Source organism: Stigmatopora argus, chromosome 1 (genome assembly GCF_051989625.1).
Source record: "Stigmatopora argus isolate UIUO_Sarg chromosome 1, RoL_Sarg_1.0, whole genome shotgun sequence".
Taxonomy (NCBI): Eukaryota; Metazoa; Chordata; class Actinopteri; order Syngnathiformes; family Syngnathidae; genus Stigmatopora; species Stigmatopora argus.
In genome coordinates this window covers 20,524,089-20,596,177 of record NC_135387.1, presented here as the reverse complement: position 1 = coordinate 20,596,177, position 72,089 = coordinate 20,524,089, and the positions used below count along the sequence as shown (strand labels likewise).

The following is a 72,089-nucleotide window of genomic DNA, read 5'->3' as shown; positions in this document are numbered from 1 at the left end:
ATGACTCGCCAAACCACTTATCAAATGTGGACATGATAATTTCACCAGGTAACAGATGCTGAGATGGAGGACAAATAAAGGAAGGGTGATGTGCGTAGACAAAAGGGTGAAAAGGGGGAAACTGATGATTAGTTGGTAACTGAAAGAAAGTGCAGAAAAGTAGGAAGAGGCTGCGTGAAATTAAAGGGGGGAATGAGAGAATGAGGAGTGGGAGGATGGGTGTGTCTTAAGAGCTGCTATGAGTGGCTCTTCTCAATGGAATGGTTAAGATGGAGTGGACAGGCTGCATAGGCTGAGTGAAAGGACCCTTTTTCTGTGACATGATAACTTTGATCCCTCCTGTTTCCACACACCAGTTAGCAATATTGTTCAGCCGCACTGGGTTAATACTTTAACCAACTCATGCTGTGCAGTACCTGAAGAGAGGAAATGAAAAAAAAACTTTCTCTAGTTCTACTGTATTTTGACATTTGTTTGAGCTCCAGATAAAAAGAAGAATTTAGATTTTTATCACAAAAGGCCTAACACTGTGATTTACACTTTAGGTTTTACACCGAGGCAGACAACCTTTTGCACTCAAAATCATATCGCAACTGAATATGAATCGATCCCTAAGTACCTAAGTTGAAAGAACGATTGCACCATTGGGCAGCGAACTGCAAATTTTAATGTAGATTTTTGTAAAAGTGAAAATCATGGTTGTAAGGATGCAGTCTTTTTTTGTTCTGTGATTGTACTATACTATCAAGAAGCTCATCTCCCACAGCAGGGGTGCCCAATTCCGCTCCATGAGGGCCCCTATCCAGTCTGTTTCCCATGTTTCCCTGCACCAACAGACCTGAATTAAATGATCAACTCATCAGCAAGCTTGATAACGATCCTGGTTATTTGATTCAGGTATGTTGGTGGAGGAAGACATAGTAGAAAACAAAGTGGATAGGGGTCCTCAAGGACCCGAGTTGTCGTACAGTATGTGAACTTTTTAATCTGCTTTTCAATAAATGCTGTTGCGGGAGTATAACAATGTTAGATTGCAGGCAATTAATATGCAAAAATAAACAGCCTTCCTAATCTCCCTGTAATTACACTTTATAAGAAGGAGAATGCCAGTTCCTCTACCTCCTCCTCGCAACGGCTCCCTCGGTCCATCCCTCTCTCCAGTTTGACGGCGGCAGCAGAATCATTAACCGGCTCTGTGAGAAGGATGTGCTGACAGAACACTCAGCCATTGTACTCACTGTCATCTTCAGGAAACCAGGGTTTCCCCTACTGTCAAGGTAAAGCACCCACTGGTGACGAGTGATATCAATCTTCTGATTCCTCCATTTGTTTTGCCCCTATATTTATCTCAATCTCTCTATTTTCATCTGAAATAAAATAGCTAATTGAAAAAGCAAAATCATGGATGGCCATTCATTCAAATTCATTTCTTTTCCATACCGCTTATCCTCATAGTCGTGGGGGGTGCTGGAACCTATTCCAACCAACTACAGGTACCATGCTTGGATTCATTAATTGATGGCCAATCGCAGGGCACAAGGAGACAGACAACCATTCATGCTCAACCTCAAACTCATACCTAGGGGCAATTTAAAGTGTTCAACCAGCCTACCAGGCATGTTTTTGAGATGCGGGAAGAAACCGAAGGACTGGGAAAAAACAAATTCCACACGGAAAGGTCCGAATTTGGGATTTAACCCTCAATCTCAGAACTGTGAGCCCAACGCGCTACCGGGCCAGAAGACAGATGTACGATAATTAAATTTGGAGTCAGTATATACTTTTTATATAAGACCCAGATTACTTAGTATTTTCATGTGTTGCTGTTATTTTAGACAGTGTAGGAATGTGGGGGTGTCTGTACATGCGCACCATTGTGTAAATGATGGAACGGGCGTGCTCCGTCACAGGTAGCGCAGAGTTGACGCTTCCTTTACATGGCAGCTGCAAGGCCCAAGTGACGAATCAGAGTCAGCAAAAGCATTGATCAGAATCCAAGTTAATCATTGCTCCGGGAACCCAGAGGGGATAGAAGCTGCCTGGGGAGAAGAAGCTGGGCAAGTGGGTAGCTTCTCCCTAGGAGGCCTTCGGGGTAACCATAAAAGAATGTTGGTTGGAAGACACATAAGCGTCCAAAGTTAAGCCAAAGACACTCAGCGTAGATTTGAAAAATACATGGTGACCAATGGAAATGGACAGACTTCTGAAGTGTGTGCAAGCGAAGCCTGAATTGTGCTTTGTCCATTCACCAGTGAGAGCAAAGTGCCGGCGACGGCAGAGGGGACAAACACAGGAGCCAGAGAGTGATAGTAGGCCACCGCGAGATGGAGGAAGAAGGAGCCGAAAAATCGATAATGCAATTGATTAAGCCACTGACTGGACTTCACATTATTGTCAGCTAAATAGCCCTTTCATTGTTCAAACTCTACCATCACTTAACTTGAGTTGGGGCCAACTATAAGTCCCAAAGAACTTGCTCTAGGAGGTGTAAAGGCGGAGGGGTTGACCTCGGTGAAGATGTTTCCTTTATTTCCGCTAATACTTTAAATACATTTAAAGAGCTAATTCTCTTGTAGCCCGTCATCTCACTTTTCCTTCCTTTCTGCTTGCACGACATCCCTATCAAATGACTCTTCTCTATGACCCTCATTACCATTCCTAGTAAGAGCATCAAAGTTCAGGATGCCTTCTCCAAAAGACAGAATAAAGGTGCCTAGGGGAAGCATGCACGAGCCAGCAAATGCTGATAAACACACACCAACATCCACAGATACTTGAAGGAATGTCAGATATGCCAATAGGAAGGATGAGGGGTAATGAGAAAACAAAGGGGTCCATCTCCAAAGAGGGGAGGAAAAACATAGCAATAAAACCGTCATGTGGAGCCAAGAATCTGCTGATAGTACAAATACATATAAGCAAGTTCAGAGAGACAAAAGAGGGTCTGTCAAGCAGATAAAGCCATCACTTTTCCTTTTCATCCCTTGTTTTGTCCATGAGCATCCCCCTTTCACCTCCCTTCTGTCCCGCCAATACTTGTCAGGCGAGAGAGCCATTAATGTTTAGCTGGCTAGTGATGGGAGCACTGACAGCACTCATCTGTCTAAGAAGACGAGATGAGGAAGAGGGACAGCCCATCAAAGGGTGCCACTTAAGAGCCAAATAAATGAGGGAGGAGGAAAAAATCAGGACAGACAGGGAAAGGAGCCATCTTTTTTTTTTGCAAAGTTAAAGGTTACGTCATAGAGGTGGGCCACGATTTGATGCGACTGTCATCCGCAGCCTCCCCTCCTTTTATAGCTTTCTCTATGTCCACCTACACAGACCCCATCTTCCCAGCCCTCCACTTGCTTGTCAGCAGTTTGATTCAATACCTGCAGGTTAGTTACTCATTGAACCGAGGAAGTGCTAGTTCCAGTGGAGCTGCATGGACGGCTGACTATGAGGCAGGGTAGGGGGGAGCGGTTGACTGACAGATGTGCCGTTGTCGTCCATTCCCTCCAGTAAAGACACAACACACAGGAAGTGGAGGGAGGTAAAAAGTTTTTAATATGAATGCTACACAGCAGCTCTAGTTAATAATTGGGAAGTCTTAGGGGTAGTGATTACCAATAAATGACATTGGAACGTTAGTGTGGTGAGAGATTGGCAGGTTTTGGAAATTGGGCAGTTGCACCTCAAAGGGGTGTTTGCAAATATCTTTATTGTTCTTTTTATGTTCGTTTTGACTTGGTAATAGCACATGTTAAATTTGATATAAAAAAGTGAAACATTTTCGGTACCGCTTCTGTCAACAGACAGTAGTCCTAGAAATAAAAACCATAGCTACTGTGAAATATTTTATGTTCTGTTGCTGCAGAAACATGGCACATATGTATATTTTGTGCAGTTTACAAATTAAAAAATAAAATTATCAAGGTGTTCTAGGGAGAAATGTACTGGTGTGAGTTCCAGGCCTTGCATCGGGAAAAGAAACACAAGCAAGAACGAGCAAAACCATCAACTATATTGACGTGGCCATCGTGAGCACTGATTTAAATCCTACTAAAACTCGGTGGAAGAAACTGAGGCATGGGGTCTGAAGTTCGCTTCCTTCAAATTCAAAACAACTAAATCAGCAGAAATAAAACGCCTGCAACAATGTGTGCACACCTGGTTAGGAACTACTGAAAATGGTTGATTTTATTTATATAGTATATCTAATCTTAGGGTTGGAGCTTGAGGTGTGGCTGCCAATGTGGCCAAGGGATCACGAAGTAAAGGGGGCCAGGGTGGGTGAGGTTAGGGTGCAAAAAGGGTATGCTGGTGTAAATGTAAGTAATGTAAAAGTAAGTGTTTCAATTTATATGATATGTAGTATGGGGTGCGTGTGTTTCCCATGTGTGTGAGCGTGCGTATTTTCTTATTATTGTCATTTTTTTTTCAGAACAAATTCTTTAATTGGCATGACAAGATAAATAGAGGGAGTGGAACTATTGTCTTTCAGATCAGTTGTCAGTTTGTTTCTGCTGTCAGCACTTTGACTCACTACCTGCCTGGTTAATCATCGAGCTTGTCTGTGCTACTGAGGTGCGGGGCCCACCGTCACGTACCCCCGTCAGTGCCACAAAGCGGCATCTTGTGATTGACAGATTAGCAAGCCTTGGCGCTTTTTTGCAAAGAAAGACTGGGAAAAAAGGGTGGAGTGTGCTGATTGGAATTGAAGGAGACTCACTGAGGTGGTGTGCAGGGGGGTTGCATTTACTAGATGTAGGGGAATGGAGGTCAACAGGTCTTCTCCAAGCGAATAAAAACATATAATATCTGAGAATGGTTTGACAAATCAGCAGTAATTTGACAAATTCAAGGAAAGAATGTATACACTGTTCTGGAAATTGTTCTGCTAGGCTTGCAAATCACATTCATTGATTTTCACCACTTATCCTGGTCAGCGTCGTGGGGTGCTGGAGCATATTCCAGTTGAATTTCGGGCGAAAGGCAGACTACACTCTAAACTGGTCGCCAGTCAGTTTTCAGGCCATACATAGAGAGAAAACCATTCACACTCACATACACACCACCGCGAATTGAGCGCACGCATGCCTGGACTGAACCACTATCACTCCGATGGGCAAAATGTATTGTAAATTTAATAAATGAATGGTGATACCAAAGTTAAAATAAATCTAATCAGAAGAATTCACATCAAATTCAGCAAAAAAACTGTATCATCCACGTATACACCTCCCATAAAGACGGCACACAATCTTCATTTTTCCTTTCCATTCACAGATCATTTATATATCCTGCATAAGGAAGGAAGTTTTATATTCTCATTGTATTTGAACAAATTATTGTAATTATTGCACTTTCGTACTATTAAAAGTAAATTATGTGTATTAGTTTTCTTACATTACTTTTTATGACAAGAATGTATTAATTAGTATGCTACATTTCCAGTTAATTCTATACATATAGTTAAAAAAATCCTCATTTATACTGCATGGAACATTACCAAGGTTTCTGGGTATTTACCAAACCAACCACTTTGGAGGAAGGAAAGAAATTCTCCAGCAAGTGAAGAGATTTTGCTTTTAAAGGAAAACAGCCTCCCCTTTTGGACACTTTGGCTGCTACACCCAACATTTGTTCAACCCTTTTGATAAGGTTGTCAGCACTCTCGTCCTCTTCTCCTTCTCTAACTCCCCCATGAAGGCCCTCTGAGATTTGATTTCAAATGGAAAAATTAATGGGAGAAAAACAGCTCTGGGGCTAGCTCACTTCCGCACACATAGAGTACGTATGAATTTTGCCGGGCCTACTGGGGTAAAGAGAGGGAGGGGTACTAAAACTTAGATCCACTTGTCCTGCTATTCCTCTATGAGTCCCACCTGGGATGTTCTGGTTGTGTGGGGAGCCACACCACCACTTTTGTTTACACCCTAGAGGGCTCAACTTTCAAATATTAGTACAGCAGCAGTGTGAATCTCCAATAAATAAATAACTAAGGATATAATGATTAGCAATTCTCTTGACAGCTGTATGAATCATTGATGTTCATTTTCACTTCCAGGAGAACATTTTTGCAGTAGCTAGGATTTTGAAAAACTCTTTAAGCACCTACAACTTTTTACCCCCCACCTAAGCCCTCAACGGTCATCTCAAGTCTGGTTTATCCCATGCTTTTCCATTGCTTGAAATGTGTTCCAAACCTGTTTTAGACTTTCTATTGACAAGAGTCACAGTTCGAGGACACAAAAACGGAATGTGAACAATGCAAGTTGCAGTTTAGCTGATACAAAGTACTGTCTGTGTTTGGCTGGCAACGAGGGTAGAGTTTTAAAGCGGAAGCGGAATTGGTACGATTCCAGTATTGAAGTCGGGTAAGCCACTGGCACTTTGTGTTCAAACATTTGAGAGGACCAATTGCCTAGCTGCAGCGCTCGGGAAGCAGGATTCCCGTTCTTCCTGTTTCTCCTGACTTTGAGGAATTTTACGGTGAACAAACTCCCAACGCTCCTCTTACATGGCTCACACACCTCGTGGCAGATACCTGCTCAGCAAAATTAGAAAGTGGCAGACGTGTGCGGAGAACTTTCTGGCATTTGAAGAGATTCCACCTCATGTGACAAGGATCTTGTCAAACTTTCTTCATACAGTATTTTAGAGCAGAGGTGAGCAAAGTATGGCCTGAGGGGCACATCCAGTACATCCATACCACAAGCACGTTCTTTAACTCATTACCTGTCATTGACTGTGATAGTCACCCAATTTGTTTAAACTGGGAGGACTGACCCGTGAATGCTTATCTTTCAATGCCATTGATAGCACCAGAAGTCCAATCCATTATGGCAGAAAGCCAAATGATCACTGCTAGCCTTTCTTAGTCAAAATGGATTAGACGTCTGGCGCTGTCAATGGGTTAATCAGCCTTATCAAGCATTTACATTATCAAGACTCCTAAAATACCTGTTGATTTAGTTCACCATTCCGCACAATAATCACATTACTCAAACCCATTAATAAATAATAAATGATTTTTCAAACAATAATTCCCACATTGTAAGACAAAAAAAACAAATGCCGTAAAATTCTGCTGTAATGCATCTAATAATCCAGTACACTTTATCGAGTATAAGAGTAAATATTAAGATGCAAGGAATTTTTCCTGACTGTGTGAGTTTACATGCAATAAAATAGATTGCTGAGAAAACATTAGGTCAGTGTTCTATTCAAAGGAGGAAAGGTTGAAAATGAGGTGTGTTGAAAGCCCAAATGTTGGTACAGTGTGTCTACGACACGCATAAAAAAAGTGCATCTTTTGCAGGAAGCCTCTGGCTACGTGTAGCATTAATTGCTACCTCCACAGGGCCTGCAGACTCCACACAGTAGCTTAGGCTTGCATCAAAGACACCACTCAGTGAACTTTATGAAAATTTTATTGAATGTGTTCACTTCTCTTCCTTTTCCCCCCATCTTTCTTCCTATTCCCTACCTTGCCCCCCTTCTCCATTTTTAGCTCAGCCATCAAACAGACAAGAAAGACTTCTCGCTGCCATGTTTTTCGGCTCCACTTCCTTCCTGCCCAGGAGCACTAGAGTATCTCGTTAGTTCTCACGCAGCTAACATCTCTCCCCTATCTGCCGAGAGCAAAACTAGAAAGGGGGGCTACATCAAGACGTTTGGTGGGTGAGATTCTCTACAGAGCAAGGTGAGACAGTATAATACCATTTAGCGAAAATAATTGCGTCGAATAGAGATGAGAAGCTTTCCTCTCCCCAAAGACAATAAACACCAAAGGGCTTGAGTTGCATCATAAGTCTAGCACAACTGCATGCAATAAATACAATGCAACATGTTTGTTGGTGTGACAATACCATCCTGAGTTTTATTGCATCTTGTATAATGCAATTAAGGACAAAATACTGAACCTTATTTGATCTGGAATTGCTGGCATTATTAGGGACATATATGGACAGTCTTTAACTCTACATATATGGATTTGAAATTCAACAATTATAGGTGTGATTAATCAATGGTATCATTTTAGGGACTTTTTAATGTTTGGGAAAAGTGAGGCAATTATATTATACTAGACAACTAGAAAATGTTTACTAGGTCTTAGCCACCTCAAATACTGCAACTTAGACTACACAAACGTGATGCTGGCAGCCCGATGACCATATGAATTTACCATAGGCCTGTTATAAAAATATATCACCTCTGATGGAGCATTGGAATTTTCATTTGTCTGTATGTATAAACTGTACTCATGGCATTTACTGCTAATATCATACACGATTATCACTCATGAAAACAAAAGTGCCACTCCAATTCAAACAAACAAAAGGATTTAATAAGAAATTTGATTAAACCTAACTAGTTAGAAGCGAACAAAATACACAGCATTATCAACAGGCCTGGATTAACATTATGCTTTTTCAAAGATAATTATTATTCTGCAGAGGAGAATCATACTTAGATCCCTCATTTTGCTATTTTTTTAAAAAGGAGCTCCAAACATCATTAATCTCTGGTATTTACAATCAAACCTGATCTTCATTACCCTTGTAAAGACAAAGAATTGATTTCATTACATTGTACTAGTGGTCATGCATTAAGTGCTGTGATTGGTTTATTGACATGGTAAAAATTTGAGACAAAATTGTTGTACATTTAAATGGAGAGTGCCATCAAAGATTATTCAAGTCATTAGATGCATGAAGCTCCACAGCTACTTCATCTGAGTTTATTGTGCAGAGTGACTATAGCCTCTGTTTGTTCATAATACAAGTAAATGCAAAATAATGGTGTTTGGCAAAGAAAAGAACAAAACACAATGACAATAAACAGAAACACAACCACACTATTACCATTAGATGAAATAGTTGCGTAACAATCTGGTGCCAATTTTGTGAAGCAACGGCAGTGGCCTTTGAACTGTCAGCTTGTCTTCAATTTGTTTTGTTTTTTTAACAGTCACCATTGATGAAGTTTATCCAAGGAACTAAGATGGGGAACATGACAAAACTAAATATGAAACATTTGATCTCCTGTAAATTGTTTACAAGCAAAGCGGTCGCTTGTCTATGACCAAGAACTGCCGATTTACGTAAATTGTAGTCAGACTAGTTTAAGAGAAATCTTAGGAAGAGCAGCAGTACAGTAGAGCACATATATAAGTATGGTGGTGCAGTATCAACTGTCCACAACGGCTACCTCAGGGTGGCTGGGATGCTACTGCCCCCCACTGGCCAAAACACATGCAAAATATTAGCCACAAAAATCACTGAGGTGGCTGCAGTACAGCACACTTGCATTAATTTGTTCAGTTAATCATTAGCCCTGTCATTTGAGGAACTGGGGCAAAACAAAGACAACAAACAAAATAAAACATCAGGGTTTGACCCGCACATTTTTCCTTTCCAGAAGACACATTATACACTAAGGTATTACATAAAAACCTGTGAAATAACATTATACACATAGGTAGTAGGACAAAACATGTACAAATAAAAGGAATAAGAACCTCCATCTACCCTTGAACCATGCTTGGTTTGGGATTCCTATAAATTAATATAACTGTTCAGAGCAGCGAGGTTTGTGGTGGTGGTACCTTATACTGGCAAAAAAATCCATCAACTAATAAATGGATCTATTGGTTAGTAAATACTCAACAAGTTGAACCAGAGAGGAAGATTTGAGACAGTAAAATAAATACCTAAAAACCAGACAGTATACTCTTCAACTGTGATGCAAGGTTTATTCCTGCCATAATAAACCTCTATATTCATGGGTACAATTTCTCGTGAAACTCTTTAGCCATTCACCAAGATTATGATTTATAAATGGAAATACAAGCGTGCTGTTCTGCCTGGGGAAAAGAAAAAAAAAGAAGGAAAAAAACATCACACCTCATCCTCCCTTTCCTACTTGGGAATGTTTTCCACACTTCAGTTGTCCAGAAGGGAACGTTGTAAAGCCTCTTGCATCATTGTGTGCTCGTCTGTAGAGTAATCCTGTGCAAAATATTATGAAGCATATTAATTTCAGAGATGAATTGAGCAATCACATAGGTAGAGCATGAACTCACAACAAAGGTGTCGTATGAAAAAGTGTGTCGAATCTTCAGATGCTGGAAGAAGTCAGTACTCCTGTAGTTTGGATCCCCCCATGGCATCGAGGCACAAATAGGGCAAACCTATGAACAAGGAAGAAAACACTGATTCTTGTTTTAGCTGTTCATGAAGCGCGGATGATGCAGCTGCCTGAAGGACTTCTCACCACTTGCCGTGCATCACGGGCATGCTGGGTAGTGCAGTGCTCAACCAGGCCGTCCTGATCAAGGTTGTGGCAGTTGCAGTAAGGGCAGGTAAAAGTATATCGATTTGGCACCGCACTGTAAGGAAACAATTGAAAACAACCATGCTGCTTGATTTTCTTTTTCCAACTGTTTCTAAGCATAACGAATCCTAGTGGTGCCTGAGACAAGACTGAGCCAATTTAAGATATTTTTAGTACAAGGTATCATTAATGTTTTCAGTGACGCCCTACACACAATAGAATGTTCAATTCAATTTCACTATATTAAAGCTAAGACATAGTTCAAAACAATGGCACGATTACAATAATCAGAATTCAAATAGCCATTAAAAGGCTCCAAAAGTGTCAGTTTGATTACCCTAATAAGCCAAATACATTTGAAAAAAACTGAACAACACTCAGAGTAATATAATAAAAAAAATATTCACAGGCTCCTGTTTGAAAAAGTAAAATTACTGTGACATCCATGTGCATCATCTCTATGATTATACTGCCCCCAGATGGCCGAGTCGTGGACACCAAAAGGAAGAAATGAAAAGGAACTAATGTGACCAAAATAAGATACTGATACACTACGAATATCACGCTTGGGAATAATTTTAGTCATAAAATCACCAGCCGTACACCACTTTGTACACGAGATCAGCCCAGTTTGTGAGTGCACATTGAAGAAATTGTGGTATTTTGGCCTAACCTTACTAAAAAAATGCAAAACGTAGGATCTAACTTTTTTTTGATAAAAGGAGGGAGTCCACTGTTTCAATTTTTAAATAGTCATAAATCACATATTTTGTAGGTCACTCTGAACACAGGTAGAATTTTCTTGAATTTTAATGGAAAAGATGAAAGAGTGTGAGTGTTATAAATTACAGTTGTGCTCTATTTTGAATTACACTTTTATCAAAGGGCACCACTTTAAATTGCAATGTATGGATTTTATCCTAGTTACCAGAAATAGAGCACATGACCGAGACTGTCATCATTGGCATGGAGCTTAAAGGAATTTACCACTTCCTGTTCATACAAGTTTTTGTTATTCTTATAAACTCAAGAAGAAGAACCGTCACACTGATGGGATGATTTTTTTTGCACAAGAACCAGGGTTTAATCTTAAATTTGACTTTGGGGATTTATGTTTTTTTTTCCTGGTTGAGGATAGTTAATCCTACCTGTGATATCAATTGACTACATTTTACAGTAGGACTAAATTACATACCGAAGTAGTATTTTTACACAGTTCAATGTTGTATCTTGACCTGATTATAGCAGGCTGGCTTTGGGCAGTGGTCCTAACTCCTTCCTCAATGTACTCCTGGTATTTTGGACAAGAACCTGTGTGGGTTCTCATTTGAGAAAGGCCAACCTGAAAAGTAAAACAGCGCATTAGCAAACCACCCCTTATCAGAATCATATGAATAATAAACACCAACATCTACATGTATATAAACTTAATACTGTAATTTCTCATCCATACACAACTCCCCACTTCAAAACTCAAGGGTGTGTATTAAGAGACATCATAAAGCAAGGGTGCATATTTCAAAGAGATCTAACTGCCTGTTGATTTTGCTTTTTCTTATTCCTTCCAGTTTGCCTGATGATAAATTTTCTATCGACTTTTTTTATTCTTACCAGCATGACCATAAAAAAAGATCATAGCATACCTGAGCTCCACACCCTTTGCACGCTGCCACAGATGATCGGATGAGGGCCTCGAGCTCCACAGCTTTTGTGCAATGGCCAAGCGCGGCTCGGCACACTGCACACGCGGGTTTCTGTGGACGCAAACATTTCTGCAAACAAGTCTGGCAGAACCTAAAGGTTGGAAACAATAAAGATGATTAAAAAGATGATTTAAAATACCTTTTCAAGATGTAAACAGAACACATTTGAATAAAATGAGCCTATATCTTAATTATGAGACCTACACTCATCTGAAATATTGTGGAAAATATGTCCCATATCAAAGGTTAGCTCAGCCAGTTTTAATAATTAACTTGATTGCTCCTTTTTCTTTACATTTCTTTTATGAGAATTTAGGAGGGGTCATAAATGTAGTCTTATTTTCTTAACACTAAAAAAATCGTTTCGTGTTGAAAAGTAACATTAAAATTACAAGTAAAGTATTGTACAGCATTAACAATCACATAACTAAGACGCAATAGACTTGTAGTCCTTAATGGATCGTGTAATAAACAAGTGGAGGAATGAAGGACTACAACTCCCAAGTACTGTCTTTGATGTAAACAAAACCGAGACTGGTGTGGCAAACTAGCGTTTAGCTAAAGAATCAAGTGGGCAGAAAAGACAAAGAATGTTCCTAACAGTTGATGTGTTCTAACTATAGTCGCGATAAAGGAAGAACGCCGTAGTGGAAACAGTTATTCTCAGATTTTCTTTACTCTTTAACAGGCATAAACGTAGGTTCAAAAACCGTAGACGGAAGAAAAAAAATCTTAAATGGTCACGCACACCAGTCATCAGCATTGTGCTAGGCCTTGAAAAAGAAAATGTTCCAACAAAACTAAGGCCGTAGTGAGTTAATGAGTCGATTAAACAACCACTTTATTTCCAAATGGTTTCCATAGACGACGCGTTGCTGATGGGAGACGGCGTCAACGAGAATTGCTGTCAAGCGGGGACAAATATTACTTACGTGTGGCCGCACTGTGTTGTGACCGGACTGTCAAATATCTCGAGGCAAACGGGACAAAGGAATTCGGACACATCGCCGCTCGTGTCGGAGACGTTTTTTTTGTGCTGTGTAGCACTAAAGCCTCCTAGCATCGCCATTTCCTTTCTCTTCACTGTGTTCAGTTCTCCAACAAACCACGTCATAATATGTACTCATGTGAAAGGGCGGAGCCTACTGCTTAAACAATCATTCGGAATCACATAAATTGAAATCATTTGACAAATTTCCGGTCAAGTTTTCCATCTAAATAAAATGATTAATACGTAATGCCATTGTCATTAGCAGAATGTCATGTTCTTCGATTTTTAATAATCATAATATTAGCAAATTCTCTCAAAATGACAATACACTCGCTACGAAATATGTGTTGCTCAAACGTTTGCAAAACCAAAGACAACATCTGCGTGTTTTTTTTTTTTTTTCGGGTGACATTTTGTTTTTCGCATAATTTCCGGAAATTTGACAAGCAGTAACAAGCAGGAAAATATAACAAATGTAGTGAAGTTACGAACGTAAAATGAGGTATCATTTATTTTCTTTTTTTTTAATCTGAGCAAATAATTATGTTAAAATAGGCATCAATAATCCCACACCATAGAGTAGTAGTACTGCGTTTTACTCTCACATAGCGTGTAGACACGCCTGTCTTCATACAGCACGTGAGCACAAACATATCTAATTAGAAGTGTAGATTACACCAGCGTGCATAGCTGCCGCACTAAGCGGCGCGCGGACCAAATTGTTTGCTGTCAACATTTGGAAATAAATCATCGTTTTTTTTCATGATGCTTTTCAACTACATAACAAGTCTAATAGATGGGTTGCATTTTATGTGAGTATATGGAAAAAAGTATTTTTTAACAAATATTTTGTATTCATATTTCGTTTGTTGTGACTGTACATTTGCACACTTTTGCACCCGTATGTAACGGAACAAGCGCTTGCTTGTTTGTTTTTGTCGATTCAATGTATGGAATGCACTGACAACATTGCCCCTACTAGCTTAGCGTTCATCAGGCATGCAGTTTAGAGATGCGTGTTGTATATCAGCCTACTGTTTTGAATCTCTGAAGTGAGCCAATGACGCTGCATTGTTGCGCATGCGCTGTGAGGTGATGGGAATTTCCAACAGCTGAGCAGGTTTCGATAGCTCCGGCTAACACTTGTGTAAGGTAAGATGGGCTACTGCTGCCGGTCTTTCTCGATACGATGCCGAATCGAACACTATTACACGAGAACCACCCGTTGATCATCAATTACTCCTGTAATTAATACCAAAACTTCATTTATTTTGCCGTAAAGACTACCCTGGTAGCTGTAGCTAATCAGCTATGGTGAAATGGGCGTTCACTGATTTCGCGCATTGGGGTTCCTTCTCGCACTACGTGATTTTTATTTTTAGGGGGTGAATTAATGATGACGCGGACGTAATTAAGTGATAAATTCATCACGGTGTCAGATTGGATGGAGCAACGATGCGGGATGGTTCCGGGGATAGTAATGCTAGCTTTCTCGCTCTCTTTCTCGTCAGATCGCGTTCAATTGGTCAGTGGGTGTGTGGACTGGAATAACCAGATAACTAACTAGTCACTGCGTACTTCATCTTCGTTATTCCAAAAACCCATTTGAAGATTGCATCCTAATATCCAGTCGCAAATTGTGTATGCATAAGATACATTCACGTTCGATTTTGAGTAAGTCTTAGTGCCTTTTTAAATTTGGGGGCGAAATTAAAATCAATCACGATATTATGCATGAGTGCAAATTTCTTGTTGTCTTTCTTTTGTTTGTGTCCCTGAAATGTTCTCCTGTCGCTTTACAGCTCGGAGCTGACTCAGGACAATCAATCTGTTTGGAAGCTTGACTTGGTGAGTGCCAGTGACCTTGGATCACGTGCTGTTTGCAACGAACAGACAAAAACATTGCGTAAACAAACAGCAAAAAAAAAAAAGCCTGTCAACCGTAATCTAAAACGACATTGGCCAGTGTGTCAAGTCAGGCTCTAAGCCCGATCACAGATGACCAGAAGACATCCATGCAGCCTACAGCTGACCTGCAACTACTGAAAGCACCATCGCTTAAGATGTGGTGCTGAGCGTTGTTTCTTTTTCACTCCACCAACCACGTCAACGTTGAAGTTGTGCTGCTGCACAGTGTGTTTTGGTGCTCCATGATAATGCTTGAATGTCACATCTTTGTGCATAATATGCAAAGAGAGTGATGCACTCTCAAAAAAGCAAATCATCTGACTGTTAGTCTGCTGCATATAATGGATGCAAAGTTAAAAGAAGACTTGTTCCGGAGATATGTGGGGGCACTTGAACGACGCCTTCATGATGGAGGGGAAAAATATGGAATAGGGAATTCGCATGAGGGAGACAATGGCAGGCACAAGGACAGCGAGGCCCTGCTTTCTACAGCTACAGCACTACTTGGAGCCTATCAGCCAGATCCAGGACAGCGTTTCCGCATGGTGCGTTTTTATGAAGTGGTGGAGGGTTCGCTGCGCTGCCAAAGGGGAGGCAATCTCAGGAGCCTGGAGAGGGCATTCCACACTCTGGAAACCATATGCACAAATCTCTTACTCTTCCCCTGGAAGAAAGAGTTCAGATGTATAAAGGTAAGTTTATATCTCTTGAGGTTGTTTTGATCCTGCGAGTCAGGGGTGGGCAAACTATTCCACAAAGGGCTGCAGTGGGTGCAGGTTTTCATTCCAACCCATAAAGAGGACCCCCTCACCAATCTGGTGTCCTATAAGTGCAGTCAGTGGAGTGCAGTCAGGTGCTTCTTGTTTTCTGCAGAAATCTCATTGGTTAAACTCTGTGCTGGATCGGTTGCCGCAAAAACCTGCACCAACAGCGGCCCTCGAGGACCGATTTGCTCTGAGTGAAGGCTCTTTGAAACAATTATTATGAGTGGAGCATTTACAGGTTTTTAATATTAGCATTCAAACAACTATATTCATCACATTAGTTAGATGGATGAAAACCTGCTCCAGAGTGCTTAGGACCTTACACTTGGATAGAGGATATTCTAACATGATGACAAACTTAAGCACAAAAGCTACACAGATAATATGCAGTTTCAAAACAACTCTAAGTACTGCTTGCACATTTGGAAATTTGAGAATTCCTAACTTTTTTCAGTCCACTACACTTTTTCATTTTTTTTTGCTTCAAATGCTTTTTGGGCCGTGAGAGATACATTTTGATTAAATTTTTTTTTATGTGCGAACGTGGATCCATCAAGCTGTCTTTTTTTCTTTCAGGCTTTCACTGGCCCATATGTGTACCACCTAAAATCTACAATTTCCGATGCTGAGCTTCGCTCTCTAATGCGCACAATTGGCTACACCTGTGACCACGATTCACAGTTTTATTTCCAGGAGCATCCAGGAGGCCCGGGTCATCTACGCCAGTTGTCTTTCGAGCTCTTCCTGGCCCAGGCCGAGTGTTGTCTTCTGGGGGAGATAGTGGCTCTGGCTCGGGGTTCGGCTTCAGAGTTGGAGGCCTTAGAGCTCCGCCGGGGTTGCAGAGATGACGCAGCTGGCTGTGCCGAGGCGCTTCGCAGACGTGACAGCCTCGGGGCGGACATGGCTCGCCTATCTGTGCAGCCGCTAGACATCGAGAGACCCCATGCTCACCACCTGAGGCGAGGTAGCCGACCGTCGAAGTCTGTGGACGTGACAGATGGGGCGGGTCACTGGCACGCAGCAGTTAGCAAACCGATCCTGAAAGCCTCATTGAGTCTGAGGAAGGAGCCTGTGTTTGTGGATGCTGAGGAAGATATGAAGGATGAGATCATTAGACCTAACACCTCAGCGTCTCTTTTCTCCGTGGCCGCACTTCCTTCATACAGCCCCATTGCTGATTTCTTCCCCACACAATCGCCAGCCGACGCGTATACATCCTATCACCTTTCGTCTTTGGATGAGATCGACTTGTACACGGAAAGGGGTGGGGGCAGCGCCGGTGGGAGACAAACACCCTCGCGGCCCCCTTCCAGAGAGCCCCGAGACGGGTGGCTGCTCAAATCCCACGGTAGTGTGAAGTGTCAGGGCTGTGGGTCGGGCTGCTCGACGGTGGCCCCTTGCCAGCGTTGTGACGTGATCCTGTGCTCGACGTGTCATGACATTGAGCCCTCCCCGTGCTGTAGCCTGCAGGAGTACCACGCAAAATCAACCCGACCAATAGATGGATACATACCTGTGAAGGAGAAGCTTTCCGTCTACTCAAACACTCACTCCCACTCCCATCTCCACCCACACCCGCTCACACTGACCCATTCGCATACTCACTCCCATCCTCACCCCCACGCGCTGGACAAGTCTTTGTTGTCCACTAAGCTGTTCCCCACTAAGTCCATTGCCTTGACTACGCCAAAGGCAGGCAGCGGTGAGCGCATGAGCATGGGAGGATCAAGATGTGGCTTTTGCAACAACCCTGGTGCGTCTCACACATGTGTCACCTGCTCCAAGGTGTCATGTGACAAATGCATTGGCTTGTACGCCAAGGATATGTGCACGCGCAAGAATCCCCAGCACAGATTTGTGCCCAACCATCAACTCAACTTCAAATCTGGCACCATATCTCACATGGTGTACCGATGATGCAGGTAGACTGAAGATTTGGTTCCTCGCTTTTAGCCCACCTCCTTTAAACGGCACCATCGCCATGCACTGTTTCTTTGACTCTGCTGCACCTTTTCGGAACTTGCTCCCAACTCTTTTTAAACTCCTAATAGCTCATTTTCTCTCACTGTTGGTAGGGCAGATTGACTGTTTTGAGTTCATCTAATATACTACTACTACGACGACTACTACATTTTGCCTTGCTACCTGCTAGTCATGTGATTATTATAGTGCTTACCCAGTTCCTCATTTTTGCTCCCTAAAAGGGAACCTGGAATTAAAAAGTTGAATGACTTCTCACCTAGAATAATGTCCAAAATGATTTATACTTGTAAGCTGAGAAAAAAAATCAGATACTATATATATGTATATCTCTATATATATGTATGCATATACATATATGAAAAGAAACTATATCATGTATGTGTGTGTATATGTGTACTGAAAAGACCAGACATTGCGTGAAGAAAACTTTTATGAAAACATGGTGAAAAAAGATACACTGGAAATTAGTAACACAATAGTTTATATTTTAAAACTAGAATTATTTAGTGTGAGAGTGTTAGATTAAAAAAAAATGCTTTTAAGGATTAAAGGGAAGTGCAGTATCTCGAAGCGCCATTTTGAGACAATGATCCGATGCCATATTGTTTTCATGAAGTCATGCCTTGTAAATGGCCAACCCCCAATTCCGTCCATTGTTCCCAGCAGACTGTTTTAGTGCTGCTGTTGTTATTATACTGGTGGATTGTTTGGAGCCCATTCATCCCACATTTCAGGATGCTACAATTCACTCACTAGATCAGAGGTTCCCTGTCAAGTCTCAGGTGGAGTCTCAGCAAGTGTCTGGGCCACAAATCAAATGCATGCAGATTCTCTTCAAGCATACAAAACTTGTTTTAAACAGTATCTAATGTGAACGTTTTGTCATGCTTTTTGTCTACCTCAAACTCCTCCAACCAGTGTGACTTTCCAGTCTTTTAAATACCTGAAATGTTGGATGTGTTGTATTTCCTATATATGCCAAGCGAGCTTTCCCTCTATCCTTCCCTTTGGGCTCCCAACAGTGAAAAAAGTCAATTTGCATGATAGATTTGGCACATTTTATGCTTTGATGCAAAACCTTCAAGGGGGAAATACCCCGTGCGTGCACAATGGGCAGTAGTGCCCCAGAACACTGAACAACCACCCGAGTTCCTAGGAAAGCTGTTCAATAGGATTCTTTTATTTTTTTTTATTTTTAAAGCAACTTTTTCATTCACACCCAACATTCTTATGGCAATTGTGGTTGAAACTGCATGTGAAATCAAACACGTGTTAATGTAATTCTGTACAGTGTTGCAGCAGTGGAGGCTTAAAGATGCTTCAAATGTCACAGAGGCTTGCAGTTAAAGGGTTATCATTGTTTTACCATCCATTTGTGTTCAGATTGAACAGTCCACACACGCAAAAAAAAACCCAACCAAAAACATCATAACCCTGCTTAGTTAAATCTGACCATCAGACCATTGATGCATTTTTCCTTTTTACTGTGACCAGCAGGTGGGCATTTATATTCTTATTGTATAAAAACCAGCACAGACAGTCATTTGAACCTATTCAGTTTTAAAAGAAATGTGCCACAATGTGTTTATTTTTTGGCGGGGTGGGGGGCGGAAGAACTGCCGCCAACAAACACTACTTAATTGTGACTTGATAGCTGCTGCCCTACATTGAGAAAATGTCAATTAATAGGAAAGGAAACTGAATGGCATCTTTGGTATTGAGTCTGCCATATGGAGGGTGCAGTATTCTGTGCTGCTGAGAGATGGCATCATCTGCCCAAACTGAAAAATATACTTGTGTAATGTTGCATACGCGTGCCGTCACCCCCCTCTTTGTATTGCCAATTGTCCAAATTTGGTTGAAAACTAGTACAACATTTGAGCAGAAACCTAAGCACATTAAAAGTGTCGGAAAACGGCATAGAGCAGTTGTTTCCGCATGCCATTGCAAGTTTAAAGGAGCAATGTTTTATGCTCGCATACACAAATCGTTCCTGATACAAGTCATGCCTCACTGAGGCAATGCCAATGAACTGCTTTCCTTCAAAAATCCTCAAGACTTTAGTTTTCTCATTTAAATACAGTGTGCTCAGTTCAGCCAGTGCTTTCTTTAATGCAGTTTCTAGGTTGAGTTTATAGTTTGTTTTCTGGCAATAATCTTTCTTGGCTGCTATATTCTGTTTAATTGCCTTGCAATCATATCTGCAATTTCCATGAAGTAATTCCTGTCATGTACCCAATGGAAAAGCCTGCGAGCGTGGCATCACCACAGTCCGTCTGATTGCGCTCTATCTGTCTGTGTTGGCAGTAAGCCAGGTGTGATATATGAAGTCATTGTTTACCAGAAGATATTAGTTTGGTTTAAGGGCATGTTTGTTCGAACACGTTATGTTTTTGTTTTAAAATGATGAGCTTTCTGTTTGTTGCCCCTCAACCCTAAAAATACATCAACAAAATCAGATGCTCCTGCCTCTGCTTGGGTCTTTTAAGATGAATCACCTATTATGTCTCAAGTGATCTTAGGAAATGTGCAATCTTTTTTCTTTCTTTTTTTCCAACAAAGCCTTTTAAATGTTATTTAATATTAATCATACATTATATATACGTACACTGTATATTCAGTTGTTCAGCTGTTGTCATTGTGAGTCATACCAGCAGAAAGGTGACTTTTCGAAGTGTTGCAAATGCCATGACATTGCCAAATGAAGAACAAATGATAAAATTCTGAGGTCAGCCCTACATGTGTTGTCATTGTTCTATTTAGTAAAAAAAAACATGGTTTTGCTAAAGTATAGACCCGTCTCTAGATGGTAAAAGCTTTACTTAGCGAGCCAATCTAAGTCAATAAGTGCCCTGGTGCACCATCCGGCGCAATTTTGAACAGCAAACTGATCATTTAGGTCACAAAAGGGCTAAACAGCTTTCAGGACTGCTGCTGTGTTTGTTGAAGGAAAATGTCTGCAGTAGTTTACATTTATCACAGGACATGGATTACTGATTTTGGACAAACACAGGCTTTGTTATTATGTGGCATGAAATTGCGCATTGGGCCATCCGAACACTATTGGTTGGAGGTCGACACTCCCTTTACCTGTGTGTGTGCGTGGTTCTCCTACTGATAAGAACTTAAAAACTGGTATTACTGTTGGACTGCCCTAACATTTCCAATGTTTTTTGTCCCACTCTTGGCATGCTTTCTGTAAGTCCACACCCATGCCTCTGTCCCTTCACCCATTAAGACCTCACAACCCCCTGTCCATCCACGCAAATCTGGTGGGAAGGGAAAATAGCCAAAATTATGAATTGGTGAAAATATCTGTAAATGACTAAATCAAATGTAAATGATATTTTATAAGATAATTTAATGAATAAATCCCAGGAAAAAAGTGGTTCTTGACTCTTGTCTTTGTTTGAATGAGTTACATGTGGAGAAATGTTTATAGTATTCTTATGATTCATTTTGCCACCTAAATGAGTTGTTTTTAAACAGTGAAGACTGCATAACATTTTTGTTGGTGACCAGCAGGTGGCGTAAAATACCCACAGTCTGCAAAAGTAGTAATAGCATAGCGATATCTGGCTGACTTGTGTCAGATGGTTTCACTTTAATCTGCTTTTCAAAGCCTCAAAATGCAATAAACCAAAGTTTATCACAACATAGTTATTTGAACGCAAGTTGTAACTACATAGTGACCTAAAGTGAATGCATAATTAATTAGTGCTGTAGAGCAAATTATAAGCAGTCCATCAAGGTGATTCCTTTTTAGCTCCGTGAAGGATTTATGTGGCAGGTTTCACCTAGCACAAGATGCTATTTTGAAATGCGCATATGCTCAGGGTAAACATGCAGATGTTTTTAAGCTCACTGTGTCTAAGCGAATTAAATGCTCGAAGTTATCATTCGTGAACTGTAAACATACATACAATAGAATTGTTACCCCTGCCAAGTTGGTAAACATGATTTCATCTCATTTTCTGAACCGCTTTATACATATATATTTTTAAAAAATTTGCCAGAAGGATTGTTTTTAAAAAATAATGTACATGAGGGTCTGGGTGTGAGGTATATTCGAGAGGATCTAACGCTTAAAAATGTTGAATCATTTAATTATGGATTTAAATACTAGTAATGATAATGTTGTTTTTATATGACTAAAGAACACTGGCCTTGGTGCAGATTGTGGCCCTCAAAGTCTTTGTTGGGGCTTGGCGCAGCTGTAATTATCTGCAAGGACGGAATTAAAGAGATGGACATCAGAAGGACTACTGGCAATGATCGAAATTCAATGTGAGTGCCCATCTGAACGTGCTGCATCCTCGTCCTCGGGGTCAAGTCACAACTGTTTGTGACAAACCGCCAAGAGGAAGGCTAAGGCCTACAATGTAAAGGGGACAAAAATACTTCCGAGCTGGAATGAAATATGATTATTGTTGGCACGTTATCATACTTCTAGTGAATGCACTCCCTTTAAAATATAAGCCAACACATACAATATGTACTGTACTGCCTTGATTTAGTAGTATAATTGAACTCCAAATACTTGGCAAAAATTGTGCTGTTACTTTAATTACGCATTCACAAGGTCGTTTAGCTTGGGGGAATCTACGTGCACACAATAATGCCAAAGTGCCTGAAACTTTAATTTTGCTAATGTATGAAGCCAACAAAACTTGACTCTGCATATAACCTTTCTGTACCGCTGTTTCCTTCGTGACCGGTTGTTTGGTCGCCGGTCTTTTGGTCGCCGGTCTTGTGGTCGCCGTCTTTTGGTCGCCGTCTTTTGGTCGCCGTCTTTTGTTCGCCGACTTTAGGTCGCCGTCTTTTGGTCGCCGTCTTTTGGTCGCTGGACTTTTGGTCGCCAAACTATTGGTCTCCCGGACCCAAACAACGGGCGACCAAAAGACCGGCGACAAAACAAGGTAAAACAACACGGAAGGGACGTCAGTCAGGGTCTTAACAAGTTCTCCAACAAAACACAATAAAAGTGCGGGAAATTTGGAGCTTTTCTTTAGCCTAATAATTAATAGGGCATTAAGTATGACTGAATATTAATTCGCAATTTGTATTTAGGGAATTTGAGCAACGATTTAAATGGTAATTATCACTAACCTTCCGGGCGACCAATAGACCGGCGACCAATAGACCGGCGACCAAAAGACCGGCGACCAAACGACCGAGTACCATTCCCATTTCCGTCCAAAGGCAATCACCAGTATTGCTGCCCTCACGACTGGCAAATATATAATGGAGCATTATTGCTACATACTGTTCCAGAGTACGGAAGTCAGATGTCACCCAAAATTCGCTATATTCCTTTTGTCAACAGTTTAGACAGCAATGACAAGGTGGAGTGTTATCAAGATTTCCACTCTGGAAGAAGTTTTCAAATTTTTATCCTCTCAGCCCTCCACAACGCTGTTGCCATGTGCACGACAGGGATCTTTGGTAAACTTTTTGCCCTTTCACCTCTATTACCTTTGCCGTGTACACAGCACCTCAGTCACACCCAGTAAGTCTCTTAGGCTATATGTTCACACTGCAGGTTAATTCTGATTTCTTTGCCCATGTGCGACATGTATCCAATATTTTTCATGCAGTGTGAAAACTCCAATTTTGATTTTTTTCTCCCAGATTTAAGATGGTCTGGTTTGCATGTGGGTAAACAAACCGATGTCTAAACAACATCTCTCAGTATGAATGCATATCCACATGAATACAACCCATTACGGGATCAACAAGTAAAATAAAATGCCACTTTTCAACAAAACAAACAACACGTGAACAGGCAGTGGCAGATGAAGGTTGCAGAAAATACCTGTTCCTTCTTTATAATGCGGGTGAACTGAAGAAAAAGTTGTTTACTCCCATTAAGTGGAAATCCTTAGAATTGCCACAAAGGCATGACGGCTCTGACCTCCTGACGGTATCATATTTTCTTCTGTAAATACTGTAACAAGTGACATCGTGTCACAGTGGCATGTATTCTCTTTGGACTGTGATTCACATTTGTCTTTGCAAGGTGAATCACTACACACTAAAAAATCTGATTTAAAAACACCACCACACCTTGCAGTGGGACCTTAGCTTTCTTTATTTATTACTATACTCTCTCATTTGCCAGTCGCAACCCCAGGATAATCCCCTAGGATACTCTTTAAAGCAGTCACTCAATCTGTTTTTGCCTGTAGAACCAGGCTTAAAATCAGACAGATCTGGGCTCTGTAGTTAATGATTTCACTGAAGGGAGATGAAAAAGGAGCAGGCAGTTCCCCTTTAGGCTTTAAATAAATCCATCAGCTGTTTACATGCATTCCAAACTAAATCATTTGATTTATTCTGCATTGTTTCATTTTTCTTCTATTTAATCTAGATAACACAATTTCATTCTTTCAATTCCTTCGACCAGTTCTGAGTGTTGATGAGGAATTCCACTACATGGATTGTAGCTATGGCAACAAAGTGCCATGGTCATTACTTAGCATATCTTTATCTCAGTTCTGATGTTTGGTGATTTAAAATGTTGACTTTTTTTCTACTTGTGTTTAGCTGATATATATATATATATATATATATATATATATATATATATATATATATATATATATATATATATATATATATATATATATATATATATATATATATATATATATATATATATATATATATATATATATATATATATATATATATATATTTTTTTTTCCCCCATGTTTGTGCAGGGTTTCTCTCTTTGAGTACTAATTGGAGATTAAACCTATGATAATTGTGTGTGTGTATGAATTTATATATATATATATATATATATATATATATATATATATATATATATATATATATATGTGTGTATATATATATATATATATATATATATATATATATATATAATGTGTATATGTGTGTATGTATATGTATGTATATATATATATATATATATATATATATATATATATATATATATATATATATACATATATGTGTATATATATGTGTGTGTATATATATATATATATATATATATATATATATATATATATATATATATATATGTATATGTGTGTAATATATTTTTTATTTTACTTTCATCTTATCCCCTGAGTATTCACCACATCTACATGTATACTTGTGTATATGACGTTTATTTTTCAAGATACAGGAATTTCTTTGATGCCTAGTAATGTTTATTTGCATGCCCAGCCCAAAATTCCCAACTATGTTAAACAGATGGATAATTTACTTAGGATAACTGTGTTGAAGTGGCACATTGATCAAAGTTTTGTGTATATGATTTACTATTGCAGATCATATATTTCAAGTACACTATTGCATATTGATCAGCTGTTTGAGAACTTAAAAAAACACTTAAGGCTATTGCATATCTAAGGTCATTAGAAAAGCTGCTTACTAATTAGAGGAATAATATCTTGAGGCGTTGTGTTTGGAGTTTGACTTTTTTGCAGCAAAAAGACCACTGGAAGATTGTCTGAAGATTTTGGTGGGCTTTATAATTTCCCATTCAGTGCAGTGTTGACAAGATGGATAAACTAGTATTTCTTACACATATCCATTAAAGTAGTTGAAACAATAATTAAATAACTGCTGTAATATATACTACATGTATTAGGAAAGGTAATATGTGAATTAAATTTCGCCCTGGATCAAATTATAATCCAACAATGTAACATGATTTTTTTTTGTGGTGTGTGAGGATAACAGAATTTCTGGTGATGAAGTCAGGCAGAGTCCATCATGCTTTCCTGTGTATTTAATCACACCCTCAATCTTCTTTTTCCTCCTTTTGTTGCAACTTGTTATTTTTTCCTACATTTATGTCATGACAAAAGTTCTTGAACAATAGGAGAATTTGTGTGCAGTTACTCTGCACTGCTTTACTTTCATGCATTTCTCCCAACGAGTTATTGTTCCTTTTAGATAATTCATCACAATGAAGTTGTGGAATGAATGTACCACGAATACTGCTGCGTGATTCTCTGTAACCTTGGGTTGGTTCGCTTTAGTGTTGATAGATGTCATAAATCTTTATTCCCATCATCTCCCACGTCTTTCTCAACCTGGTGTCCAGACCTTCTGATCTCAAACTTTTATGATATAATGATGCAATTTTCTCTAGTTCCCATTTATGTATGTCTCCTATTGCACATGGGCAATCATTGGCCAAATGGAGTGAATTGTTGAATTATATGCCCACACTATTTACTACCCATTATTTATTATTATTACTAATACCATTATTTATCCCTTACTACTTTCTTAAAAAATACATTCAATAAATGGGATGCAGATTGTTTGCAGGTATATTTGAGCTTTTTGCTTTGATGTTCCACTTTAAAAAGGAATTCATCAGAAGGCACTCTCATGGTTGCATAGCATTTAAATACCACAGTAAAGTCCATCTTTGTTCACTGTTAAACGAAGGACCGTTAAGAATGTGCCCTTGCATTTCCCATCTGTTTTCTTTACTGCTTTTCTCCAGAGGCTTTCGAGAAGTTTTCACTTGTTGAATAGCTGGGAATGTAACTGAAGGGTAGTCATTTATTCATTTCTTTAATGTTGATTTAAAAGAATATGGAATGTATCAATTAAAAACATCGTACTCATTGAACTGCTGTTATAGCTCAAAGTGCTTCATCAGGCTTTTATGTTTTTACATCTCAAAGCATACATTGTGTTTTGATGAGATGCTGTGTAACCATTGAAAGTGTTCAATTGATGCCATTTTTTCTGTTTCAATTGGCTTTCTCCTTGTAGCCCAGTGAAACACAAAACTCTTGGGGGAAATAAAGCTGCCATTCAAAGTTTTTTTTATTTGCACCAAACAATCAGAAAAATCTTGCAAATGCTTGCACCGCTTTTACATTTGACGTACAAACTACAGGATGTTCCCAGTGGGTAGCTTCACTTCCTCATCAGTTTTTGTGAATAGTTATGCCCATGCCACTTTCTGAATGCGCAACCATTTTGTAAACTAAGGACATTTGTACTACAACGGGGGGAAATTCTAATGGAGGCAAGAAAATGTACTCTAGACGTTCTAAGTGGATGCTGTCTTTGATAAAGCACACATGATTTATTTTCTGGGGAAATGTACAGCAATGCGACCATGACTTGAAAGAAGAAGACAGTGATTTATGTCACAAGTGAGCAAGCCTCTGTTTCATGCATGATGAAATCATCGCAGTGCAAGAGGAATATGACCTTGGAAATTACAGTGACATAATATGAGGATGTTAATTCCACATCACAACACACAGCGTAACCAGCTGTTGTACTAACAAATAGGCAACTACACTGATTGTGATCAGCGTTAAAGACAACAAAAGTAGTGTTGTTGTTTGGTTATGTAACAGGAGGAATTATATAAGACCTACTCGGGGAACACACATGTTACATGTTAGCGTTCCTCTTGGTAGATGTCAGTATATAAAGTCTTTTAAAGGTTCAGAACCTGTGAACATAAGAGGCATGGTGGATCTGAGTGAGTCAGTATTGGGATTAGGCTGATGATGAGAAATAATGAGAAGTGTCGTGGTGCAACAGAAGGAATGAAATTTGAGGAATTTGCTGGAAAATGAAGAATAATGCAGATGAAGAGCAATGAAATTGGCCAGCGCAGGAGCTTAAATGGGCTTTGAATCAAAAATGTCTGATGGCAGTGAGCGAGATGAGGTATGACATTGGTGGAGGCAGAATGACAGAGAGAATGGGGCTGGGGAGAGAAACGAGTGATTGGACAAGGAAAGAAAAAAGAAAGAGGGAGGGTTGAGGCCATATTAACCTTGTGGCAGGCTCTCCAGTAGCACTTGCAGCTGAGTTATAAAGCACGGAAATAAAATAAATAAACAAGTGGCATAGCGTGGGGCTTCACATCTGGCAATGTTACGCGAAGTTAACATGATGTAAAAACAATTAATCATTGAGAGGTGTGTTCTTAGGAGGTTTCAGAGCAAGACCACCTCAAACTGAAAAAATATGCGTATGCAGATTAGAATATAAAAGATTTGGAATATAAAACCATCCATTTTAAAAGCAATAGATTACATGGAATTCTACCATGAACTGTGTTCCTCAATAAATCATTCACAATAAACGCTCGAATATCGCTGTTAATGGAGACCAGACATGATGGATAATTGAAAAATCTCAAAGTATAACTAGCTTTTTTATTCTTCTGTGCTGAGTCCTAATAGCAAGAGTGGCTTTCAATTATGAGTTGCAGCGTGGATTTTCACATGTTTATGAACTTAAAAACAAAACAAAAAAATAATCATTAATAGCAGGGAAAAAAATCACGAACAAGTGAATTCGCCATAATCGAGGGAAGACTGTATTTACTCTAAAAGTCCCTCTAAATTCATCTAAAGATGTACTGCATGACTTGTCATGTGTGTGCCAGTGAGTGGTTTCCTGCGTTCCATCTTGTCGACAAAGTATTTAAATCAAGGCGATCCAAGAAAAGAGTGTTGAGATATTGCCTTGCTAGTCGCCGTTGCCAGTTTGAAATCTGCCCCTTGCTACTTGCTATTATTTACTAGGTGTGCGTTTGCCTTGTTTTTTATTTTTATATAGTTGTTACTATAAGTTTGTTGTATCCTCTTCCTCTTGTATGTACCGAGTGGCTTGCTTTTATTCTGCACTCGTATCCTTCTCTAGTGGCTCTCCACCCTTCACCTCACTTATGTGTGGGTATTTTAGATCCCCATTGACTCTTTTTGTTACTTCCTTTTCATTTGTGTTTTTAAGGTTAATATATACTATAGCATGCCTCCTTGGCGGCCAGGCGGCTGAGTGGTTACTGCGTCGGCCTCAGTGTCCCCCACCTCTGGCCCGATGTCAGCTGGGATAGGCTCCAGCACCCTCACGACCCTAGTGAGGATAAAGTGGTTCAGAAAATGAGAGATGAGATGAGATGCCTCCTTGGTTTGAGTCATTTGCTTTGGGGTCCAAACATGCTTACTTCTATCTTCGCAGAGCATAACACTACTACAAGTGTAGTACAAGTAGAGCGGGTAGAGTTACTACATAGCACTAAAGTTCCTGTGGATAATTTTATTTTTGAAATGAATTTCTCGTTGTGTATACAGTCTTTGACCCAAAAAGTCAATAACTGTAGACTGCTTCTCATTTAGAAACCAATTAGGTGAGCTTCTGAATAAAATTGATCTGACCACGCTCGGGAAAGCCTCATTCACGTATGCATCATAAGTTTGAATTCAACCTTTCAATCAAAGTCGACCAATATCTTTTTAAATGTCTAAGTGATAGTAAACGTTAGGTAAATATGTCCCAAATTTACCTATTAGATCCCTTCTGTGAATCATTACTGACTAACTTCTTGTATGATAAAAAGACAGCTGATAGATATGTTTGTCATTGTAATGAATTGAATGTCCTTGCCAGCTTTGTTCTGTCACTCAGTAGAAAGCTACCCGAAGGAAGAACGTATTTCAACAGCAGCATCATTCCAGTAAGATCAAAATCTGTCTCTATAACCTTCATATGTTAACCCTCAAATTCTGCATGGCATAGGAATTTCACCAAGAAGACCCTTAGTCATTATATTTTCTTCCTAAATAGCTATTAGCAATTTGGCATCTATCCATCCATTGAATGTTTGTCCTCATTAGGAATTCACTCGCTTGCAAACACAATATTAACAGTATTCGCTCACGGGAATGTAACCATTAATATTCCAGTGCAGTCTTTCCCAAACTGTATTGGGCCAAGGCAGATGGGTATGCACATTCGAAGAACTATCTCAAGGACAAGGCACACCATCAAACAAAAATGTCACAAATTGCAAGTCAGGTTGCGACAAATTTACTTATTGGGTTCATCTATGTGGACAAAGCTGTTCTCAAGCATGACGATCAGTGTCTGTGAAATTAATCTTTCAAATACCGTATTTTCACGATTATATGGCGCATCGTATTTAAAGGCGCAGTGTCAGTAACAAGTGCTATTTCTGTATTTGACACACACGGGATGCACCCCTTTTAAAGGCACAGCCAAGCATGGCAAAACATACACCATCTTAAACATACACCAGCTAAAACATACGGACACGCGCTAAAAACACGTTTTTAAAAAGGCAACGGAAGCAAAACTGAGTTCGGTTGTACTTTATTTAGCCATTTTACAATGTACTCACGTCATCATCACCCACAAATCCATCATAGTCCTCATTTTCTGTGTCCGAATTGAACAATTGTCCAAATGAGTCATCAAAAACGCTGAGTTTTATACGTTCGTCCAGGCGGCCACAATCCATTCGCAAATAGTAGCTAGCGTAACTAGCCCGGCGCTGCCTGCCACTCTTCGTAAATCTGTGTTGATGCCGATGTCCAGGCCACAATCCATTTGCAAATAGTAGCTAGTGTAACTAGCCCGACGCTGCCTGCCACCCTTCGTAAAGCTGTGTTGATGCCGATGTCCAGCGGTTTTCAAGCATCAGTTGTTAGTGCCTTTAACAACAGTGCAAGCAGACATGTTCGTCCAGGCGGCCACAATCCATTTGCAAATAGTGGCGTAACTAGCCAGGCGCTTTAGTTAAGCCTTCGGGAATGACGGCAAGCTCAGAGTTCATTTTCGTGACTTGGTTTTTCACCGCTGCTTCGGGGAGCCTTAGAAACCAAACTGAAATTGTTTTGCAATAAACACTTGTCCACACTATATACAGATACCTTTTAGGGGCGTGCCTTTAGCGTCTGACCCCACCCACATCTGCCTTCTCTCTATATAAGAAGCGTGTCGGCAAGAAGTGTTCTCAGTCAGGCTTCAGAGCTTACACACGACGCTCCGCATTATAAGGCGCCCTGTCTATTTTGGAGAAAATTAAAAACTTTTTAGTGCGCCTTATAGTGGTGAAAATACGGTAATAATGTTCAAATTCGGTAAAACTGGTTAATTTGAGGTGGGACACTTTTACACGATTGCGTGTGGATTCTGCCTGTTGGTAGTCCAATAAAAACAAGGCCAACTGAATGCAATATTATATTTAGGGCACACTAAGGCAATAAAATCCACAATGAGCAGTTGACAGATGTTGATATAACACTCAGTTCAGAGACCCTGGATGTGTCAACTTTAAATAATAGGCATACTGTATGAGCTTATGATTAACAATGAATGTCATTTTGCCAAAATTAGTTTGAGAAGCTGATACTGATATGTGGTGAGAGGAAAAACTACAGAAGAGCTAAACATTTTATTGTTCCATTCTTCATCGAAGTGACCCCTCACTTGTTCTATATATTATCTTTATTACAGAGCAGTGTTAAACTATTTTTTCTTGATCTCATTGAGAATCCTTACATGACATTGTATGTACGGTTGTCTGTTCCCTTTCTACTCCTTCCTGGCTGACTCACACTTTGCGAGCCAACCACACACTCGAACAATGAACGATTGTCTCGAGGGGTGCGCAAGTTCTCCGCATATTTTTAGCATTCAGTCATTTCTTGAAATGCTGTTTGACTGACAGATATTTTTAAGTAGAACCTCATTCCATGTTTTAGATGCTGCTTTAAGAAGTGTGCTGTGCCAAATCCCACTACGGTCAAATCTGGCCTAACATCATCTTAACTTCACATTTTCTGAGGTGCAGTTAAATGAAACCGTTCATCGAGGTTAAAATCTGTTTTTCTCTGGCAAGTTATCCAACTGTCATAAGCCTGTGGGATTCAGACTTCCTGCTCATCAGAAAAATCCTAGCCGTGAGCGTTATACAGGCCAGCCTGAAAGTAAAATTTAATACGTTGCCCTTAAATGAGCAAAATATTCACACTACACTATCTTGTTAGCATATTTATTAACATACTGAGGAAGATGCCCTCTGCTTTCACTACATTGAGGCATTACGTACTTAATATCTTTGGTGGTTTATCGGTAAGTGTGCGTTCGCACACTTGGCATTTTAAAATAACATTATTTGGGTATAAACTTCAAAATCTCTAAATGGTTAATATTATTAATCGGATGACCTTCAGAAGGGAGTGCAAAAAGTCTACAAATATACCTTTTGTGATCACAATGTCAATTACATGGTGTAAAAACAGCAAGATTATCACCAATTATACAGAATCTCATAACCATCTGTCATATCACACTTTGACATCCTAAGTAGGGCCTGATTTTCTAACCTTAGAAAATGTTTCTTTAAATAATTTTGATGTTAAAGAAAGCTCATTATTTCCTATTTCTGTCTGCTGTTATATCATTCGGACTTGTTTTGCCAAACAGCAGGGATTTGAAACATTTTTTTCTTTCTCTTAATTCAAGTTAGCCTTCCACATACTTGGATGAATTTTACTCGAGGGTTTTTAATTATTTTTGTGTAAATTAACTAGTTTCATGTCCAGTGGGTTATTTGCCTTGAATTGCTGAAGAGAGAGGTGTGTGGTGGATTGGCTGAGATGGACAGACAATTCAATTCTACCATTTTTTGGGATATCAAATTGGATTGGAGAAAGTGTGCTGCTATTTCTTGGTGGCGAAAGCACACATGATGAGGCATTTTATGTAGCAACATTTGGCATGTTTCGTATGTATTTTTTTCTGCCTTTTGGAGTGGCATGTAAAATAAAAGCTATTGGATCTATAGGGACTAACATAGTACATATGAACAGATATTCACAAAACATAATCCTCGTTTCTCATAAATCTAACTGCAGATTGCATCGCTAAAATACAAGCTGAGAAAGAACTTTGCTTTAGTTTTCAAATCATAGCTCACACGATGTCAAGTCAGCTGAACTTGGACACAATGAAAACATCTAGTCACTTCATTTATTAAATCCAACGACTCAATATTGAAAACACTTCACCCAAATGATGTGATCACACCTAATACAGCAATTCACAGTTTGTTGAAGGTTCCAAATGAACACAGTAGATTGCGAGAGAATCAGGGAATAGATTTTACTGCAATTGTTTTGCAGACTGCTTTAAACAACAGCAGTTTGCAAAACCATTTGTCACAGTACAATGTAATCTCAGCAAACCATCTACAATACAATTGTTGTGTGCTACAACTGTCATGCTCAATGAATGATATTTATTCATAGCATTCTCTTTTTTATACCTGGATCTGTATGTTACTCAGTTTTTATTCATTTATTGTCTTTTTTTGTATAGTTTTATATTTCATATTCTCTGTAGAGATGAGAGAAGCTCTAGTTTATTTCTGAAACTTGTGAATATGACAATAAAGAGCATTTTGATCTGTAATCTGTGGTTGTGCGCACACGTGCGTGAGTATGCGTAAGGGTGATTGGAGGTGTGTGTGTGTACCATCTTGGCCGTGCTTGTGTACATGCATGCATGTGTGTGCCTACACAACCGTAAATTTAAAAAACCTCACATGCTGAACATAACTTCAATCAGTACCATTTGTATGGAATAGATTCTCTGTTTTTACAGAGTTGTGTTTTCCAATACCCACGTCTCCAAGAATGAATAGAAATCATTAGTGTATTTCTGTGGATTTGTTTCTTCTTACTATATATTGCCTTATGAACTGAGCTGTTATCTGGAGTCACTGAAAGATTCTTTTATCTGCAGTTTTCTATTTCAAATCAATTGTATTCCCAACGTGCGTTTTATAAATGGACTTTGTATTGCTTGAGGTCATAAGTATGTCTCTTCTAGTAGCAGATGGTGAATTCACAGTTTCATCCAAACATTGTGTTTAATGTATTTTAAATTGTTCTGTTTTTTTACAACTTATTTAAAAAAAACTGTCAACATCCAAATGCCACTAATTAGATTAGAAATAATTCTGTTTATTACTTCTAAGTCATTGACATGCCAAAAAGACATGCAATGATGTGTGTTAATTGCATCTATATCAAATCATTTCTATGCCGTATTAAAGATAATGTGAAACTAAATAAGGTAGGGATGTTCATTTTTGTCAGCAAATCAGTCCTTAATATTGGTTTTGCTCTTTCGCCCTGTCAGTCCTGAGCCTTGGACCATGTAAAGGCATTTTTGAGTCCAGTTGCTGAATAAAAAAAAAACGCTACTCCTCGCAGAATTTGCATGTTCACTTTATTTAAAACCTACCTTTCATTTCAAATCAGAAACCCACTTTAATTATGTATGGGCCAATTATTATGCCAATAAACCGCTCTAACCCCTAGGGCCAACTGCTCTATATCACTGAGCATTATATTTTGCCTTCTACATGCATTAGTTTGTTAATTACCTATAAAAATGATTCCTGAACTTTAACCAATTGCAGTAAAATATTGTGGAACTTTGAGACAGGGTGCTCTTGTTATCAATTTCAGAGTGCATCTTCAGGGACATCTTTATGGCCAGTCATAGACTGCCGATCTGTCAGTCAATCTTATTCTTCCAATGTGACACCCCTTAAGTAATTACAGTGGATTTAGAACTATGGACTAGTACTAGGTTCAGCTACTGAGGCAGACCACATTAATACACACAAACAGACTAAAGAAAGAGTTTGGACTGCCAGCTTCATTTTAGTAAAGAGCCATTATGCACATTATAATGGATTCAAATTTTTCACATGCCCAGGATTGCTTGCTTGATGCATTTTCTTTCTAAAATACCACTTCAGTTCGAGTTTATGACTATATTTATTCTACTATAACCTATTACATTACCATATTAGGCCACAAAATACACAAATCTCCTGTCGTCCCATCTTACAGGCATGAGTGTGCACCAGTGCACGTCCATGCTCGGATAAACATTTTTTACCATCACATTAAAATGATCATATCTGTTTTTCCATGGTCGCTCGGAGCCAAATAAAAACAGTGACACTCTCAAATTTGCAACGTGGGGTTATATTGATGGCGGTACACCAGGTGACGGCGCTGTATGATTGATCACACTGGTACGATCATAGGATCCAGAGGTGCAAGCAAAGATGTGCACGTTCAAATGAATTTTGAAAAGAACAAAAATATTTTTCTTTAAGAATTGCTTTTGGTAAAAACTCTGCCCTTTTGCCTGCCGGCACTTCCAAGCACTCCCATTGATTTATGCTGTTCTCTGTATGCCTTCAAGTGTATCAAGTTTATTGTAGACGACAACAAGGAAGTCAAATTTACAGTCAGTCTTAACAGTATTTGATTCTTTTCTTGTAAAAGTTTTTTTCTTACATGTTATTGGAACCATCTAATCAAATTTAACTGTCGCTAAATAAAACTAAAGTAATACCATTTATGAGTGGATGGCACGTTTAAATACGGTTTGGGAGACGGGAGACAATCGCAGGGCACAAGAAGACAAACAACCGTTCAAGCTCACACTCAAATCTAGGGGCAATTGAGTGTCCAATCACCCTACCATGCATGTCTTTGGAACGTGGGAGGAAACCAGAGTACCCGGAGAAAATCCACGCAGGCGAATGTGCAAACTCCACACAGGTGGACCGACCTGGATTTGAACCCAGGTCCCCCACTGTGAGGCCGATGCGCTAACCACTCATCCGCCGGGCTGACAATTTAAAAAAATGAAATTATTTATTCTGGCATAGCAGTGTAATTTAACTCAATTTTCCATGCATAAATGTTTCTTTTCAGGGACTCTGCCCATGGGCAACAATTGCCTGACCGGGGTATGAAACATTTTCACATGATGCGAGGATAATTATGATCACTTGGGGAAAAATATGCCACACTATTAGACTAGATATTGGACAAGCATTGGAGGCATCGTTGAATGATGAGACAGTATGTAGAGAAAGCATAGAGTCCCGTACTTGAAGTATTATATAATAACAAACAAGGGTCACTCTTCAGTACGCTTAGTCAAATTCATAAAAGTGCTGTCAAAACAATATGTGATGGGCTAATTGGCAGTTCAACAAATCAATTTTTCCGAATCAATCAATTAAGGGTTTCGAAAATTGCCAGTGATAGAGGCAAGCCCACCTACAATATTTTGGAAATGTTCAATTTGATGTATTTCAGGACTAGAGAGTAGAAATGGGGGAGGAATGAAAAAAACAAACATGAAAAATGCAACCATTTTTCAACTTTTGAAAACATGTTTTCATTGGAATAAATCCATTTATCATTTACCGCATTTCTTCTGTTTTGCTGAAAAAACGGCTGGACTCGAAATATGGAATTATTTACAAGAGAGCAGCGGTTATTATTGTTTAATATATATTTGCACACCTTTTCACTCATTGTAGACTTGGCAAAATATCTTTTGAGCCAGATGGTGTTCCACAGGGACATGTTGAAGTGAGGCAGCCAGATCATGTCCATCTGCTTCCATTTTGATAAAGAGTGTCTAATCCTCTAAAAGCTGCCAATTTAATACCATTGACTCGTTTAGGAGGGGAAAAAATGATAGATTAAGGCCGCTGACAGCTTCATCAAATCAAATATAGTGAAGGATTCAGAGAAAGTGACCCCTCTTCGGAACAACATAAAATAAGATCAGAAGGTTTGGTATGCTACAAGACTGTTAATAATTCAATATATTGTATTTCACATAATAATGTTCAAAATGTACCTCTGCAGTGTTAATTAAAAACTGAGCTCTGTTCTTGGCTGCTTCTGTTACATAAACTCAGTAGTGGGTGTCAGCAACTTTTATACATGAAAGCACAGTGGAAAGTGATAAGTATTGTCACCTTCACAGAAAGGAGACAGTGAAATTGGTCTTTTTAGTGTTGAACTTGCTAATTTCCCTTAGCCTGTTTGGGTTCCAAATATATGTATTTCTTAATATGATTGCCAATGGTTGTCGATCTGGGCATGTTGACACGCCAATGGACTTACAATAATTGACAGGTGTAATCAGGATGTTCACCCAAGATCCTCAAGCACACATCTGAATTAGAAAGGTAAAGTGATGTTTTCGGCATACAAGGCATTTTAAAATGGTTGTCTAGATAGATATATTAGAACTCATGTTATGGCAGTGACACTGAATCCTGTCAAATCTCATATAATAGGAAACCAAGTGCTTTACATAACTCCAAAACCCTAATGTAAAGATACATAAGTCACACAAAATCACGAAGACAGTTAAAACAAAAAACAATCGAAATAGGAAAGTGAAATATAACCAAAGAAAAAGTCATATAACTTGAAATTTGACTTATATGAGCAATTATGAATTTGCTGTGATAAACTATAGCGTTTTTAGCCCTGATTTAATCCAACTTGGGTTTTTGAGCACACTTCAGACCTTCAGCTAACTTGTTTCAGAGGTAAGGAGCATACTAAGTACTGTCTCCCTCTGCTTGTGTCTTCTTCTTGGAGCAGACAGCCAACCGGTTCCAGACGACCTTGCGGCTGTATCGTAGAGGTCAAACAAATCAAACTTGCATTTTAATCCAAGGCCATTGAGTTTTTTGTAGAGCAGCAGCAGCAAGATTTTATAGTTTAACCTTTGACTAACAGGAAGTCAGTGTAATGATTTCATAACCGCTTTAATATAGTCCAGTTTCCTCATACTTGTAGAGTATTTCAAGTACTTTGGAAACAAATCTCTATTAGCTGCATCTTCTTGACTGTTTTTATTTATTTTTAATTCAGACCTGAAAATATCGCATTACACTAGTCACAGTCTACTGAAAATGAATGCATTAATAATTTTTAGGGGGGCGAACCCCCCCAACCCCTCTTCTTGTTATAATTTTAGGTGGGAATACACTGATTTAGTGATTAATTTTAGATGCCTGTCAAATTTTAGGTCTGATTCAATAATTATGCCAGGATTTCTAGCTAGATTTGTAAATCTAAGTGACATTGTGCTGATCTATAATGTTCCTTTTTTTGATCCAAAAAAGACCACCTCTGCCATTCCCATATTTAACTGAAGATAATTCTGCCACATCCACTCATTGATTTAATCAATACATTTACTTAGTGAGACTAAAGGACTAAAGTCATCTGGAGACACTGAAATGTAGAGCTGTGTGTCATCTGCATAAGTGTCATAGGGGATGTAGCTACACAATCTGAGCTAAAGAAGCATACAGATGTTAAATAGAAGAGGTCAGAGAATGGAGAATAACATCAATGAAAAAGCAGCAACAGCCCAATGAATGGAAGGACAAAAATGCTGGGCTTTCTTTTTATCTCAAACCTGGCAGAACTTGAATGCATTCCTTCAAATATTTTTTACTGTGTCCATTCAGTGCATTTTTGGCCAATAAAGCTATCTTTTAAATAAATAAATAATGATGCGGAGCTAGTCGAACTTTCAAATTGTTTGTAAAGTTTAATACTTCAGACTGTTCATCTTGAACACGCAGCCTCCTGATTCCGTTCTAATGTTGCCACGTTGACTTGATTTGCAATGCTTTACCTTCATCGGAAGAATATTTGATGTTCGCTCATTGTTTTCCAGTCATATCTGCCTGCCTTCAACAATAGAACTTTGGTTGAAGCAATTCAAATGATGAAGCCGTGAAATTCATGATGCATTAGAAATTTTATTTTTTTATTTACTTGCAAGCTAGACAAATAACAATTTGTCCCAGTTTGGGATAGTGATACGCTCATGAATATAAACATGTAATTAAATACTCCAGTTCACAAACAGAATTTGTAAAATCTTCCAACAATTGTGTATATTATTGATGAGTGGATGGGTTACGCATTGTTTTATTTATTGTTATTTTGTCTTTGGATTTTTTTTCTGAAATGCAATATTTGTTTCATTTAAATCCAATGTAGTACATGGGCTTTGCCTGTCATTTCATTTTTATTTGAAGAATTGTATACACCTTGGAAATTCTGGCAACATATCAGCACAACAGAATGTCTATCTGACAATACAATTTAAAAAAAAAAAACAATAATCCAAAACACTCTTTCACAGTGCAACTGAAATTTGGCTTTTTCACATCATGAGTTTAATGAACATAATTGATAAAACATTTTTGAATATATATATACTTGCTTTTTCCATATACACGTTTTTACAATGCATCACATTCATCACATTCTGCCTCTTTGTGCGTTAAGAAATTGATACATAAATTTATTTATATTTACATATACAGTGGTGAAACTGTGCAGTAATTTTTGGCATATTCACACCACAATACTTAGCATAAAGTTAAGAACTTTTCTTGCATTTCAAACTGTACAATTTTATCTTTCTATCTAAATTGATTGCATTGATCAACTTTTTTTTAAACATTTATTTATTTTAACAAAAAAGCTTGGAAGGTCACATGTGATGTAGCATAGAATGTCTTTTTTTAAGTTCTCGACTTGTTTTGGTAACAACAGAAGATCTCTTTATGTAGGCCCACATGATAACTAGCTCATGCTCTTGAACCCTTGACATTTCAGCACAAAATTGACAAAAACGCTCAGTTGATTTGCAGAGTAGGTCATTGCAACCACAGATACATTCGATGATGAAAGTAATGCAAAAACATGAATATAGTAACATTGCAATCATGCTTTAGACAAATTCTCCAACAGTCTATTTTTATACATGTTAGGACCCATTGTCTTATTCGTATTTTCTTTATTTCAGTGAATTTGATGGAAGATACTTGTTTCTACAGTTTTGCAAATAGTTTTGCTGCAATGTCACAGATTAGGCCGTCATTTTTTAGGAAGTTTTTTCCCCCCGTTCTAATTGAGTGTTTAAATTATAGGAATAAGATACCAAAAGTCAAATTACAGTAAACTACATTTAAGTGTTTGGCTGCAACAATACAGATAGGGGTAGCAAAGTGTAATGTCAGCGCACTGACCACCTTCAATATCACTGACTATCTCCTCCTCTACGCCAGATCCCACCTCTCCCCTCTCCATTTGAAACTCATTCATCCACAGGAATAACTCCAAATCCACTATTACATGGCACCCCTAGTTCCACCCAAAAACCACACTTGCTTAATTCACTCGTATCTTTCCTCCTTGTGATTATTATATATATTTATTTTTGGTCAAGCTTCTTTAAATATCATGAAAAGAGCTATTAAGACAGAAAAATCCCATTTACTATAAGGATTAATATAGATATACAATCAAAAGTACTTTTTTTAATAATCACAAGTGTGAAGTCATTCACTTGCATAGGCGTCAGCCAATGGCCTAACTTCATCTAACCACATAAATGGTATGTGTGATTATAAATAGTTTCCTCCACTTTATTTCATTTGATTTAACCACATGTCTAGCCTGTCTGCTCAAACTAATTGCCTTCATAAAATCAATACATAACAACAATAAACAGTGTCAAACAAATTACAAAGGAGGGGAGACTAATTAGATTACAAAATGTCACCGTGTGAAATTATTATGGGAAATAAATAAATATAGATTTGGGTGGAAAAGCACTCAAGAATATGGTCTCCATCCATGGGGGAAATACTGTTTTGTTTAGAATTTCCTCCTGAAGTTTTCATAGAGCGAGCAGTCAAAAAAACCAAATGATTCAATTACTAGCTTAGGGGGAAAAATGTCAAGTGGTTCTAAAGTTCATGTCCAAACACAACAAAAACATCACAAAAGTAAAGTATGATTTGTGTTTGCATGGCAACTCACTGGGCTTTTCATGGGATTAATGGAATCCTTTTAAGATCTTTTAAGATAATGATCTTTAAAAATGTAAGCAAAAGCGATTTATTTGTTGCACCATGGGGAATGTTTAAAGTAATATGTAAACATGCCTCAAAGACAAATTCCTCTCTGTTTATGTCATGTTTTATTTTCATTTAACGGTGAACCTGTTACAAATGAGTGGAATAAAATTTGATAGTAGTTTGCATTTATTATTAAAATGTCCAATTTCAAAATATGCCAATTAAAGCCTTAAAAGTATAGTTTTTCAAAATGCTTTTACAATAGATCTCTACATGATTATTTTTCTTTATCTTCTACACAAGTAAAATACAGTTAAAAAGGTTATCCCAAGATTTTGGAATATAGTCAGTAAATTAGCAAATCATATTCTTTTCAATAGTTTGCAGATTACTAACAATAATTTTTGATTGTCTTATTAACAACTTCCTTCCTTTGTAGTCATCAAATACATTTTTTTTCTCAACAGATTAGATTATACAAATATTAAATAGAAACCATTTTTTTTTCTATTCATTAAAAATAACATACACACAAGCTCCATTAACTGTACTATTGTTAAGTTCATCAAAGCCCTCTGATGGAAAATGGCCGACGTGTTAGTCCCCATTGGCTTAAGCCACACTCCAATCTTTTATGTGATACATATACTTACTTATGCACCTGATTTAAAAAGATGCAATGAGAACACAAATGCCCCAAAAGTAAACCGTGACAACTGTATCGATTTACACCCTGAATCCGAAGAAAACATAGGGACCACAGATGAACGTAGCCTAATATTAGTCCTAAGCATTATTGTTCCTTGCTAGTCATAAATGACAATTTTCCAAGAAAAAAACAATTTTCTGAACGTTACTAATGTTCTAATTTTGTCACAGTGCAATTCATATTTTGTATAATTAAAAAATAGTGGCTATTATAAAGAGACAAAATCCAAGAAAATCTTTATTATAAAGAAAAGAATCCTATTGTGACTACTTTTTGTCCTGAGATCCCCAATTAGTACATAGATGATAGAACTTTTTTTTTGTGCGACAATGTTTTCCTGAATACAGCTGATTGACAATGCAATAAAGGCCGCCCGCCTACAGTTCCTTCCTCAAATGACTTGGAGTGACATATTGAAATCAATGCAGCTCAAAGAAAAAGGAGTCCATTATTTACATTACGACAACCTTGTTGTCTTCTAATTAGATGCATGCATTAATAAATATATAAACCAAGCACAGGATCAAATACATTATTAATAATAAATAGACAAAAGGTAGTTTAAAGAGAGCTCCTCCTTCTAAATCTAATGAAGTTGATCTTTCAATCGTTGCATGTTTTCATGACCTGATTTAACTTTTACAGGATTGCATGTTGGTTGGGAATCTGAAACTGACAGTAACACATATTTGAGGTTTGAGTTGAATTCTTTAAACTTTGGCCTTTGGAAGTTTCGACTTGTTTACCTAAATCAATTAATTAATCTGTGAGCACTTGCAAGAAATGTCTTTCAGGCATTTTTTTTTATTAGACTTGGTTGCTTGCCTGTGAGGGTGCCAGCTATTTGTCAGTGTAACCTAGAGGAAGTCACTCTGCTGCTCATTGGAGAGTTGACTGACAGCTACTTCACTGTGGAGCGAACCTTGGAGCATTGTTGCAGTCTGTTGAGGGCTGTAGTCGATACAGTTCTCTCTTGTAGTCGTGATGTCAGGACAAGGACAGTGTCTGCATGTGCCACGGTTCTCCAGTAGCCCGTTGGATAGCCGTGTAGACTTGCACTCTTCTCTGTGATGAGTTTGCCTGCACGTTCCCTTCTGGGTGGAGTTGTGCTGACACAAACACCCACAGAGTGACCTTCTGCACTGTGCTACATCCCGACACAGGAACTTGCGGAAGTTGGGCTTGAAAACCAAATACACGATAGGGTTGTAAAGTGTAGAGGATTTGGCGAAGATAGCAGCCGCTGCGAAAGCCATGGGTGGTACAGTTGAGGGGTTACCAAAAGCTGCCCACATGGATACAATCGCATATGGACTCCATGCTGTCAGGAAACCGATGCAAACTGCCACGGACAGCTAAATGAAACATAACAAAAATCATGCCAATATATTAACTTTGAAATACCGTACTTACAAAGGGGTAATATCGTTGGGGAAATTTCAGGATCTTTCGTCATTGCTATTGAGAGAGGTGAGTTAAATAATAGTACAGGAAAAAAAGTCAGAATAATATTCAATAGACACTATAATTATTCACGTATTGCAGCTGGTCTTTGAACTTATTAACCACAATAAACGAGGTACCACTGTATATGGAAAAAAAAATAAGAAAATGAGAGTTTTTACACTTACCTTAATAATAAGTGAATGGGCATTCGTAATCTTGTTTTGAGGGGACATGTGCTGCTGCACTGCCTGGCGGGAGCCACGCACAGTCATCAAGATGAACATGTAGGAGAGAAAGATGACCGTGCAGGGTACAATGTAGCAGAAGAAGAACAGGCAGATGATGTAGCTCATAGCTGAAGAGTTCTGGCTGGGTGCATGCCAGTCAATGCAGCATGCGGTACCGTATGGCTCGGGCCCATATTTTCCCCAGCCTGACAAGGGCCCCACAGCAAATACACCCGCATAGCACCAGACCCCGGCGACCAACAAGCAAGCATGGCAGGAGGAGAACTTGCTGCCTGAAGAAAGAAATAACAAAAAGTCTATTTGAAAAAACAAGTCTCACGGTCACACAAACATAACATTACGCACTGCTTGTCGGCTCTGTTCTCAGAGACGTTGGATGGGGAACAGTATGTGCTTATGGGGACACGTATGGCAGGATGTGGGCAGGACATCATAACAAATGCATTATTAAAAGTTATATAAAGCTCAAAAAGCCACTTAGTAAAATATATCCTTTTTCTGTGTGTGACGGCAAGTGAGAGGAAAATAAAAATACTCTGGATGACACTGATTCCATATTATCACATTTTAACACAGAGGTAGGAGGAATACATAATAATAGAAAAAAAAGGATGGATCTTTATTTGACTAGATGATGCAAGATTTTATTGTTTTTTCAGCAGCAAAAATACTTGACTTAAGACTTTTTTCAAATTGAAAGTCGTTTTTTTTCTCCAAATGTTATTTTATTTTCCCAGGACCAGTGAGCACAAATTTCAGATGTGAGTGCTGAATTGTGACAGTAAACTCAGGAAGAAGTTTCAGGATTTTGAGTCATTGGTATTGCAAGAGGTGAGTTAAATAATAGTGCAGAAAGGGTTTTATAAGTCTGAATAATATTAAATAGACACCTTCAAGAGGCAGCTTTGAGCTTATTTTTTTCTTTTTCCACATCAAACATAGTGTAGTTTATCTATTCGTGTTAGTGTGGTTACAGTCATAAGAGGGGAAATGATGTACAAAAACTGGCGCAGTTCTCACCCTTAGCCGATAACTTACTAATTTTGGTCAACTAAATCATCACTGCAGTGTCATTGGAAAAGGGAATATTGCAAGCCTTATATGCAACACCACCAAGCTTCTTCAGCTGCATGTCAGTCTCTCTTATAGTCCAAACAGATAGTGGGGGCGGCTGATTAAACCTTGCGGCGTACAATGCGCCGTGTTCTGTTATGGTATTTGTGTGGATGTGTGCGTGTCAGACTGTGTGCGCTCGTCCTTATACTTTAACTGTACACACTGCATCTTTTATCTGTTGTGAAGTGCCCTTTCACTGATTAAATCATCTAAGTGGCACATTAAAAATTCAACCTGAGCATGTTTGACACATCACGCTGAAGGGGAACTGAACTAGAAAATTCTAAATCATGTGCACATATTTTAAAGGCGATTGTCCAAATATCTTTTTTTTCCCCCTCACAAGCCTTATGTTAACACAGCTCCTATTATTTTCTCGTGCGTGATGGTGTACACTTAAGTGTTTTCACCCCTGAAGAGGATCCCTGTTATTCACTAATTTGGTTGACTCATGCAGGCAGGTGGATGAAAGAGATTGAAAGTGCATATGTACTTTGTACCTTGTATTAATTTTAAATGAGTGATAAGCAGTTGGGTTGTTTTTCCCCAAATCCCATCACGATCAGAACTCTTTTTTTTTTTTTTTACCTCTGACTAACCTATATTGACTCAAAGTAAATAATTTAGGCATGACACTGTACATGCTGGATTCTAATTGAGATCTGTTTAAATGAGAGGGTTCCTAACCTATTGTCTACGAGTCAGCTGCACTTAACATACAAAAAGATATTACATATTTATTATGTTGTCAGTAGACTGCAAAAAACTATTTAGTCTCTTCTACTTCCATTTCTTTTTTACCATCTTAAATGAAATCCGTAGTGGGGTGAATGAACCCAAGCATCTCTGTCTCTGACTCATTCCAGTCAATTCTTTGTTTTATGGACATTGATTCAGCGCTCAAAAATCAATCAGCAGGCATTGATGTCTGTAGATTTGGCTGAATGAAAGGAATCAAAAGGAGGTGCTTATTATCCTGTTTGTCATTATGTGTTCATTAAGACAATAATCTGGCCTTGGTGACATATATCACGTAAGTGGAGAGGGCGAAGATTTTTATCATTCCCAAGGGGCAGACATCAGTGGGGGAAAAGTAATCTCCGGAAGGATTTGAAAATCCCATACATTTGTACCTCTACTTACAAATGCTTCTATATATGAAATATTCAGGCCTCAATGTAAAACATTTGTTCCAAGACGTGACCGGACGTTTCGTCGAAAGACGTTTGGTCCCCGGACGTTTGGTTGACCGGACGTTTGGTCGACCGGACGTTTGGTCGACCGGACGTTTGGTCGACCAGACGTTTGGTCGACCGGACGTTTGGTCGACCGGACGTTTGGTCGACCGGACGTTTGGTCGACCGGACGTTTGGTCGACCGGACGTTTGGTCGACCGGACGTTTGGTCGACCGGACGTTTGGTCGACCGGACGTTTGGTCGAACGGACGTTTGGTCGAACGGACGTTTTGTCGTCGCGGGATTCGCGCGCTTGCCCCGCCCCCGGATCGTGTGTGTACATGTTTTTCAACCTCGGCCCGTGGGCCATATACGGCCCGTTAGGCTTTTTAATCGGGTCCGCCGCCGGCGTTGTCCAAATTATAGTAAAAATCAATGACCTCATTCATTTCCCTTTGCCCTGCAATACCGCTCATCACTCTCAATTTAAAGACTGCTCTCTTTCGTTGAATAATAATATGTTCTTAATGTTGAAAGTGAATTTGAAAATAAATTTTCATCTTCAATTGTGTCTTTTTTCTTATATTTCAATCCCCTGGTATAGACAAACTTGCCTCTTTTATACTATTATTGTCCCAAATTAAACACATTATCAATAAGATGCCATTCAAAAAGTTTGCCTACCCATGGTATAGACAAACTTGCCTCTTTTATACTATTATTGTCCCAAATTAAACACCTTATCAATAAGCTGCCATTGACTGCGGTAGACGTCCGATTCATGTTGACTGAGGTGCAGATGCTATTTCTGTTATTAGTCTACCGTCAATGGCAGCCAACAGTTCAAGTTACGAAGCGTCAAACTCAATCAAACATCTCACCATCTTGAAACTAATAAGAGAGCAAGCATTACACATCTTGTATTTATGAATTGACTTTAATTTTCAGTGAAGCGTACAAATGCTTTTGTATTCAGACCTCATAACTAAGGCCCCCTGAACACATTCTTCAATTTAAAATAAAGCTTGGTCTGTTTTCCTTTAAACACACTAGTACATTTTTTATGTGATGATTGTCTCTTCCAATTCCAAGAGTGAAAAATTAACCCCGTGTCAGCAGTCGTTTGATGTTATCATGCTTTATGCCCTCCAGTTACCATGTAAATAAATCTTCACAGAATTGTGCCGTGAAAGTATAAACAGTTCTTTTGCTTTTTCTAGCACTTCTCATGCATTGTATTAGCACTCCACAGAAGAAACAGCTTGAAGCCTCAAAAAAATTATCAGTCACACTACTAATTTATCACATTCATCATGCCTGAGTGTTCACTTCCAAAGGGCATAATTTGTTTATTAAGGTTACCCTCTTTTATCCCTGTTGGACCTTACCAGTAATATTCTGTAGACTGTTTAAAAAATTGGTCTGCAGTGAAAGGTCTGCGATATTAATTCTCGACTGGCAATCTGGGACATTTCTCTGTGGAGTGAACTTTTATGAGTTCACTCAAAATATATACATATTGTCCTGAACTGTCCTGAACACGTGTATGTTGTGAGTAGGGCGGAATGTGAAAATGCATGGTTCAAAACTTTTGATCTCTGGTTACTGATTACGGGCTAGTGCTCTGCTGTCTTCAAACCGCTCCATAAAATACAGGGCACAAAATAATTTAAATCAGGATTAACTACTTGACCCTGTTTTGCAACGGTGTTTTGTGCATCTTAGCAGGGCTGGGTGCTTGTTAATTGCATAAAATAAAGTCTGAACAAAAGAGCAGCTTTGCATAGTGGATGTTTCTTAGTGATTAACTTTCTGTCCATAGTTCTTTGTTGGTTAGTAAAAAAAAGGAATATAATTACTTGAACTCATTTGCATTTCAGACGCCTGCATTTGTGAGGCTTGACATCTCTGGAGTCATGTCTTTTGCATTATAGATGTGTTTTTGGAAAAAAAATAAGTTAAAAAAGGCCTTTTAAAATAAGGCCTTGACTTCAGTGACAAGACTCGAACTCAAATGGACCTCAGAAACTAGTTAGGGGCATTTTCAAAACTCAACTCTCAATCAGTCACTCTTTGTTAGTTATTCAGATTATCTTGCTTTTTATTAGTCAGGAGAGCTTTTAAACATAAATTTATAGAATTTTTCAAGATGCTTTGAAAAGGTCTAATTAATAGTATTGGCAGTCAGTATTGAATGTTTTTGTCTCACAGCTTATTCATTAATGGAAGGTTTTAAATTGATGCTACTGTGTTATTTGTGGACACATCAAAATGAAATTTAGTAGGTACATCATAGGGATGTATATGCATCGATCCTCAGGGCCAATTTTTGATTTGTTGTTTTAGGGCTGATTAATTAGAGGAATTAACTGTGGGATTAAATTTGGCACCTTTACATTACTCATGAACGATAAAAATGAAATAGCAGCAGATTGGTTGGCACACTAGGAGCAGACAACGAAAGAGAGAAATCAATGGGCAATCATAGGGACAAGACACACTAAGGCTAAAACATGAATTGAACACAAATGAAAAAAGAAAGTACAAGAGTGAAAAATGAAGGCAACAGCAAAACGGTTAGGGGCGGATTGACAAAATTCTGTGACCCGGGCATTGTGTTCATACAGCTCAAGTTGAACAGTTTTCCTTTGTTGAACACTATTAATTTTACTCTGTTATAAGAACTGAGGGGGGCGGGGGGAAGGGAGGCGGCATAGGAGAGCGTGGTTAGTGCGTCGGCCTCACAGCTCTGGGGTCCTGGGTTGGGTTCAAATCAAGGTCAGTCCACCTGTTTGGAGTTTGCATGTTCTCCCCGGTCTACTTAGAGCATGGACATATACAGGTTACATATATACACATTAATGTTAGGTCAGTATAATAGACATCTGTTAACTTGCCAACATGATAAATCATCAAGGCTTTTTAAAATAAAAGTCAATCATATAAAATGTGATAGAGAGTTCTATCTAAATATGTATTTCATCACCTTACCATAGTTTGGGCAGCAGACTTTGAGCCAGCAGACAGAAGAGAGCACCGTCAGATTGGTCAGACTGCATAGGCCAAACAAAACACCACAGAAGGCGTAAACAGTGCAGGTTGTCTTGTTATACAGCCACCTAGATGGATAGGGGAATATATATATATAATTATAAAATAAACATTTAGTCTAGTTTTATAGTACAGCTTTCTATAGTTGAAAAGTATTTTCTGTTTTCAAGACTTTTTGAACAACTTAAACAACATAATCTCATCTCATCATTTTCTGAACTGCTTTATCCTCACTAGGGTCGCGGGGGGTTCTGGAGCCTATCCCAGCTGACTTCGGGCCAGAGGCGGAGGACACCCTGAATTGGTGGCCAGCTAATCGCAGGGCACAAGGAGACAAACAACCATTCACGCCACACATTCTTAGCTAAGTGCAATATAGAGTGTCCAATCAGCCTACCATGCATATCTTTGGAATGTGGGAGGAAACCGGAGTCCTCTGAGAAAACCCACGCAGGGGAGAACATGCAAACTCCACACAGGTGGACCGATATGGATTTGAACCCAGGTTCAAACAAGCTAATCAAATACAAATTGTTCCAAATCTCAACTTTGGAACATATCCTTTTTTATTATTCTATAGTTTCAAACTCCCAAATTGAATTTACATTCTCTTAGCTGAGATAAAATACTTACCCCATTTTTTTTTTTGAAATCTGATATTGTTTCGAATTGTTTTCAGGGGTTATCCCCTTTTCCAATTATTATATCCTTTTGGGAAGGTCAACACTCATCATCGTCAAATTTGGGGGATTTTTTTCTGCACCAACAAGGTCAAGTTTATAGGAAGTAGGATCAGACATTAAAACAAAATATTGTTAGTACATTCCAGGAGACTTACTTATGAGCGTAGGATGATGGCACAGCAATAGGGAAAAGGGACATGGTCATCATCAGATCACTAATGGCCAAGTTGACCACAAAGTACTCTGCTGGCTTCAAGGAGGACTTTTTTCTATAGGCCACCAGCAGCAGAATCCCATTCCCCAGCACCGAGAATACACCTGCAATGTAGAATTGCAAACTATTTGATCCCTGTTCTCCTGCAGTTTAAGGGATTGTAATACAATGATTGTAACATCAATGAAATGGGCAAAATGTCAGATTTAAAGAAAAATGTAAATCATGGCATACTTTTAATGAATGATTCTATGTTTTAATTACCAGGGAACACTTAACAGCAAGTATATTGCCTGCCTGCCTCCCCCGGAACCTGTTTTAAAGCACCACATATACTATATCCCACAGAGGAGCAACACTGGGAGGACAGACCTCAGGGAAAAAGTTCCCTGTTGTCCCTTCTCCCTGGCTGTACTCGCCTTTTTTGACAGGTGAATGGCTGTCAGTCGGGAACCTGGTAGCCATTGTGATAGGCTGGTAGGTGGGTACCACTTTCTTAGATTTGTATCTCCTCGGGAGGGGCCTCCTCCTCGTCAGTAATGTCGGCTGCAGGGTTTGGCCTTTCTTCGTCCTGCAGTTGTCTCCTGTCATTCTCTTGCCCACACCTTCCTCTTCCCCTCTATTCCTTGTCCTTCTTAGACCTGCTGTCTCCCACTGGTAGGAATAGTCATATAACAATAGCAATGCTACTTCCAAAAGGTAGCATGAGTATTTAATCATGTGTCACTTCTGGGTTTTTTTCTTCTTTTCTCTTTCTCTGCCCAAACCCATCTTTTTGTTCTGCTGCATAAATAAAATAAATAAAGGGGTATAAATAAGATCCCAAAATTACAGCCATGATGATCAATGGTGGAAATTATTCTTCGTGGCTTAGGTTCTGAACTGGATAAAAGGAAAATCCCAACAAATTTCGACCTAATCATTGAGTGTCAAGGAGTAACCAGACCCCCGATTGATATTTAGCTTGCATTTTGGTTAATTGACTCAGCAAGGCAAATACATGAAATGCAGCCATGACACTATTAGTAACATTCAAGTTATTCAGTAAACTAACCTAAGGTCTGCATTGCTGTTATTCCATACATGATGCCTTTTATGCCTGCATTAATTGAAAATTCCAGAAACCTCCACAGCTTGTTTTTCTGGAACATCATTTTTATAATTAGATCAAAATACAGAGTGGTAGTGGGGCATGGTACGAGAGTGGTTAGCAAGTCCGGCTCTTTGTTCTGAGACCAACGGTTGGATCCCTGGTGGGCTCTGGCCTTGTTGCGTCGAGTTTGCATGTAGTCCCTGTGCCTGCGTGGATCGTGGATTTTCACGCACTGCGGTTTCCTCCCACATCCCCAAAACATCCTTCGTAAGCTGATTGAACCCTCATGAAGATAGTGGCTTGGAAAATGAATGAATGATTACATCATGGTATATTATAGGTATATAACTTGTACTTGTAATGAATTCTCTTCTGATACTATGACTTAATTGTGATAAAAATACATATGCTTTTAAATTTGATACTTTTTTCCTCCTCTTTCTGAATGGACATTTTAGTAATATTTGAAGAATGGAAAATGACAAAAGGTAACCCCTCACCAAAAATCGCATACAGCGTCCCCATGAGGAAGTCATTGTCTTTTGATATTCTGGAAACAAACAGATACGTTTCGGAGGCATTACCCATCTGAAAGAAAAATGGGAGAACACAAAAAAAATGGATGTTGTAATTTGAGGTTTTCATCCTTGCCAATTTATAAAAGCAAACAACTTTCTTAGAGAATTCCAAACCGTTGGTGCCTTCCTCAATTCAACCTTTATGACAGATCCAATTTTCTTCATGAAACTGTGACCAAAATATCGTCTGTCAACTCTGATAATGAATTTTTACTCCTTCAATAACCTGGTGTCAGTTTTGGTTTGTATTTTTTTAAATTAAATATGGAATAACGATCTTGACTCTGCACTCTGACATTTGGGTGTGTGATATAAGAGAAAAGTCCAGAACACAAAAAAATGGAGTAATTGAAAAGGCAAGTTTAGCAATTATATATTGTTTATAGTCACACGGATAACTTCAAGGATGTGGTGGAAAGCCTTTCAAACTTGGTGAAGGTTTTTGGGGCGACCTCATATAATTCTACAAAATCCTCAAAAAGCGTGTCAAGAAAGCTCACATTTCAAAATCACAGAAAGCCTCAGTGACAGGAAATTGCGCTGAGGCAGAACTTGTGGACATAAGCTAAGAAAATTGTTGGGAGACATATATTAAAGTTAACCGTGCAATGAGCTTGTCATTAGCAAGCCATTAAATAGGGGACCATAACTGACTGGCTACTGCATACACATACTGTGACAGCCTTGTAGGACTCCACTGACAATTCCTTTTTAATCTGTGTTTGAGAACATTTTCATCAAAAGAATGAAATGCAAGCAGTTATTTGCATATAAGGTCTGACTTCAAAATTCATTGTTCTTTGAGAGCTGCTGAGGCAACATTTATGGATGACTTTATGTGAAGTGAAAATGTATTCGTAGCATTTTCCTACTTCAATTGGAATGAACACTGGCCAATGAGATGACATCACTCAGGGTTGAGGTATAATGCTGTTTTTGGAAACATGTCTATGACCATAGACGTAGTTGATTACCTTCAAAGAAATCCATGATTTTTATTAGCATTATTAAGTCAGTGCACATAAAAATCTTGAAAATTGATGTAACCGAAACCAGGTTGGAACATAATAATTAAATAACATGCCTGCATGGAGATACTGTGTAAATGGCAACAATTGCCCTTTTTCATCACAAAGCGAAGAAGTTAAATGAGGTTGTGACCGTGTTTTTTTTTTACCATATCATATGACAAAGATTGTCTTGGTTTGCACTGCGATAACAATTTAGCTTTTGTCTATCAAATGGTTTCTTTAGACCTTGTGGGTTTCTGGTGTGCTGGCTCCTGGGGAAATGGATTCGATGTTTTTTTTAAACACTGAGGACATGATTTAGGGTCAAATTAGATCATGTGTGATTGCGGATATTATGAACAATAAGACATTAGTGTTGAGCAAATTGTCCAAATTGGAGGAAACAACCAAGCATGGCAAACACACTATAAGGCTAAAAGCCCAGGGTAATAGTTGTAGCTGCTGCTATGCTCTCTTGAAAGCACTGGGAGAGACGTTTCCTATCTGTTTCAAGTGCACATTTAATTGTTATTTGTATTAATATGAACTGTCACCATTTAAAGGGAATAATAGACTGTGTATACAGAATCCAGATAGTTGACTATAGGTATACACTCAACAGAGGAGGGCAATACTGCCATGGCCACTGAGTAGGCAGAGATCGTTACTATTATAGAACCACACACTGGGCAAAATGGAGATGGAAAATAATGGACGAGCAATATCCCATAATTGAACCTGTCAGATATGCATGATGAAAGAAGAATGACCAGGATTACTGATCGAATATGTTCAACATAAACCCATGCACATTATATTGCTCATGGTTCCTAGGAATTCCAGCATTTGTTAGGAAAAAGAAGAGAAGAAGAAGCAGGAGTTAGTCTCCATAGAGGTTTTGATTTTTTTCATGCGGGCTGCCCGACTATGACGATTGTGAGTGACTGTCAATAGTTGTCTATTCAGTTGCGTCCGTCCTATGACCAGTTTTAGGTTTAGACCCTCATTGTCCCAGTCAACTGGGTTAGGCTCTAGTTCTAGGATAAGTGAATAGATATCCAGTGGCTTGACAGATAGATGCTTCATTTGATGTTGGGATGCTGTAACTGTAAAATCACACAAAAAATGATGGAGGGAAAATATTCCATGAAACAGTATAATTCCCTTTCTTTTTAATGACCTGATATGAGGAAATTTAAACATTGTCTGTTAAATCCATTCGTATTGTACACATCCTTCTCATCCAAAGAGCTCCATAAAATGCTTTTTCAGAAATGACTTAAAATTAAATGGTTGCGGAACAAATTTATGATGGGCTACTTTCCATGACACGATAAAACAACACATTTACTTAATGAAAATTACCACAAAGAGAATTTTATATTGCCTACTAAAGTCAGTCAATTACTGGTAATTACTACTGTCACAACATAGCAGACTGCAATCTCTTCTGCTCTATGGTCTAGGACATTGGGACATATTTAAAGAAAACGCCAACTGAGACACCCCCATGACCACCACACCACCCTCGTAAAATAAAATCTCTCTCTCTCTTACTTTCTGTTTTTTTTCCTGCTCCTTATGCAATCAGTTTGTTTTAGCTTTTTTTTATTGGGTAGAAGTGTGAGGGAGTCCCTCAAAGAAGGCATTTGCTCCAGCTGTTCATTTATGAAAATTAGATCTAAATCAAAAGTGGTAAAGACTAAGTTGTGTGAGAAAGAAAGGAGTAACTTATGCAATACTCTTGTCATTCAATATTCATCAGATCTGTTTTTCAAGGATTTTCAATCAACTCAAAATATCAGAACATTTCAAACCTGCTCTGACTGAGCATTGTTATTCTAAATCCGGGGTTCGGGAACCTTTTTGACGAAGAGAGCCACAAACAATTCATATTTTCAAATGTTATTCCTTGTGAGCCATACAACGAATTTAAAAGTCAAAATGCATACATGTAAACGAGTGCCTTTTCAATTTTTTTTTGTAATTTCACCACTTATAAAGTGGAAAAAAACTGAATATTTTTTAAAAGATTCTCATGCTGTTGCTAATCAATGAGAGGGTCCATTCCAGAAGAGTCTACTGCAAAAAAAATGAAGATTAAAGCAGTTCTAAATGTAATATCTCAGTTCTGTCAACAGCGATTTCCATATTTTAGCTCACAGGTTAGCAAAGAGCCAGATGCACCCATCAAAAGAGCCACATGTGGCTCCCGAGCCATAGGTTCCCTACCCCTGTTCTAAATGATTAAGCCTGATCAGATGCGTGGTGTAATATATTTTAAAACAAATATAAATTTGTCGTCAAAATAGCCTTGTTTCTATAATAAAATAGTTAATTGAAAAAAATAAGATGTTTGAGAGAGAATAAAAACACATTATTTACATACACATTAACATATTGACTCACCGCCGATTAACACCTAATATTTGTGTTGTTAATAATGCTAGGTAGTCCTGTGCTAAATACAAACACGCCTGGCTGTCACGGATGTAATCTTTAAGCAGAGTAGCTGCATTTAGTAGCTGAAAACTGAGTTCCATTCAATTTAAGGGATGAGGAATAATAGAGGAGACAGAATTTTCCCTGTCTGTGTGCAACATACTGTAAGATGGTTGCATAAGAAGTGTCCTACGGACAAAAACCACACGCACTCAGATCTTGCAATACAGTTGTATTTTTTCAGTTATATAATTTGCTGGCTTGCAACTGCAAGTCTTGTTAGACTCATCAACAACTTGTCCCAGAATGAACAAGATCCACTCCTCTGTGAGCTTGATTGAGCATTATTCTTCAAACCCAGGAGAACACCATTTTTTATGTTCAGTTCTTTTTGCTGTGCACGCATCCTCTCAGTTTCATGGGCATGATACGAAAGATAAAAGCGCAGAAACAGAGTGGTGTTATTTTCAGAGCAAGAAAGACAAGCAGATAAAAGACAAGAACAAAATTAATTGGCAAAGGCTGAATCTTTAAGAGTAGGAAAAGATAGACTTGGAGCTGTGTACAACAGTAAGATTATGTAAATAGGGCGTGACTGATTATTTTATTATACAGACAGCCTTGAGCCTTTTTCCCAACACAAACTATTTACTGCTCATCATTAAGAACCCTCACTTACCCTGACAAATATTCTAATTCATTGTTCCACGACCCATAAATAACTGTGTTTTCTAACAGTCGTAGTTGAAGATTTTTTGCAATGAAAGAAAGGAGGAACATGTTCAGATTTGAAGGGAAAGTAGAAGATCCAGCATTTTTTTTATTTTAAAGGATAATTTGTCCACCCTAACCTGTCACAATGGGCACCTGCGGGGGAGTGAGTGTTGCAGCCAGTGAAAGCCATCAACTTTTATTTTCAGTATTTTTTTTTTCCAATCTTAAACTTGGTTATGTCGAGGTCATCAAAAACATATCAGTTTTTGGAGATCAAGTAGAGGAGCTCTTTCATCCAAAGCTTTGCAGAAGGAAAGTGTTTCAACAAGCTTCAATAGAATTCCACATAAGAATTAGACGGATGGATATCTAGATGGAAAATGTCTATATTGCAATGATGTATATTATATACATAAATAACATCCACACATTAACTTTATACAATGGTCCATATTTATACATCTCAATTTGTAGTCATTATGTACTGTAAATAGTACGTAGATGCATTCAACAACATTTTTCAGTCAAACACGGTGAGGATGGAGGCGAATTAACTACGCATACAATAAACAAACGTCACACATTCGTCACAAACGTCACAGGCATTCAAGACACGTTTTTAGCTCAACATTGACACGACATCATCCAGAAAATAAAAGTTAGTCAATTAAATATTTGTTCACATCATTGTTAATGAAAACAACACTAAGTAGTAGGGACAATAAATGAATGCAAATTCAGTAGCCAATTGGAACTGGATATTTTTCATAACACCTTTAGAAAGAAGAAATATCGTAATACTAAATGCGCTACATTAGCACGCTTGGTGCAAAACCATTGTTGCCTTGGCATCCTTTCTGAGTAATAGACAACTTCCATGTTATTTCTTTCTCTGTATTAATTCAGATTCGTTGTCCTTTTGCATTTCAGCTGAAGCGAATAAGTATTACTCCTTTCAATCTACTGAATCTAAGAGCAGCAAATCTTGTGTGGAATGTTAAACGAGTACAAAACATAAAAGAAGATCAGACTTGCAAGGCTAAAGAGGAGTATGTGACCACAGCGATTGTTGAGTTGTATTAGTCAACAAGAAGGCAGAAAAATCATATAAAATGCTGACAGCCCTGCATATGACTAATCCATTGGTGTTTGAGTTTAGATTTTTTATAGCCTAGATTGCTACAAAAAGGCAATTAAGAGTACTTCATGCTTAGGGCATAATTTTAAATATTCAGAAATCAATTTTCAACCTTCTCAGTGTGAAATAGGAGGTCAACTTTAAAAAAAAAAATCCAACCACATGCCCATTTTCTATTTCGGCTTTTAAAGGTTCCAGGTAAGGCTAAACGTATCCCAGATGAATTTGGATTGTGGGGGGCAGCAAATGCCACCATTGATTGTTTTCCAATTAACCACAGAAAAACATACAGTGAACAGAAATTAGGTTTTCTATATAGGACAAATGGAATAATTAGAAAATAGGTTGCACCATTTTTTCAAACCTTTTCTATAACCTCTACAAATGGATAAAAGTGTATTTCAAGTTCAATTAGAACAATGCCATAGCAAAATCTGAGCAACTCCCAGATTGAAGAACCAGTGTTGTTCAGCTTTGGTGGACCCACCATTAATTTTTATGCCCATCTGCTCACCGTTCTGCTCATCAATGCCACTTGAGTGTCAAGCATAATACTCAAATATTGCCATTCTCTGAAGAGTTTTGTTTCCCTTTAATATCTCAAGCAATTATGCATCCTTCCAACTCTCCATCTGCTAGCCTTCTGTCTATTTTAAACAGACAGGAGCCATTTTAGGTTGAAGGTTATTTTTCATTGACTGAGCTAACAACATGCACTTTTACTGGAATGTCATATTTGAAAAAATAACTTTTGTTTTCATAATCGTGTAAGATCATCTGTATTTTATGTATTATTTTACCTAATATTTCGACCATTCTAAAAATGGACAGTCAACGTTCTCATGTGATTATCATTGACAGTCCAAGAGAGCACTGAAATATTTTAACAAAATCATCAATCTTTGGAGCGGACAATATAGAGAAAAAGTTCACAAAGTTAAAATAATATAACATTGCTCAGGTTGAAAACAATCCATCTTGAGAGTCAAAACCGTAAGAAAAATTGGCAGAAATACAATAATTTTCACACTTCTCAATATAAACAAAAGGCCTTTGTCTATGTCTTGCCATCTTGTTGTGTTCTATGTTTGCACTTTTTAAAAACAAAAATCAATCCAAAGACTAGACTGATAAGGTATCATCAGAGTTTAAAAAAATAATTTTAATAAATGAAAAAAACAAAAACAATCACTCAAACAAATTCTGATGGACGTGTTAACCTTTTCACAGAATGTACCTGGTTGTACTCTAAAAATCCGCTTGCAAGTAGTGGAAGTGTCATTGAAGTGAACAAGAAGTAGAAAGTGGTCTCCTGTGTCCCAATTTGTTTGACTGTCAGTTCTTCCATTTGCTTTTTGGCCTCTGTACAATTCTGTCATTCCTGTAGCCCAAATGTGGCAGCCAAATCACAAGTGCTGTTCTTGTGCCAGACAGCAGTCTGTAGTGGCATTTAAACCTGTGTTTACCTGTGCATTCTCTCATCCCGTTCAATGCCTCAACTGTCAAAATTAAATCAAATATTAAAATCGGCTGAGAAGCAGCTGTCAGAGTGGTGGTAGTAACCAATCAAGATTGAAGGAAAATGGCCGGCTTGTTGAAAAATCATGCATTGTCGAGGATGTTCTTGTTTTCCAACACATGTCCCATGTCCATGTTTTTGCCCAACATAAATATGTCTACTGGTGAGTGATTTCTTTTTACAATTTTACCTTTTGGAAGGTGACAGCAGTTTGATTTGACTTGCAAGCACACCCTGTAGAGTAGCAGTGAAGTAAAATTTGGTGCAATTAAGAACTTTAGACATTTCTTCTAAAAATACAGGTTAATCCATGAATTGCCTCGAGCACTTCAGGGCTTAAAGTCAACATTTCATTTTTATTCGCCCATGTCGAACTTGCACTGTTAGCTCAAGTGCTCTAGAGTTTTTATGTACCAGAAGCAAACTTTCGCTTAAATCATTCAATAGCATTGTTTATGTTTCTTAACTTCTTATGTCTTCTTAACTACTACTCGCCATCTAAAGATCATACTAGAGTGGTATACTGTCCCACAGACCTTTAAGACGGTATGCTCAAAAGATCTCTTCCTCCTTCGGGTCGAGATCACCAGAAAACACAAAGACTGACCACCATCTAGCGACCTGTCTCTCCTGTGCGCTTGCGAATCCAGAAACCTACGCGACCTGCCGTCAGATGCTTGCAACCCGTCAAGTACTGTCGCACCTTTGTCAAAGTCAGCTGGCTGATAATTGTTGTTTCAAAGCAGTGTGAGCTGCCTTGAGACCTGTGCTACCAGTCGACCAGAGCCTTGCAACAGTCAGACGTTGAAATATCCTGCAATAGGGTGGATGTAAATTTGAAGGGACCAAGAGGCTTATTTGAGCTGAAGTAGTTTAATTCCGTTTGATCCGCGTGCATTTCCGTCTTCACGCCAACACCAGCTACACACAGTAACACAGACACGTGCACATACGTTAAGTCGTTAATTTCCTTTGCAGTTAAATGTTATATTTTTTACCAATTTTGTTTACTTGGGAGCTATTGATTTTCTGAGTGCTTGTCTTCAAATCCCCAGTTCTTATGTAGTTAATGTAGCCATGTCTTCAGCGTATATTTCGATGCTGTCTAATGTCCCCAGTGCAAATCCATTAGTTACTAGGTGCCCCTGTCAAGCATTTTTTAATGTAACATTTAATTTTACACCAGGCACTGCCAGCGTCACTCCCAATATAGGTGTCTCCTTTCTTCTGGATTCATAACCTTTGAATTAACAGACCTGAACAGTCCTTTAGCATTTCAAATGGTGTTGCAAGCTGTCCTGCTGCCACCACCCTCTGTTCCTCGCATGGGTCTCAATGTGCTCAGTCACTGAGATGATTCTCTGCCACAGGGAGGCCTGGAGCTATGTGCGACAACTCGCTATGAGGCCCTTCAGCTTTCGTTAATGGACAGTTGCAAATATTACTCCACATATATCTGTCATTCTCTATTTGTATCTACTCTCTCTTTACTGTTGGCATTGTTGGCTTCTATACTCAAACACATTAGTGTACCAAAAGAACACAGGGTTTGTGAATTAAATCTGAAAATGCATCAAGTATTGACTTTGAAACATTCTTGGGATGGGTGAAGGGCAGCCTATTCACTCTCTATTCGAAAAACACTTTTGCGTTCTGAATTTATGGTTCAATATTCCCATTATATTTTAGATTATCATTTCTGCCTCACTCTTCAGCCACTGGCTATAAGTTCCATTTTATTATTTCTTGCATGCTTTTATTTATTTTTTTGCTTTTGTTCAAAACATTTTAACAATGGCAAAATCAGGTGGCAATTATGTTGTACGAAACACTCTACAATATAGCAGAAGCGAGAATGCTATGAGACTGAGATGCCTACAAAAAGCACTCGTCCAATTCCATAAGGTATATTTATCAATCTGTGGGGTCTGTTATTCTGTTCTTTTTTCTTCTGGCTTCTTCTGGTTTCTGGCAGAAGCTTTGCTTCTTGCTCATGCCTTATTTGTCCCATTTAGAGTCATTGTCTTGCGTTGTATTTTCATCTGATTCGTTTATCTGAGCCTTTTACTCAATGCCTTCTTCTCACCGTATAATAGGAGGGAACTCCTGCCCTACTCATGCACCGAGCATCTTTGTCATGTTTTTTTTGTTTTTTCATGTTATTTCTGTTGCTTACGTGTTGATTTGTTTTTCCCCAAAGTCCACACTAGCTTTCATAAGAAAATAGCTAAATTTCCCCCCAAATGTAAGGAAGCTGGGCAGGTATCCTGATAGTTCCCTCTTCTCTCCCACCTGTGTCACTTTCTTTTTTTGTGTTCTGTTTTCGGGTTGGAACAGAAAGACAAGAAGAAAGACAATAGGGATTTACCATCAATCACAGGTACATATTTAAATTGGTGATTTATCTCTCGGAATGGGAGCAGGAAACGTTGCAAGAGGCCTTACAAAATTTGCATAGTGAACTCGAGTGAATTGTTTTTAGATTATTTTTTTGACTTAAGGAACAATGGTGTAAATATGCAAGACATGGAGGCAGCAATACGAACCACAACACCGCCTCGCCCCAGCTTGCAGAAGACTGAATATTAAGGTCACTGCCTCTGGGGCCATTTATACGAGAGTCAAATCCATTTGAATAAACCCACTTGAGTAATGCACACCCGTGTATAAAACAATACATACTTTTATGACACTCTTGGACCACTTTTGACAGATATGTTATTCCCACAATCACAAATAGGCTTGCAAAAGTAATTTTTCAAGGTTTTTCTACTGCCTCAAGCGAAAAGACTCAACAATGTTTGCCTAATATAAAATTATCATGTTTTCTGCACTTATTTTCAAGAGATTTCACATATTTAGGAGAAAATCATCAAAATGACCATAAATGATTTTTAAATACCAATGTTCATAATGGCAATATTGGATTGGGTTGGATTGGATAACTTTATTCATCCCGTATTCGGGAAATTTCGTTGTCACAGTAGCAAGAGGGTGAGAATGCAGATATAGGAAAGGCATTTTTGACATAAAATATCACATAACATATCACTGTAGTTATACAATAAATACATTACATATGTAAGGGCTGTTGATCATAATTATTTTTGCTGTCACTTTATATTGCCTCCACCTTCCCGAATATGGGATGAATAAAGTTATCCAATCCATTCCAATCAAAATTTCACGACTTTTATCTGTACATAGCGAATGGTTCAATGTGTTTGTGTCACATAGCCTAAATGCACTCAGTGTTTCCAGAGTGGCTCTATTTCCCAGAGAAAAACATTGTAACATAATTATCCTATAAAGATGATTATTATTACATAATTATCAGCAGATAACCACACCAACAAACATAACTTCATCTAGTTGGCTCTATTTAGGAAATTATTCTTACCATAATAGCAATAGAAAAATGCTTTTGCTCCCCCCTCTTCTGCTTATGTGAAAATACAGAAATAAATGCATGACATACTCAAAATGGTTCCATCCGTTTGTCGCAAAGCCAGAAAACACAGAAAAAACTCAACTCGATAACAAATCCTGGTAGACCTCATCGTAGTAGTACAAATATTCAGGTCATTAAATTCCTCTACACCAGGGGTAGGGAACCTATGGCTCGGGAGCCACATGTGGCTCTTTTGATGGTTGCATCTGGCTCTCCGCTAACCTGTGAGCTAAAATACGGAAACCGCTGGTGACAGTGCATTAGACTTCTGGAATGCATTAGCAACTGCATAAGAATGTGGTCAAAAGTATTCAGTTTTTTCCACTTTAAAAGTGGTGGAATTACAAACAAAAAAAGGCACCCATTTACATGTAATTTGACTTTTAAATTCGGAGTATGGCTCCCAAGGAATAACATTAGAAAATATGAATTTTTTGTGGCTCTCTTTGTCAAAAAGGTTCCCGACCCCTGCTCTACACCCTTGACTCTCAAATCGCAGACAGAAATCTGGATCTGGCCCAAGTTGCAGTTTTATATGGCTCCACGGTCGGTTGCTGTTAAATGAAGGGATGATCTTTTATTCCCACAAGCAGCTGTCACATCTATATTGAGTAATACAGCAGCTTCTAACGTGATTCCATGACTATAATGAGTCAAGAAAATATCTTGTTCAAATGTTCGTGAAGTTGTTTCATTTCTTTCTCAGAACCATCATGTCTCATGGTGCCAAGAGTGTGGATTTATTAATAGAAGTTTTATTAAAACTGGCTGCGAAGATGCTTATTGGTCCTCTCATTGGCCAATCTACCCGTGGGTCTGTCTGAAGCCCCTGTGTCATGTTTGCCATGACACTAAACATTTTCTCTTGTCTGAAGCACATGAAGCAACGCGTATTAATTTAGTTTTTGATGAATACTTTTAAAAGCCCTGCGATGCACTAAATCCATGAGAGGCAAACCATGGAACAGCAAGTGATCACTGTACTCTTCTGAAAAGCATCATATTATTATAGTTATACAAGCTTGTTACTTGTGTTACGTTGGGAGAGAGAGAGTCTCCTTATAGTAGATGATGAGATAAGGGAATATGAAAAATCTCTGCACACACTGATTGTAAGGCTTCCATATTTGAAATGGCAGATTCCGTGCCACAGCTGTTGCACATCAGATGTAATTTAGCTTTAGTGTTACGTTGTAAAAGCCTTTACAGAAGATTCCCAACTATTTCTTGCTTGCTTATTTCTTTGAAAGAGTAAAGAATCAGGTAACTTTTGAAATGTAATTACCACAACTAAATTGGCTTTTCTTTGTGCTCACACATGCTTATAATGGGCGCAGGGTACCAAAAGATATTTAATGCATTTCCATTGGAAACTAATAGGAGCTGAAATGTCAGTAATTGGTGGATTTTAAAGAAATGTGATAAGTTCAGATATTTTGTTGTAGCTGTTGATAATGCATGTACAGGTGCAACTCAAAGTATGAAGGGAACACTTCCATGATGTCATGCGCACTCCACAGCGTTTGCGCTATCCGTTTCCCATATCGACTGTGGCTAATTAAAACAGTGTGTGGCGAGGAAAGCATTTTCATTCTTGCCACACTGGTGAGGGATTATTTTCCATATGGAAGTTGCCCTGTGTCAAGAGCCATCAATTTGAGTCTGAAATCTCCCATAAGTGCTTCCAACGCCCCCAAAATGCTTCACACTCCAGCTCTCACATTTGATTGGATAGGCTATAATCAACACAATAACTTTCAATTAGTGCTGTCAATATAACACATCAATAAAGGCGTTAACTTAAATTCCCTTTGACACGATTTATTTTTAACATGCAGATGGGAAAAACAGTCTTTGTGGCTGTCAAGTTTATTTTACAGAAATATGTCAATAATAACTCATTGCTGCCATTAATGGCGCTAGATGTCCAATCCCGTTTTGACGGGGAGAGGCTGTCTGTGATCAATCTCCCACTCAAATCAGAATGGACGTCTATTTATTCATTCATTTTCTAAACCACTTATCCTCACTAAGGGGGTGCTGGAGCCTATCCCAGCTAACTATGGGCACCAGCCAGCGGATATCCTGTATCGGTGGCTAGCCAATTGCAGGACACATGGAGACGGACAACCATTCACGTTCACACTCGCACTTAGGGATAATTTAGAGTGTTCACACCGCTTACCATTGCATGTTTTGGGGATGTGGGAGGAAACCGGAGTAACCGGAGAATACCCACGTGAGCCCGGGGAGAACATGCAAACTCCACACAGTGAGGACCTGATCGACTGTGATCGTACCCTCAACCGCAGAACTGTGAGGCCTACGCGCTAATCGCTCTCCCACCGGGCTGCCCTGGAATTGACGCCTCACACCGTCTACATAAATCACTGAAACGTGAACATTTACAGCCAGTATGCCAGGTGAAATAATTGGGTGTCTAACGTTGTCAACTGCAGGCAATAAGTTACTGTAACACATTGGAAAAATAGCTCAGATAACCTAATAGATAGATGGAGGTACAAAAACCTGTGAGAATGGATTAAAATCTTGGAGCACTCGATAGCACTGTAGGAAATCATACACAGCAGTGTTCTCCGCTGCATGGATGGGTTACTGCTGGAATCACACTGATATTTATAAACCAGGTCCAAAAAAAGAAGAGAAAAACAAAGAAATACTGAGTGTACCACAGCATGGCATTGTTAAGATCACATGTGCATTGTTGTCACCACTGATTTTATTATTCCGCATTCATGTGAAGGTGTGTACCTTTTTTGTTGCTTTAGGAGCCATTACTTCAGAAAAACTAAGGTGTATTCGTAAATGGAACAATACTGACAAGAGGATTAAAGTCTAAACATTCTTTATATGTGTTAACGAGTAGACAGCAGCAATCCTATCATGATAGTGATGATGCTAATTATAAGTTTGTCCCTCCGCCACATTTTTCTATGTGTTTTCATTGTTTGCTATGTATGCAATTATTTGGGAAAAAAAGCCATGGATATAGCGAGCTTCTTTCACAACCTTCAAATAACTTGCACATTTTAGAATGATTATAGGAAACACACAGGTGCTAACTTGTTAACTGGTTTATTTTTAACTTCCATATTCACACGAACATTTTCCTGGGCACATGAATTGGATACCAGTAAGATCTGTGCCATTATTATACTCCATGTCATGAATGTCCTCATTTAATTTGCATGTCAACATTGGTGTATGTACAATTGGATAAGTCTGTGGGTGATATGTGAAAGAAAACTGACATTGTAAAGCCTGGGTTTTCTATTGATTGGTGCATCTATGTAAGCTAAAACTGATTATCTACGGTGAAATTTGCTTATGGCAACCCAGCATCCTCTCTCGATATACAGTAACTTAATCTGAGATACAAATTGCAAAGCTGCCTGGTGAAAAGAATGAAATTGAGGGAAGTACTGAAATGAGAAAAGTGTAATATATAGTATATCGGTGGTCTCTGGGGAACCATGGTAAATCCTGTCAACCCCATGTGTTCCTAACATTTACCCCAAAATGCTCACTTTCAATTGTTGTTTACAGGCAGAGAGAAAAAGAATACTTTGTTATTGAGTTGTTTTTGACTAGGCCAGTATAGTCAGAAGACACAGTGGAAAACAATAGTGCTTTGAGGTAGTATTTTTTTTTATATTATTTGTGACTTGACAATTTTTTTTTAAATTTGACTTGTGAGTAGAAACTTACTTTAATTGTGCTGTAAGGTGGCAGAGATGTTAACTCACTTCACAACAAGTGGCACGTTGACAGACAGTGAAAACTGAAAAGTGCTATTTTTTTTACTACACCCAGTTAGTTTACTGTCAAACTTAATATAGACATTTGAAAGAATGAGAGAGCTTCTGCTATTTTAATGCTAACATTAATTAACGCCAATCCCAAACCTTCGAAGCAATGGTGCAGGAAAACACGTAGAAAGACAATAAGACAGTTAGTTCTCAGTCACATATTGTTCATCATCCACAAAGAACAAAAAAATAGTACTAATGCCTTACTGATGAGCTAAGAGGAATTGATGCAGCTAAATGAACAGCAGAGCCATCTTTTTGCCTTACTGTCCCCAGACGGCCATGTCAGACATACCAGAAAAGCAGGACAATCAATGGCCAATCAATTGATGCCGTGGAAAAATGGTTTCCTCTCTTATAATTTTATTCAATGGTTTTATTACTGTACGTTGTTATGAAAACAAAGATATGGAGCTCTTTCCTTCATCATTCATTCAGATACACATCAGGCTGATGTTTTTTTTGTTTTGTTTTTGTAGGAGGGCTGGATGACATTAATTTTAGTTGGAAAGGATGATTTGTGTTAGTGTTTTGGGTTTTCAGCATTATTAGGCCATAAATTAAACTCCTATTTCAAAGCACAACTGCAGTACAGTCAAAAGTTCATCCATGTACATGATCTTGAGAAAATTAGATTATTCTCAAGATAGAATGTGATTGCTATAAAACACTCAAGGTTGAATGGATATCTACACGGTGTAGATCACCTTAACAATCATTTGTCTTTAATAGTGCAACGCTCATTATAGGTAAATTCATATTTCATTCATCTCACATTGATCTTGTATTATATTTTTATTAGAATGCGAGTTACTAAAAAGCATGAAAAATCAAGCTCGTTTCTAATTTAAAACATGGCAGAAGGTTATTAGAGGCCAAAAGTGTGGCTAGTGCTTCATGTGTTGGATTCAGCCCTTTTCTGCAAGATGTTAGAAAAGAACAAACAGAGTGATGGAGTATGAGAGTGATCTATGGGCGCACTGTAGAATCTACATAATTAAAGTGATGTTCTAAAGCAGTGGTCCCCAACCAGCGGTCTGTGGACCGGTACCGGTCATGAGCAACCTGATGCTGGTGTGTCAGCGTAATAAATATTAAGTTTGTCAATATTAAAAAGTTGTTATAATAATAACAAATAATTTCCATTATGGTTGGGACTTTTTTTTGGCAACGTGGACGTTGTTCGTGAACCGACCCCAACCCACACAATTTTGTTTTAAGTTGTCGCCCTTCCCATTAGCCGGTCCACGAGAAAATAGAAAGAGTTTTACCGGTCAACGGTCAGAAAAAGGTTGAGGACCGCTGTTCTACAGTGTAAATCATCACTTTAGAAATGTGCTGCAGAAAACAGTTTCAAGAAACATGTCTTTATAATTTCAAGTGTATTGGCTGATTCAAACTCCTAAACTGGCCCTGTTGAAGTCTCACATATTGCAAGCGAACTGTAGTAATTACAGCAAATATCGACATCTCAGTCACAAAATTGAAATGGAAATGCATGCCGAATTGAGATTTGTAGAGCCAAATGATAGTATAGATAAACAAAGTTAACTTTACCGCTTTGAGGACCCATGATTCCACTCGTGATTCAACACTTATGTTATAATGTGCACGCTGCATTTCACCCATATAAGAGAGGATGGCTCCAACTTCTCCATTATGCTGAGCAATCTATAAGATAGGGGATGAGGGGAGTGAAACCCTCCAGCAACCTTATCGGGTCGTTTGAATGCTTAAATGCACACAAGCTTTTCCACTTGGTCTAAAACCTCACAAATGACATAGCTTGCGCCATTATGGGGAGGAAGAGAAGGTGTTTTTTCCTAGGAAGTGGGTGCATCTAAAAGCCAGAAAGGGAAAGGTCCAGTAGTTTGAAAACTTGACCTTGTCTTTAAAGTTGTAAGGCCTTGAACTGATCCGTGATTTGATTGTTTACAACTCTGCCCTCGCATGCCATTGAAAGTTGCCCTCCTTAATCTGTCGCCAACAGCTTTGTACTGTTGCACAGTAGTAGCAATACTTTTTAATTGGGTTGCATAAATGTCACACACGGAAGCAATTAAAATGAAACAGAATCACTTACAGTATGTAGACTTGTTGAATGAACCAGGCCAATTATCACTCCATTAAGAGTGTAATGATTTTTTTTGCAGACGGAAAATTATTTAGTGAGGCGATTGATGCCATCAGATTTATCATTTCCACCCCAACTACTATTAATCATCCATAAATCTATCCATGTTTTCCCCACTCAGCACCCAAAGCAGGAAAACCCCAACTTCCATCTCCCAATCACCTCGAGCAGCTCCTTCAAGGGCATTCCAAGGTGTTCACAGGCCAACCGAGAAACATAGCGATCTATTTACGTGATTACGTGACCAGCACAGCATGGGGCAGACTTGGTGTTGGTAATTTTGCAACATGCGCATGACGGCTTGTTGTTGCTTGTCTATGTTCCCTTCCAGTCTTCTCTCATTCATTAAGTGGATACCAAAATACTCCTCCATGACCAAGGAGGGCAGGCTACTTTTTTTCCCGCATGAGAACTATCAAAAATAATCAGTTTTGGAAAAACTTCTTATCTTAGACTATCCCTGACTGACTAGAGAGACATATATTCATGTTCCTCACCAACAAAAGAATTCTGCTGCCCACTTTCTCTCCTGTGAAATATTCTCTCAAGACCACGTAACACTTTTATTGTGCTCCTCAATTTGGGAATTGGGAATATATTTGGCATACTAAAGCTGGAATCAAATTGTTTTTTTATTCTCGAATCATGACTGACAAATACGTTGTCTTTTATGAGGTATATTCGATGTGGGCTTTCACCAATATACTTTAGCTAGTTAATCACTTTAGGGGTTTGTCTTCCTCACCCTATTTTGGAAAATATTATGTCAGAGGAATGAGATTGTTGATGCTTTTTGTGACTCGGCCAGCTCTTATGCTATCATTTCTGCTGGGACTGTCTCAATGTTTCAATGTTATTTTATTTTATATTTACTGGTAAATATTTTATCTTTTCCAATCATTGAACTCAAATAAGCACCAGGGGTAGGGTAAATAGTTGTGTTTTTATGAATGATCTATACCATCATTAGCCACAATGTAATGAATTTAAGAACCGGCACTGACACTGAAGAGCTTCCAATGGCTTTCAATCACATCAATATTTGCCAGTAGGACAAGTCATGTGTACTTATGGAGGTCACTACAACTTGGAGGTAAAGGAAATACCCTGGTTGAGCACACGTGTGCTTGCAGTGAAAATCCCCGCTAGGCTTCCAGTTCATGTTTCAAAACATGTTGACTTTGGATTGTCCCTCTTTGTATCTCAATTACAAGCAGCACCACAGTCACATGGAGACGGTAGGGCTTTGTTGAAATGGAGTACCTGCTCAAGCAATGTGTACAGACAGATTGTGACTTTGCACTGGAGATCATCACATGTTTTAATATCCTCATACTCTTTCTACTACGAGAACATTCTGATACATAAGAGGTCATGGCAAAGCTATCCACATGACAACTCCCTAATGAGCATCACCTCATCAAGTCCGGATTTTAGTTATCACACGCTCCTTCCAATTTACACGTTTATTTTATAGCAGTTGAGGTCTCATGTTAATCGTTCAGAACAAGACACTTAAAATAGTGGCTGTGAGGCATTAAAAACAACATTAACTACAGTAAATGAATGATATTAAGCAAAGTCCCCCTAAATAAAAAGAAGATTTGTGTACATACTATAAACAGCAAAGATTAAAGCAGATTGATTTATGTAACCTATTCTTGGGTGAAGTTTAAATCACTTCTAAGTGTTTGTTGTAAAACAAACTTAATTAAAGGTACAAATAAAGGTGTGCGCCTACCTTAATGAGCGGGTGTGCTGGCAAGGGGTCATTGGTATTTCAAGTCCAGAGCGCACGCATCAAACCTTCTAACTGTGGCAGTAAAGAAAGCAGATGTGCAGGCATAGTGCAATCTGTAGACTCTGTATGTGCAGTCACTGGGCAAAGTGGGTTGTGTACAGAGCTGCAGAATCCACCCGCCGACAGCAAGCAGCAGCAGCCGCCCTAGGCTGCACTCAGTTCGGGGAGATCCAGAAGGCAGAGACGGGGGCTGCTGCTGCTCTCCCTCCACGCTGTGGCTTGCTCTGACTCTACCAATCTCTGGTGCTTTCTCTGCTCCCCCCTCTCTACTTAAAGCGCTTTCTTGTACACACATGGATTCTCCACACGGCATCTATCTCCCTCTCCACCCTATCTCTCTTTCTGGTTCTCACACGGAAACACAGAACTCTCACCGAGGGTTGTTTCTATAATGCAGATTGCCTTTCAATGGGTTTCAATATCACAACATAAGTTTATAGATTCAAATGTCATTTTTTTCAACAATACTCTGGCCTTTCAAACCGGAAAAGGATAGAAGGAACCTTCTCGCATGAGGGTTTCTGCAGGGTGGGTGAGGGTGACATGGGTGACACAGCTTTACTTTGAAGTGCAAGTGAAATGTCATGGTTAATGTTAGCTAGTGAGCCTAGATGGTTGCCACTGGCTAAGGCACACTGTGCATGTGCCTATATTCACATTTGCCAAGTTTAATTCCAATGCAATTTTTGAAAACTCCAGAGCAGCTCACTGTAAAGGGCAGGCATTAAAATAATAATAATAATAATAAGACAGAAACAAAAGACTCCGTGGTTGATTCTAAGCTGCAAGGAGTAGACAAACACGTGACCTTTGAGTAAAATGTACTTCAAGTGCACAGTGTTAGAACGTAAACAACAAATCATTTATGTCCTTGAATGCATGATAATTCTGAGTCACATTTCTGTTCTCTGTGCACGTACACTCAAGCGTAAAACGCTTGGCATGTGTTTTTCATGACAGCACAAACCAGTGCACGTGTTAAGTTTTGTTTTGTTTTGTTTTGTAGACTAATAGCAGACTACTACACTGGTAGTGTATGCTGAAATGTGTAAAGGGTGGGTGTGTCCTTGCACATGGTGTAAGTCACAATTTCATGGATATAAGGCCACGCTATTGTTATGCTGCGAAAGATGGGTTTACTTTCAGAGCTTCGGTGTCTTTCATTCATTACTATTTCAACAGCATATATTAAAACTGTCTAATCATTGTAGAAACTTAACTGTTGATGTTGTCTTTTATATGAATTTATTAATACAGAGGCATTCAGCTCATTCGGTTGTGGGGTTAGATGTAGGTTATTATTGCCCATTCCCTTGGTTAATCTTTTTAGCCAGATTCACTTCATCTAGTCATTAAACCTTCATGCACGCATTACCTTTTTGCTGAGCAAACCAGTTTTTCCCTTCTGTTAGGCTGCTAGGCAGTCTTATGAAAGACACTTGAGAAAATCTGCTAATTGGCGTAAATGCGTTGGAGGAGCTCATGCCTATTCTCACCCCACTCAACGGTCTTCATCCAAAAGCAAATGGTCCGCCGGTCCACAAAGAAACTGTTAAAACATGGTTTAGGTTTTGGATTTTCTTTATTTTAGTGAGATAATATAGGCCTCATATATTTTATTTTCCTGTTTTTCCCTTGTAAGACTGAATTTGTTGATAACCATGCACTCTGGCAAACATTTTCCCAGAATCTAATGTTATCTGTTTTAAAAACCGACGATCCGGTTTGATTTTTTAGATTTTTTTTTCTCTATTTCACTTTTGCCTATATGCCATATTGTTTGTTGTGGTACTCCAGTTGAACTCTCTTTACTCTTTATTTTATTCCTTGCATGATATTTGTCCTTTTTAAATTAAATTGCTTTAAAAAGTCTTTTTTGTTGAGTTTACTTCAGGGCTTAGGGTTGGCATCTGCTAGAAACCTTTCAAATAAACGCTTTCTCATTTTCCATTTTCATGCCGTGCAAAACTGAAAATTTTTATGATGCTATTAAATTGATATTGCTCAGTAATACTATTTTAGAATTTTTTTCCCACAATTTTAAACCATTTCTCTGGAAAAGTCACTGTGGGGAATTATTGTTTATTTAAAAAAAATAGTCACACTATTGATTTGGAAATTGACATTTAGCAAAAAAAAATGCATTAGTTGTTTAATCTAAAACTTGACAAGTGACGACTCACCAAGGCATTTATATGAGCAGTTGAAATTATTTTTTCGTTTAACTGTATTTTTCCCACCTCTTGTCCTTGTGTTAGAATTATTATTAATAATCCGTTGCCTAGCTCACGGCAGGTGAAAGACAGTCGACTCCTTTCTGTATGAAAGCCCATCACTGTACGTGAGCAGCCTATAACAAAATAAAATTATTCCTATCTATTCTCACTCTGCACTACCATTTTGTGGATTCTTTTTGCTTTCACTGCACCATCTGCTCCTGCTTTGGATGAATGGTTTTCTGCTAACTTGAGTACCTCTGAGCTCGCATGAACCCAATTTTGTGCGCATCTTAAGTATTTTTTTAGAAAATTATATACTGCTTTAATGAATACAGCTGGATGTAGATCATAAATTCGTTGAGATCAAAGTTGTGATATAGTCTGCAAGAGAAAATGATATTTTTTCCGCTTTTGAAGAAAGTACAACACATTTCATAATCCTCCGTTAGAAGTCCCCCCTCCACTCCCCAATTTTAGGTTGTCATGTACCTTCGATCGATAGAATCGCTCAAGCTGTTTTGTTCATTCAATCTATTTGTTAGCAAATTAGTCGTTAAGAGGGACGCCATTAACCATGAACAACAGGAAATGCCAGTTCCTAAATAGGTGATACCTACCATTTATACAAGACACAGGTGTTTAGTATTTGTGCATAAAATATGGCTATAGTGGTTCAAGTTTGGTACGTTTTGTATTCACCCAGACATATTCATGTGAAAAATATAATAGATTATGTTCGACACAGTGCACAATCACATTCATAGCGGTCACACTCTACATGTAACCCAGTGATGTTCGCCAAACAACAGCCATTATATTCTAACATACCTGTATTCAAATGTCTGGTCAGGATATACTGACACAATAATAATCAGAATATATAATGTTCATGGTCATGGATAGTATTTACTTGTTTGGGTTCTCACGCTTTGTCTTTATTTTGTATCTTTGAGCTTTGTGAAGAGGAATCCAACTGAGAAAAGACCATGCTGCTCACACAGCCCTCTGGCTATCTCTGCCATGCCTTACAAGCAAATGTGACCATATAAAAACAAAGAAGTCCCAGTGTTTATATTTAAAAAACAGATTCACAAATGCACAATGACAGACAGAGCCAAGTTGTTATGTGTTTTGTGTATGCAAGCAAAATATACCGAAGAATGCAACAAGGTCAGACTCTGCTCTCCATTGTCTTGTTTGGAGAGTAAAGCTTGTCAACGTCATTTGGCATTTTTCAAAGTGCCCAGAACAGCAGAGCCATTACCTCAGGGTGCC

General features: G+C 38.6%; 3 protein-coding genes across 7 annotated transcripts; 1 reads left to right on the top strand and 2 right to left on the bottom strand.

The window, feature by feature from the left end:
- Positions 1–8,714: 8,714 nt before the first annotated feature.
- rnf114 (ring finger protein 114) lies at positions 8,715–13,148 on the bottom strand. The gene is made up of 6 exons (XM_077608316.1): positions 12,959–13,148; positions 11,967–12,117; positions 11,559–11,665; positions 10,264–10,378; positions 10,073–10,180; positions 8,715–9,998 (listed from the first exon to the last, which is right to left on the bottom strand). The coding sequence occupies exons 1-6, from the start codon at positions 13,138–13,140 to the stop codon at positions 9,933–9,935; spliced, it is 729 nt and encodes a 242-aa protein (XP_077464442.1). The 5' UTR covers positions 13,141–13,148; the 3' UTR covers positions 8,715–9,932.
- A 519-nt stretch (positions 13,149–13,667) lies between these two features.
- spata2 (spermatogenesis associated 2) lies at positions 13,668–21,060 on the top strand. Of its 4 annotated transcripts, none has more exons than XM_077608313.1 (3): positions 13,668–13,829; positions 14,820–15,617; positions 16,266–21,060. In XM_077608313.1, the coding sequence occupies exons 2-3, from the start codon at positions 15,267–15,269 to the stop codon at positions 17,604–17,606; spliced, it is 1,692 nt and encodes a 563-aa protein (XP_077464439.1). In that variant the 5' UTR covers positions 13,668–13,829; positions 14,820–15,266; the 3' UTR covers positions 17,607–21,060. The 4 variants fall into 4 exon arrangements, with proteins under 4 accessions (XP_077464439.1, XP_077464437.1, XP_077464440.1 ...); XM_077608311.1 differs by lacking the exon at positions 13,668–13,829 and adding an exon at positions 13,985–14,169; XM_077608314.1 differs by lacking the exon at positions 13,668–13,829 and adding an exon at positions 14,163–14,261.
- An 18,603-nt stretch (positions 21,061–39,663) lies between these two features.
- Positions 39,664–68,818, bottom strand: opn7b (opsin 7, group member b). 2 transcript variants are annotated; one of them, XM_077614926.1, is made up of 6 exons: positions 68,536–68,818; positions 50,479–50,566; positions 48,827–48,989; positions 47,929–48,056; positions 42,583–42,917; positions 39,664–42,306 (listed from the first exon to the last, which is right to left on the bottom strand). In XM_077614926.1, exons 2-6 carry the CDS (start codon positions 50,564–50,566, stop codon positions 41,809–41,811), a joined length of 1,212 nt encoding a protein of 403 aa, XP_077471052.1. In that variant the 5' UTR covers positions 68,536–68,818; the 3' UTR covers positions 39,664–41,808. The 2 variants fall into 2 exon arrangements, with proteins under 2 accessions (XP_077471052.1, XP_077471061.1); XM_077614935.1 differs by lacking the exon at positions 50,479–50,566.
- Positions 68,819–72,089: the final 3,271 nt, after the last annotated feature.

Excerpts from the sequence above, each read along its gene's own strand:
- rnf114 (XM_077608316.1), bottom strand. The coding sequence starts at position 13,140 with ATGACGTGGTTTGTTGGAGAACTGAACACAGTGAAGAGAAAGGAAATG. Across the intron at positions 12,118-12,958 it reads ACAACACAGTGCGGCCACAC|GTTCTGCCAGACTTGTTTGC; the intron begins GTAAGTAATATT and ends TCCAACCTTTAG. Across the intron at positions 11,666-11,966 it reads GCAAAGGGTGTGGAGCTCAG|GTTGGCCTTTCTCAAATGAG; the intron begins GTATGCTATGAT and ends TTTACTTTTCAG.
- spata2 (XM_077608313.1), top strand. The coding sequence starts at position 15,267 with ATGGATGCAAAGTTAAAAGAAGACTTGTTCCGGAGATATGTGGGGGCA. Across the intron at positions 15,618-16,265 it reads AAGAGTTCAGATGTATAAAG|GCTTTCACTGGCCCATATGT; the intron begins GTAAGTTTATAT and ends TTTTTCTTTCAG.
- opn7b (XM_077614926.1), bottom strand. The coding sequence starts at position 50,566 with ATGGGTAATGCCTCCGAAACGTATCTGTTTGTTTCCAGAATATCAAAA. Across the intron at positions 48,990-50,478 it reads GACGCTGTATGCGATTTTTG|GTGTATTCTCGGTGCTGGGG; the intron begins GTGAGGGGTTAC and ends TCTACATTGCAG. Across the intron at positions 48,057-48,826 it reads CCATCATCCTACGCTCATAA|GTGGCTGTATAACAAGACAA; the intron begins GTAAGTCTCCTG and ends CTATCCATCTAG.